The sequence below is a fragment of the Brassica napus genome, chromosome C2 (genome assembly GCF_020379485.1).
Source record: "Brassica napus cultivar Da-Ae chromosome C2, Da-Ae, whole genome shotgun sequence".
In the NCBI taxonomy this organism is placed as follows: Eukaryota; Viridiplantae; Streptophyta; class Magnoliopsida; order Brassicales; family Brassicaceae; genus Brassica; species Brassica napus.
The window spans coordinates 46472820-46543168 of NC_063445.1; the positions used below are offsets into that span (position 1 = coordinate 46472820).

Sequence of the window (70349 nt, forward strand, 5' to 3'; positions counted from 1 at the left end):
CCTAGACCTGTTTTTTCACATGGTCAATTGTATGTGGCTGTGTCAAGGGTAAAGTCAAGGAAGGGATTGAAAATTCTGATTACTGATAAAGACCGGAAACCTCAAGATTCAACCCTCAATGTTGTATTTAAGGAAGTTTTCCAGAATCTGTTTGAAAACTGCAATGCAGAATAGTTTCCGTGGATCTAAACTAATGCTTCCAGATCTGTTGTTTCATCTTTTTATTTGCTATATTCTTAATGTTTTTTTTAATATCACTTTCTCTAAACACGTGACACAGGTTTTGAAGCAGAGAGTCATGAAATCAATACGTACTAGAATGTAAGACTTCCCTCAAAACAGTACAGATGAACCTGAATTCGCTATGTATATATGTATATTAATCGCCCTTAGTTTGCTTGATTTCTATTTTCTGAAAGGAAATTGCGAGAACGAGCATGCAGCAATACTTTTCAGAGAAGACAAAAGAAGTTTTATTGTTTCACATACCCTACCAGCAAACCCAATCAAGACAATATTGTTTCACTATCTACATGGTTCCATCTTCATATTTTCAACTCAGCCAGTCGTACTATAGTAGTTTTATCATATTTTCATGTTGCATCTACAATTGGAATTTTAGAGAACTTACATTTTTGGCTTATTTGACACCCTTGGAATTTTAGACGTTTCACGGTTCTTCATTTCAATTTGTTCCATTATCTTTTCATTCATGTATAAGAAAATATAATGCATAGATAAGTTGGAATTTAATAGATTTTATAACAGTGAAGACAATAAAATACAAGTTTACATTACATATAATATCACAGTTGACTATATTTAAATTCAAATAGTTTTCTCACTTTTATTTACTGAGGAAATTATTGTTACAAATTTTGTGATCCCTATTGAAACTGAATTATCACGGCCAATCCCTTATTAGCATTTTTCAACATTCCCTATATATATAGTCCGGTCTATCGGCATGCATGCAGCATAAAAAGTTATGTTTACTATATATACAGTATGAGAATTTTCAACATACATGTTTTGAATTATTTTATTGACATTGATTGTTTGGTGAGCAAGCCTTCGGCGTTTTTTGTGGAGGACATGTATCCCTTTAGCCCTCTATATATAAAACCAGGGTTTTATTTTAAAATATTGGGAAATCCTGTCAGAAAAAAACACAAGCTGTTAGAGTTGACTATTTGATATTACAGAATATAAATATATGTTTAGTGTATCATGTCTTAATGTAATTAAACCATATGATGAGTTAGATACTTAACATATAAGAGAATTTATAAAGATCTCCGTGTAGTAAAAGCATTTTTTTATCACAAGGCCGGTCATTTTGCATGATTTACAATAGTCAATAGCAAAAATCTATTGTTATTTAAATTCTGATATTAAATTGATGCCAAAAGTAAATGTAAATTCGATCATATCGCTTTGATTGTCAATTTCTACAACAAAAAAAAGGCATTGACATATTATGTTCTGAACCATTTTAAAGACGAATATTTTCAATCAATGTCATTAACGGAATTACTAAAAATAGCTTCACCAAGATGCTGTGTACTTTAAAATATATATATGTGTCACCTATTCAGACTAACTAACTCATTATACTAGAAAAAAATACCTGATCTCCTTTCTAATCTATTGTATCTAGTGGAGATGATGTCTGTTCAAACTTTGCTGGGTGACTTGAATCTTGACATCCGTGAGCCTGCAATTACTGGTACAATGTTAAAGAAATCAGCCATGGTTTTGGTTGATCAGAAAGTAAGAAACGTTGTACTGATTTTTCTCAAATAATAACTATACTATTTAGCTGACTATATTTTTATTAAAAAGATTCTTTGTTTGATTTACTATTTTCTATTATCTTTTAACAGGGAACTACAATAGAAGGAACTCTATATGAAGAGTTGGAAGCTTCAAATCAAATCACCATGGATGAAGGTGATTGGTTTGAAATTCGAAATTTCAAATTGATCCATGCTTCCAGTTTGATACGGTTCAGCACGAACCGATATCATATTGAAATGACAAATTCGTCGGTAATTTCAAAAATTCAACCAAAGATATTTGGGAACTACTATTGTTTTGCCCACTTTCTCAACGTCTTACGTGGTCTTTCCCATCCAATGTACTCTATAGGTATACATGTGTTATTTTATATACTTTAAGATAGTTATTTTTAACATATAATGTTTTGATACTTACTATGGTTAAAAAACTAATGTTACCGTGTTAATGTTTTAGATCTTTATGGAGCTTTGGTCGGGATAGGGGAACTCCAGACATATGAAGATGAAATTTATGGTGGAATAAGCCATAAAATTAATTTCTCTTTGATCAATATCGGGTGAGTACTTTCCCCTATATATATGTAAACATTTAATTTATTAAAGCAATTAAAGCAATATGTTGCTTTGTGTTCAGACTATATATTTTTGTCCGACATACAGTTTTGATGAAATAAAGTGTGTTGCATATGGAGATATGGCTATCGAGTTTTATCATTTATGGAACTCCACTGTTTCGGCTGTAGTTCTATGTGTCTTGAACTTCTGGCAGATTGAACGGGCTGAAGGTAAATAATAAACTAGATTTTCAAGGATTAAGTTTGTTCCTATACAATTACTGTTAGAGTGGCTAATAAAGGGATTTTATATATATGTACGTTCAAGCATATGAGAAACATTGAGGGGTTCTCAAAAATTTTGATTGAACCTGAAATTACAGAGATTCAAGCATTCCGAATGAGGTACTAACATCCACCATTCTTTTACACAGTGGAAAATGTGATTGTGTATATAATGTATAGACTTATTATGCATACCGGACGTTTTATATGTTACATTCAGGATTCCACCGACCCCATATTGAAGTCATAGCAGGTGATTTGAAGAAAGATTTCAGCTTCAGTTATCCAAGCACCTTGAAGTTTTTTTTTGGCAATAATTTGTTTCAGTTTCGTTTACGATGCTTTTTGAAATGTTTTCATTCCATATTATTTAATAGACTTCGTTTGGCTTTTATATTATGAGTTACTGGGAAGATGGACCTAAATACATTTTGGGAAAATCCAGTGTCCAAAAAAATAAACTACTAAGCACGAATTTAGGAACTAACCTGAACATTTGAGTTTAGTCGGTGATAGAGAGATTATCGAGGTCAAATATTATAACACCGATCTGTGACTTAGTATCTTTCGGAGATGCTAATTAGCTATTCATTGTCTCGGGGATGTCGAAGACGGTTACCGGCGAAGAATGATTAACAGCAAGGAGAACGGAGCAGACTTCAAAGATATTAATTTCATATACAGGAACCGTTTGTGTAAGTTTTGCTACTGAAATTCTTTGATCGTCGATTAGAAATCAAACATGGTGAACCCTAACCCCCATTTCGAAATCTCGATGGCAAGAGAAAAGAGTTCTAATATTTTGATTTTTATTATCGGTTTGTTATAATGAAGTAATTAGTTTGTGTTTCAAAAAAAAAAAGTAATTAGATTAGAATAGATCAATAATAATGGTCCATTAGCATATATGATTTAGATAAGCCCATCAATATAAGAATTAAAATGTCTCAAAAAAATCCAAAAGAAGCCCATGGACAATGGAGTTATACTATTCTACCAAATATTTATGATTCGACCAGGCACTTTCTCTCTGCGTTGTAAGGTCCACATCATTTATATATTTTTGCTTTTGTCGTATATCTTATGCATTCTAAGTAAAATTCTTAAAATATTTAAAAAACCTATGGGAAAATAGCAATATGATCCAATATATATGTAATATTAGAAAATTTAAAAATTAAAACTCACCCTGCGCAGGGCGCGGGTCTCATCCTAGTGAGAAAATTATTGCAAAACAAACCTATATCATTTATTATTATATTTTTTAAAATATATCATTTATTATTAAGTAGTGACTTATCCCGCCACGATCTTAGATGAATTGTAAAGTAATTTATCTATGGTTTGACTTTGCAGGATTTAATGTACTTAACTACGACGTTTTATCATCACCAAAATGTTGAGTTTCCTCATATCCACATCTCATTGCCCACGATAGAAAATTTCTTAAAATTTGCAAGATTTGACAAATGACCATGTTTACTTGTTAATAATATTTATCTAACGGTGTTTTTGTTTTGGTCAACATTATTATCCTATCTCACGTTAATGACAATATTAATTCTATTTTCATTAGAATGATATTATGTATAATAATACTCACATCGGCGGTAAGATTGAGATCGGTGTCTCTGTAACCAATCTCTTTTAGAATCACCCTGAGGTTAAGAAATGGAGTCGAGATCTCTCCTATCCACAATGCTGCCACTATCTCAGATCCACACTTAATTCACCATACACCAGAAGAAAAACATCAATTTATCTAGCCAGAAACCCAATAGTAAAAAAGAGTATTTTACCTCTCGGGAGCAAAGTCCAGCTACGAAACCAAGAATGCAGATAGAATGATGAACCGCATTATCAATGCTTAGGAGTTGAACAAAGTTACTACAAATGAGATCGTAGGTCATGTAAGACAATGAAAACGCCATCGTTTCCATCTGCTGGATAGTTGACATGGAACCAGTTGGACAAACTGGACAAGACCAATCTTGAATCGTAAGAGTTGCTAAAATGACAGCGACTGTGGCGTGAAGTGCTGAGACAATACGAGTGCTGAAATCGAATGAGTAGTTTGAGAAAATTCTACGGAGGAGGATGAAAATCAGACCCCATGAGATTACTCCAAACATTGTTATGTTAATAACTCTAATGTAGTCTTCCTCCATTGATCTCGTTTCTTGTGATTTCCTTTCTGGTTTCGGAGACGAGAAGTGTGTTTTTTAAGAACTATTTATGGTTTTCTTCTTTGGACTTTTGGTGTTATTTCTTGTATGCTGGAGCATCGGAGTGGTCCTCTTTCTCAAAATATTACAATAAATATCACGTAGTTAGAATATTCAATTACGTGATTTATTTCATCCTTTTAATTTTTTCAATAACGTTAAACAATTTTAAATATCCTCGAAAAATTAGTAAATAAAATCGTTAAAGCATATGTCTTAGGTAAACAATCAGGTAATTTGTGATAATACGGAAACAAGAAGAAAATTAATCAAGAAGATCAAAAGTAATATTCTATTAATTTTAAGAGTAGTTCTATACTTTATTGGTGTATAAACCTTCGCTCTAACTACATACTCTTTAGTTGAAGTGTTGAATGTTGACTTCCCTCTTTTAGAGTGTTAGATCACTTATATATGTAATTTTGGCAAGGTAAATGTTAGATTTGATCATATTCTGAAATTTGAGAAGATTTTATTTTATCTAGAAGTTTTTTCTTTAGCTTGGAGGTAGGAAAAGCGCATGACTCGAAGGCAGGAAACAAAAAAACTAGAAGCATGAGCTCGACTTCATGTTTTATCCAGGAAGATCTACTTAGGGATTAATTATCCCCAAAATTTTGCTTCTTATTATCCGAGTTCATGTTTGAAATCGGAAAATAATGTGTGCTTATCATGTGATCTGGGTTGTGCTTTGGCAGCAGGTTCTTTGTAGCTTAGGGAGCATGATGTCACCTCTAAGGTTGCTTAAGATATCATTGTTTGAGCCGCCTAATAATCTTGTCGAAGACACTATGATGTAAGGTCGTATGGCCTTATAAGAGACCGGGGTCTCTTTAGATTATCAAGCATAGTGCCTAAGCAATAGACTAATCTAAAGGTCGTGTGATCCAATGATGGTTTTTTAACTGTGTGGGCACATGGCCAAATAGCCTCAAGCCTTGTTGGATATATGATGTTGTGGGTGCAAGGCTTTGTAGTTGATTGGAATCATCCGATCTAAATGGCGCATGGCAAGACCAAATGGTAAACATGTCGATATGGTTTGTGAACATAATGTCATCATGCTTATGAGTAGGAGACTATAATCTGAGAGAATGTATATAACCAAAAGTTGAATGTATATTTCTGATCTGGTAAGGGATACATGGTCTAAATCAAATTCTCATACTTGAGAACGTGTTTTATGTGGGTGGTGTCGTCCTGCTTGTGAGCAAAAGGCCATGACTCAGAGGCCAGAAAAAGAGGCCAAAATACTGTTAACATGAATATGCGTCTGTGTATAGGTGGCAATGTATATAATCCATGAATTTGCCCGAACTCACACCAAAATACATTTGGAAGAATTGAGCTTCATGATGTACTCCTTTAGTGTTTAGAATATCTGCTACAAGTGACAGATGTAGTCCTCTACCTATAATGATTTCATGAGCTTGTCATCTATGTAAACTTCCACGGTCTGGCCGATTTGCTTTTCAAAACTCATGTGTACCAGTCTCTGATAAGTGGAGATGGCATTCTTTAAACTGAAAGGATGTCCTTGCAACAGTAGATGCATCTCAATGTCATAAAGGAAGTTTTCTCCTAGTCATCAGAGTGCATAAATATTTGGAGTATATGGAGAAATGTCCACAAAAATCATATAATGCATGATAACCAAGTTGATCATACATTTATCTCGATATAATTGATCTCAAAACTTTTAGTGAATACTTTTATGATTTTCACCATAACTCCAAAAATATACAACCACCCTAATGAATTTGATAATTACCAATTAAGATGACCAAAAACATAACATTACATGGTTGGTAATGCAGTTGCTACTGAATGAACTAAAACGTTTTTCCTTTTTATGTTAAAGTGTTTCTTCTTCTTCTTCTTTTTATCACAGTTGAAGTGTTTCTTCAAAAAACAAAAAAAAAAATCTGTTTTTTTTTCTCTTCCAAACTTTATGAAACCGAAAATTATTTTCATTTTTCCTTGTACTGAATGAAACATTTCGTGTCCAAGCTGTAAAAATGATTTGCTAAAAGTAATATGTCATTGACACTGATTCATTTATCGTAACAAATAAATGATGTGAAATTGAAAAGTTTACTCTTGTAATTTTCAAACTGCAGTAACTATTCTTGTCTTCCCCCACGACAGCTTCTTGCTGTGTAAGGCTAATTTACCGGAGATTGCAGAGATGTGTTTACAACTATGCGGAGATTCCTCAGGCCAAGTAATCAACTTCCAGAAGACAGCTATTACATTTGGTGCTGGTATAGATCTTATTATGAAGAGACTTATTGCTGAAATGAGTGGCATTGAAAAGGAAGGTGGCGATGGTAAATACTTAGGGCTCCCTGAGTGTTTTAGTGGTTCCAAACGTCAACTGCTCGCCTTGATTAATGAGGGGCTCGATAAGAGATTGAATGGCTGGTTCGCAAAAAAACTATCTCTAGGTGGCAAAGAGGTACTCTTGAAATTGATTGCCATGGCGCTTCCTGTGTATGCAATGTCATGCTTCAAATTGACTAAACATCATTGTCAAAAGATTATGAGTGCCATGTTAAGCTTCTAGTGGAATGCTTGTGATGATGATAAGAAAAAAAATACATTGCATTTCTTGGGAGAAGTTATGTCTTTCTAAAGAGGACGGAGGCCTGGGTTTCAAAGATATAGGCAACTTCAATCAAGCTCTGTTAGCTAAACAAGCATGGAGACTTTACAATCAGCCTGGTAGTCTGCTCGCAAAACTCTACAAGGGACGTTACTATGCTTCGTTGGGCTTCATGAAATGAGGAAAAGGATACCGTCCTTCTTACGCTTGGAGAAGCATCTTGTTTGGGAGGAAACTTCTACAAGAAGGAATGATTTGATCCATTGGAAACAGAGTAGACACATATATCTGGTCAGAAAAATGGATAATGGACTCACATCCTCGTTGTGCTGTTAATAAGGAGTGTAACATTGAAGTAACAAGAAGAGTTGCATCCTTGATTGATGTCTCTGGTCGTTGGGATATGAATGCATTTAACTTACTCTTCCCTTCCAACGAGGTTTATCGTATTCAGAAGCTAACGCCATATATCTGGTCAGACAAATGGATAATGGACTCACATCCTCGTTGTACTGTTAATAAGGAGTGTAACATTGAAGTAACAAGAAGAGTTGCATCCTTGATTGATGTCTCTGTCGTTGGGATATGAGTGCACTTAACTCACTCTTCCCTCCCAACGAGGTTTGCCGTATTCAGAAGCTAACGCCAGGCAGAGGAGCTGATCGTAACATATGGGCTTACACAGAGCATGGTTAATATACAGTTAAGAGTGGCTACTGGTTAACGGCTAACAGAGGAGGCCTAAGAGGTACCACTAGATCACCAGCAGATCAAATGGTTATTGACCTCAAAAAGAGTATCTGGAGAACCCCTACTAAGGTTGTTTATGTGGCGAGCAGTGTTTGGAGCTTTAGCTGTTGCAGACAGACTAAAATCAAGAGGATTGAATGTGGACCTATTGTGGAAACTCTGCAATAATGGTTCGGAGTCTATAAACCATGTCCTCTTTCACTGTCATCCAGCTCAGGATATGTTGCAGACGGTGAATTTCCTCCGGAATTAGCAACTCCTTGTAGTTTGATCGATAACTTTGAAATAACCATGAAGATGATAGCAGCTGCGGATTTAGATGAGAAGTGTAGAATGGCCATTCCATGGATTTTGTGGTCAATATGGAAGAATCACAACTCTATTATGTATGCAGCTTCTCGAATCTCGCCTGATACATTATCTCAACAGGCTTTTGAAGAAGCATAGATTTGGCTTTCCTTAAACAAGAAAGCAATAGCAGCTGAGTCTTCATCAACAGCATTACGAGCTACATATGGTTGGCAACATCCTAGGCCTGTCTGTGTCAAATGCAATGTGAATGCTAATTGGAGGAATGCAGGCTCTATGATAGGAGGAGCGTGGATCTCAAGAGATCACGAAGGGAATGTTTTGCATCATTCCAGAGATGCCGTCACACCAGCACATAACCTATGTTATATGGAAACGGAAGCGGGTGCGTGGAAGTGGAAGCGTATAGAAGCGCAGAAGCGAGATTTAAAAAAAAAATAAGAAAGCGGATACGTGTTGGAAGTGTATCCATCTATATAAATATATATATATATATATATATATACATATATATATATACACATATATATACATATATATATACATATTTATACATATATAAGAATTTTTTTAAAAAAAATCTAGAACTAAAATTATATGATTTAAATTTAAAATTAAGCATTTTTCATTTATAAAAAATTTAAATGATTTCATATTAAATCTGTGAAAATACACATAAATTAAATTTAAAATAAATTATTATATTAATTATTTTTAATAATTTATAATTAATTAACATAATATATTTGAGTATATGTTTTATCTTTAATAAAAACCTCAATGCATAAAGATAATTTATAGTATTAATTTTAATATTTGTAATTTATATTCTCTCTATTCAATACTATTAAAAATTGGATTTATATAAACTAAAAACTATAATTTTTTTACTTTTACTGATGTAAGATATTGTGTTTTTTTAAGAATGGAAGCGTGATTCCAAAACGGAATCGTAATCTTCCAACGTGTTTTTAAAGAGAATATTTCAGAAGAGTTTTGAAAGCGAGATTCTGTAAGCTTCCACGAGGTTCTGATTCCGGTTGCGAAGCGGGAAGCGGACGTCCGATGAAGCTTCTGTGCAACGTAGCACATGACAGGCTCGTTTCTGAATTACGATGTCTCACTTGGGTGATTCAGAGCATGTATGATTTGGGGTATCGTAATATTATTGTGGGCATTGATCTTCAAGCAGCATTTCAGGAAATAAACAACCCTCAAACATGGCCAGGATATTGTCACCTCCTCATTAAGATCAGTAACTTATGCCTTGGTTTTATTTAAGTCTTCTTTGAACAGTAATCAGCTGCAACAAATTTTGTAGTACGATTCGAAGCATAACTCAGGATAAGAGGTTCCACTCTTACCTCGGCCTTGGTGGCCCGGCGTGGCTACACAATATAATTCAAGAAGTAGCCATCTCCAACAATTGTTGAAGTCTTTCCCTAAAGATCATGTTGTTGGTGATTGTGCTTTGTTTTTGTTTTCTATCATTTTTCTGGTTTGATTATTTTGTTGGAATTATGTTTCATTCCTCTTAATTGAGTTCAAACTTTTTTAAAAAATATATATGAGAAATAAAATATAAAATGATTAACTGATATTAATGTAAATTTGTATTTATTTATTTATTTATTTATTTAATATATTTTCATTTCCTACAAAGAACAAGGCTCTTATGGTAAAAAAAAAAGATATCTATACTATTAAAAGAGAAGAAGTCTTAAAAAATCTACTTATACAAGGTTGTTGAACTTATTCATTAGCTAATTAATTTTTGGTCTTACCTTATTTATCTCTAACTATACAAGATTATTACTATTAGCACCCATATTAATGGCAAAATGATTATTTGATTTTTCCCTTTACCTACAAAATCGACTACCTTATATCGATACACTAAAAATCAAAATAAAAATTGGCAAGCTTGGTTTAATTACAATTACAAAATACAAAATCGGGTTGCTTACTCATTTCAGATATTTATTGAATTCAGTAGTAACAGCCTACCAATCTTTATTATATATACGTAGAATAAGTGTATGACTAAATACTAAAACAAATTAAGCTAATCAACATATTAAAATAGGTTTATAATTTGTATTTTAAAAATTTGGGTACTCATTCTGTTTTTGATTTGGATCCGGTTCAGTTTTTTTATTCCAAAATATAAGATATGCTCGATTATTTATGAAATTCGTTTTAAATTTGGTTTTGATATTTCGGTTTGGCACGGTTCGGTTCTTCGATTCCAGATTTACTTATCCAGACTTATACACTATCTTATATAGAAATTCATATAAAAAATATTTATTTCATTTCAAAAATAAACCCGCATTTTTGAAGCGCGGGTCAAAATCTAGTAAATACATTAAAAATAATAATAAATGAAGAAAAAAAAACTTTTCCATCCAAAAGAGCTTTGTCATTTATCCAAGTTGTTTCCGGAACTTTGAAATTAGCATCATTAGTAAGTCTAAATAATTTATAAGAATTGTGAAAATACTTTAGCCTACTAGTTAAAGTTTAAAGGTTTCTACACTCAGGTTTGAGGTTCGAATTCTATACTATGCAATTTCTTTCAAATTATAGAATACAAGCTTTAGGTAGTTCCTAAGTATTGTAAACAGAGCCGTTCATTGTGCTCGTCTACTGCGGAGAGAGTTTGTCCATCGATGATGTCGTGCATACAAAACCATCCGTCGATCTAAGTGTTTCGGAGAGAGATTCATCGTGAAATCATTATCCGTAGAGCTATTTTATATGTTGCATGTAGTTAATCATCATATGTAATAGAGATAAAAGTTATATGACGATGTAATGCGTGCTATGCAATGTTAAAAGAAAAAATTACAAGACCACAGGAGAGCTGAAAGCCACCTCTTCGATTCAACCAAAATGGATTGTCGATATCCTTCCCAATATAATACTCTAACTTTATTTATTAATGGATTTTCTACCCTCTTTTTAATTTTACTTGTGGATTTGACAAAAACAGATGTTTACCTATATTATTTTATCATCTTTTTATTAGGAACACAAACAAAAAAATGATAAAGTAATAGCTGTGAACATCTGCTTTTACACGTTGAAACTTAAATAAGAAATTATGAGTCATCCTTAATCAAAAGATTCCTCACAAATGTGACATAATTTAAGGGAAACGTTTCTGACTCGACTCTCAAAATATATGTTGTTCGTTACACCATCTTTTATTATTTAGATTTTTCATTTACGATAGAACATGAAAGAAACTAAACAATGCTGGAAGAAGGAAGAAACATTCCAGAAACTAAGCTGGAAAATACATATATTCTCCAGAAACAGAGCCCTAAACTTTCTTCCCAAGGTAATTAAAGACTTCGGAGAAGCCACAAGTGCAATTCATCCAACCTGCACCACTGACCAGACCACCAAACAATCTTACAAAAGGAATCAGAGGGGAGATCAGAGATGATGAAACAAACAAGAGCACAACCAAATCATAAATTCACATCAACCAACACATACGAATCCGAAAATGATATCACATTATGTACAAATGAAAGTATATTTATATGATGAGATGTGAATAACCGGTTTATGAATACAGCAAAAAGTTCTTTCTATACAATAATGCAAGGATAGGAAGGGAGCAGACCAAATCTAGTCTTGTTTGACTTTAAACCAAATTGATTTATACCAAAATTTGAATTACCAAAAAAACAAACTAACCAGCACGGGCACTTATCCGTGTTATTCAACTCAACATAATTTGAATGGTAGTTTGAACATATTCACATTTACTCTCAAAAGTTTCTGTTGCAGACAACAATGGCATGCATTGGTATACAAGAAAAGGGTTAGCCCAAGGTCCACATACATAACCTGACAAAACAAAACTCGTTTATCTATAACTTACAGATAAAGCAACTTTAGGTCTGAGACCAACCATCAACGGTTTTGAGTTTTAATGTTCAAACTCTTTGTGAATCACTAAAAATGTTTTTCACAAATTTCATTTAGGCTGTGTTCCTTATCGAGAAACTTCCTTTTTTAAAAAAATCTTACTAAAAGTTATCATATTAGCGGCGGCAGAAGAAGAGCAAATCAGGGTGGCTAACATGACATGAACGCAGCAGCTTGTAAGAGAGAGTTTACTAGCTGATGCTTAGAGCCTCCATTGTGTGTCAATACAAAACCTCTGAACTTGTATGAAGCAAGCCCAAGTACTGGCAATGACATCTTCTCACTCCCAATGGGCTGCACAAGGCTCATTGGTTGTGTGGCACTGCTTGGACCTACAAAGGCCAAACACTTAACTTCAAAAAAAAAACAATTGATTCCCCAGCAACCGTCTAAGAACTTTATCACATTATGTACACTACACTAGCCATGTGTCACTACAGTATTGGAAGGGATTCAGTCAAGTAGACTCTCGTAAAGATTAGCCCTGCTGAGTAGACAAAGCTCTAAGCAAGCTTTCTTGATCATTGCAACCGTGTAAATCTAAGGGTTGTTTGTTCTAAGACTGTCCATGCGATGGGAGTTGTAGACCCTGATCCTGCAGCATGTTGGTATGATGCTTGCTTTCTTTCTTCATTTTGTCATCCTAGACACTTAGTAACTAGCTATTGCCAGAAAATATACACATGTTGTTTACTTCTTGATCTTGTTCCTTATTGGTATGCGCTTATGTCCTAAGAAACTATTGCCTAGAGGTTCTGTATTGATCTCACACCTTATTCTTTACTTCTTTAGCCTGATTACTATTCCACTCAATTTTCAATAAACATGAGCCTGGCCCTGATCAAAGAACCAGATCCTACACCAAAAATCTCAACCGTCTTCCATGGGGGAGCATAGACATGACTTGTTGACTTGATCTAGCTTCAAACATCATCATCTATGATTTTGATCACACTAAGACTTTTCTTTGTAACATGTCTCAAAATCAAACTAATCTATGAGATATTTGAGAACCGGTTTCTGTTTTTTTCTTTAAAGACATATCCTTAAGCAGTAATCCCTTGCACATGCATTCATTAACATCATTATTTTTTCTACAGTAATTATTTGAGCTTCAAAAGACATTTTCTTTTTATGTAGTGTTGACATAAATAATTGGTTTGTCTGCCCACCTTTGAGCCGACGCAAGACAAAACACAAGGCAAGAGGAGCATGATTAAACCTGGATTTGGTAGACAACAAGATTGGTAAACTGAGTATTTGCCACATTCAATGAAAACTAGTTGGTAAAATAAAAAATTGTTGTGTTTTGTATCCGTGATCAATTGAAATTATCCTTTCCCATTGAATTCTATTGTTTCCATTTTTGTTTGCACAAATACTGTTCATGCTTTTCTTCTTTTCGACAAAAGAAAAGTGTAAGAATTGCAGGTGAATGGAATCCAAGTGTTTGAAGAAATCAATGATCTTTCAATCTCTATGCCTCTTTGTTCATAATGTCAAAAAGTTATTTTCTTATGATTGTTTCGACTCAACAGATACTATGGTTGATTTTCTTCTGGTTGTTATTGTAATGTCCCCTATTGGTGTCACGACATCTACAACCAAACCTCTCATGAAGCTTTGGTTGTAGAAACTCGTCAAAAGAATCAGAAGAGCTAAAGTCAAATTGTATGAAAGAAGTACTTCACATGCTATTTGGTTAGAAACTTGTTGCCATTTACAAATAAGTCAATTTATCCATATTTGTTTTAACTAATCCATTTATATTTCTAAGTTTCAAACGAAGACTGTTGTTGGATGCTCCACGAGCTGTAGATGCTTAACATGTAGGAACCCCTTTGGTATGGTATCAGCGGAGATGGATTGTATCAAAAATCATGAGCAAGAAAACTGATGCAGGATCAAAGTCTACAATTCCTACCGCATGGACAATCTTAGACATGGATGATGGAGATAGATAGCTGATATTCTCACATTAGCATAGTTTAAGATAACTAGAATATTTTGCATACATACATACATACATACATACATACATGTTGGTATGATGTTTACTTTCTTTTTGTCATCCTAGACACATGTTGCTTACTTCGTGATCTTGTTCCTTATTAGTATGCTCATATGTCCTAAGAACCACTAAGTGATGTTATTGATCCTTGTTTGCCTCCTGAGGCAGATAAGGAAGACGAGATAGTAGATGATCTTAAGGTTGCAGTCACTGCGTGAATAGAAAACCTACCATGAAGAATGTTTCCGATACTCTTAACCGACTACTCTCGTGACTGGTGATTGAGTGATCCAGAGTTTTGCACATAGCTCACACAACATAGAGATTGTTTTAAAATATGATATGAGACTAATTAGGTTACCGAGTTGTTTTGTTTTCTCTTATTTATCATGTCTTGTTGGTAGTGATTAATATTGTAAAAGCTTACAGCTTCTGTTACATCAGATGTTGTAAATAGGGAAGAAGAGCATCGTTTCTTCTTGTGATTCTCATCTAATTCATACTTACAACAAACTCCTTATCAAGTTTCAGGAAAGTACAAATGTTGTTTTAGTTATAAGGCAACGTTTTGTATAGAGAAAGTGTTTCTGGTAGGAGCTTACTTCCATGGAACATCCCAAACATTCCTCCAGATACCTTCTGTCTCTGTAGACCAAAAAGAACTCAGACTGGAACAATCTCAATCTCGATATTGTCTGCATTTCCCCAAATTAAAATTGATGTGGCAAGAGCTTCTGAAACATACTTGTAGCAAAAAGTTTCGGACTTAGAACACAACTTACCAAACCTACTATCAAGCTGAAGCGAAAGAGTTGAATAGGTTCCTTCATCAAGAACGCAAACCTTGCGGCTTACCACTAAGCCATTCATATTTACCTTCACATAATCCAATTTTCCTCTATCCTCTTCTCCATCTTTGTATCCTTGTGCAAGTCTTTGGTTTTTCACTTTCATCACTCTTCAAATTTAACAAAGTCTGAAATAATTATTTTTGATATTGCTGGAAATAATTATATGATATTGACAATAGGTGGAAATATACACTTTACAATATAAATTAAAAGTAGTATTGGATGAAAAAAAAACAAAAGCCATGATATTTTTACGACAGCACATACATTATAATTTAAAAGATGAATACATTATGAAATAAGATTTTTCAAATCTTTGGCAATCTTTAGAAGAGGTTTGATCAATAAAAATATGTAATCTTGCCGAAAGTCATGAGTGATATATTGGTTAGCTCAAACCGATTCATATATCCACATCAACCAACACATAGGAATCCCAAAATGATATTTCACATTATTTACAAACATCGGAACGTCTTTGGTGAAAACACAGGGTTGTTCATGCTGCTTGCTTTCTTTTTGTCATCCTAGACGCCTGTTGTTTACTTCTTGATCTTGTTCCTTATTGGTATGTTCTATGTCCTACGAGCGATTGCCTAAAGGTTATGTCTTAATCTTGCTCCTTATTCTCTTGGTATACAAAATGTCAACACTTATGACACGCTGGCTATGTTCAATACAAAATCTCTCTGCCTGAAACAAAGCATTGTTGTTCTTACCATGAAAAGCCTCTACTTCTCCAATGATGAACTCTACTTCTCTCTTACATTTGAAGTGAATCTGGTCCGGTCCGCCTCTACTTCATCTCCTTTTATATTATTCTTGTAAGGATTTAGGAAGTGCATGTTGTATTGAAGAGTATATATACAAGGAGATAAGGCTAAGTACCTCTACTTCATCTCCTTTTGTATTATTTTAAGAGAACCCATTCATCCACATTTCCATTCATCCAAGAAATGAAGTTGCTTTCTTGATATATTGGTTAACTCAAACCGATTCATAAATTCACATCAACCAACACATATGAAGCCCAAAATGATATTTCACATTATGTACAAATGAAAGTATATGGAACTTGATATATCTATATGATGAGATGTGAACAAATGGTTTACAACTATAGCAAAAAGGTTCTTTTTATACCATAATGTGAGGATAAGAAGGGTGCTGACCAAATCCAGTCTTGTTTGAGTTTAGTATCCGCCTAACTAGCATGGACATTTATCCTTGGCTTGACCGAGTGATTCACCTCAACAGAATTTGAATGGTGGTTTGAATTTCACATTTACTCTCAAAAGTTTCTATTGCAGACAACAATGGTATGTATTGGTATACAAGAAAAGGGTTAGCCCAGGGTCCACATACATAACCTGACAAAAAACAAAACTCGTTTATCTATAACTTACAGATAAAGCAACTTTAGGTCTGAGACCAACCATCAACAGTTTGAGTTTTAATATTCAAACTCTTTGTGAACCACTAAAAATGTTTTTCACAAATTTCATTTTGGCTGTGTAACTTATCGAGAAACTTCCTTTTTTTAAAATCGTACTAACAGTTATCATATCAGCGGCGGCAGAAGAAGAGCAAATCAGGGTGGCTAACATGACATGAACGCAGCAACTTGTCAGCAGCTTGGAAGAGGGAGTTTACTAGCTGGTGCTCAGAGCCTCCATTTTGTGTCCATACAAAACCTCTGAACTTATATGAAGCGAGCCCAAATACTGGCAATGACATTTTCTCACTCTCTATGGGCTGCACAAGGCTCATTGGTTGTGCACTGCTTGGACCTACAAAGGCCAAATGCTGTCTTTAAGATCTATACTACCGGTTTGACAAAAAAAAAAGATCTATCTACCAAATCCCCAGCAACCATCTCAAACTCTTCTTATGAACACACATCTAGTTATGTTGTCAAAGTGATTAATAGAAAAATGATTCTATGCTACACACATGTTACTAAATATTGGAATATTTTTGATTCAGTCAAGTAGATTAGCCCTGCTGATTAGATAAAGTTCTAAGCAAGCGTTCTTCTTGATCATTGCAACCGTGTAAATCTAAGGGTTGCTTGTTTTAACAGAATGAAAGTTTTGTTTTACCTGCAACCGGTGTGTGAAGGGAATGATACGTCAAGAAGCAAGCATCCAGGTCTTTAACTGTAGGTCCTGTGGGTATTTTGTAAATTGGGTACCTGTAAAGTATATAATGGATTCTCAGAAGCGTGACAGGATATTGGCATCAAGAACCTGCGCTGAAAGTACAAACAACAATACCATGCCACAGAAAACCAGCTTGAAGGAAGTAAGTCACAGCTTCTTAGCGTCTTTAGCTCAGGAAACCGAGCAGCAAGGTCAGAGACCTGTAATGAAACATAGGCAACAGTCAGTCATGAGGAGCCAGAGCAACAGACTCACAAAAGTTCCTGTGTCTTGTGAGCAGTGAGGTTAGAATGACCATAACAGTTCCTGACCGAACTGAACATTTCTGGTTCGTTGATAGCCAATACTTGACCCCCAAACGATTTGCCAACGACCCACAGTCATAACTTTAGCAAAAGAATGATGGTTTGAGAAAAAACTTCAGAGCACTAAGTATATTGCAATATACAACTGATGAAATACAAGCTACCTAATCACAAGTTAACAACAATGACATCAAAGAGCAGATATGATCACCAAAATCTATCAAAATTGTAAATTCTAGAGAATCTTATAGAGTTTACTGTACTGTTTAGTATCTTCATAATTCTTACAAGTAAGGTTAAAGTCAAGAAACGAACACACAAACCTTATCAGCCAGAGGTTCACGGATGTAAGGAAGGTCTCTTTCAAGATACTCAAACATCAAACGACCTTGAGAACCTAAACGTTCACCATCATCACTCGACGAGTCTTCCAGAAGCTGATCTCTCAACGATACATGGTCCATCCCAGCAGTAACCCTTTCAGAATCACTATCGGTGCTGACATCGCTACTAGAATCGTCGCTAAGCCGCCTGCCATAGGGAAAAGTGTTACCAAAACCCCAAACACTATGAAAACTTCTCAACAGATTCAGACAATACAATACCTTGCTTTAAGAGACGAACTCAACGCATGAGGATCCGCGTATATCTGAATCCCCGACAAGGAAGGCACATAGTACTGAATAACACGATCCTTGTTGTTCAAAACAAGATGCACTCCTGCCCCGTAGGCGCTCCACTCCGCAAACGACTCCCAGACATCTCCGAGCACAAAGTAAGGAACTTTATCATCATCATCATCAGCTTTTCTTTCCCGTAACGACGTCTGCATAGATTACCACAATGTCATAAAGGAACAATCTTTTTATTAAAAAAAAAAAAGAAAAGTAAAAAACACATTTGACATGTTCAAACAAACCTTGGGTGAGTAGTGGGCCGGCACAGATGGTGTGACGGCCTCTAAGAAGCGTTCAAGATTAGTCGGCCCAGAAGGAGACTCGTTCTCGCGTTGCTTGGGGTTAGCTGATCGGCCGTTAGAGACGTCGCTTTGAGCTCTCCGTAGCTGATCGGCGCGGTGATTGGGCTTACGAGCCCCTTTGGCTGATTTGTAGAAATGGTCTTCGCCGTGTCGTCCCCTCGTCAACTGAAACCCAGCGCCTAGCATCTCTCCTTCGAAGGATTTTAAAGACACTCTCTTTTCCCAGTACTTGGTGGTTGATTGATTGACCTATCTAATAAATTAGGAGTTCGATGTGATAGGGTGTCTCCGGTGAAGAAGCTCTGGAGGAAGACGGAGATTCCAAGAAAGTTTGAAATCGATTGGAGTTTTGATTGATTAAAAGACCTTCTCCCAAAAAGAGAGATTTCGAAGGTCCGATTAAGGAGGCGAGGGATTAGTGGAAGAGGGAATCCGAAGGAGGGGAGAGAGAGAGTATGAGATTCGGCTAAAAGAAAATCAGGAGTTTTTCAAAAATGGAGTCAATGAGGAGGAAAGTTTAAGAAGAAGAAGATTGGTTCTTATTTGGAGGAGAGAGAGAGAGAGAGAGAGACAAGAGAGTTAAATAACACATAAGCCCCTAGTAAATTTTGATTTGTACAATTCGTCCTTTAGTTTAATGTAATCTGTTTCAAATTGGCTTGAAACTCGGTGTAGACGAATAAGTTGGGGTTAATAATGTAATGTTTTATTAAATGTAAGGAGTAATATTGAAAATAGCGGATAAACCAAAGGCCACTTTAAGCTTTTTAATTCATGGTGGATACTGGGTGCTGACAAGTGACAAGATGCAAAAAATGGCAAATTGGCATATACTTAAATAAAATTCTTTTAAAAACAGCAAAAGAGAGAGAAAAAAAAAGAAAGGCTGTAAGCTTTTGTTCCTTTTTTCTTCATAGATAAGCTTCAAAATGTTGAATATAATTAGTTTTTTTTTTCAAAAGAAATTTTTGGTTGATGCAGTTTTGTTATACATGAGTGAAACTGTAGAAACATGTTCAACTATAATGCATGTGCGTTTTACTACATAGTAGTATATCATTACTTTACAATGTAGGTGGCCTCCCATTAATGTATTTTCATTTCGGGTGAAAGACATTGACAACTTTTATTAAGACAACCAACTCGAGTTGGCCTAGTGGTACTTGAGGGAGCTTCGGCCCCGATACGGTCCCGGGTTCGATTCGCGTTGGCCACGAGGGGATTTACATGGGCTCCTCTCGCCCTCCAGACCACTTCGCGTAACCAGGGGCCCTTAAGTGGACGCTTAAAAATCCTGTAATGGCATGGGCTTAGGCCCGGTGGGCTAGTCGATCACGCAAAGTGGTCGGATACTGGATTATCAAAAAAAAAACTTTTATTAAGACATAACAATAATTAATATAACATGGACATTGATCACTCTTAAGTCACGCATTGATATATGATTATTACAGGAGATTAATAGGGGTTAAGACAAGTGATGTTAATCACTCTTAAAATATCTCATGTACACGTGAATCTGTATTCTGCAGTAACCGGCTAATTTTTCAGTTTACATATATTTTATTACGAAGGGAGGTCATGTGCACATGACCGACGCATTATAGTGTTCTTTTCGCCGTACCTTGATGACTTCGAACAACTGATTAATAAAAAAAAGCTATTGCTTGGTGCATGATGAAAAACAATACGAAGCATAAATGGAGTAGAAGTGGGAATTGTTTAACCCTTTTAATTAATTAGATCTTATGATTCTGATTCAAACGAGTTTCACAGAATTCAAAAGTATTTTAAAACTTGCTTTTAACATCTAAGAAAATCATACCCTCCGGATACGAAGGTAAGATGTTCTATATTTTTATCTTATATACAAATGTATGATGTTTTGAGATATAATTAATGTATTTATTTTTTAAATTTAAACATAAATTACAAAGTAAAATTATAAGTGGTGAAACTTTATTGATATAATCAAAAAATAACAACTAAAATATTGTATTTATTGTTTCTTAATATGTGTGTAAAACCTTAAATATCTTATATTTAAATTCAGAGGGAGTATTATACAAAATCCTTCCTTCCCATAAACCAAGAAGAAGCTTTCAACCTGACACCTCGAGCCATTCAACCCTTCGTAGCGGTTGAATTTTTCGATCCATGTTTTTACAATCTGATATAGCGTCTTTCCAGAGCCTCCTCCCTTCTAACCGCTTCCTCTTATTTTTATATAATCCATCATTTTGCAAGCAAGGTCATGTTCGTCTCTGTATCCGTATCCGTATCCAGACACCCGAATCTGGATGCTATATTCAGATGTTCATTGGAACACTATTACACAAGTATTTTTTTCTCTCAAATCTATTACATAAGTATCTAATGCAACATTTAGATGTACAATTTATAATATTTATAATATTTAGATATTTAAAATGATAAAAAAACCTATGTAATAGATGCTATATTTGCATCTCAAAATCTAAAAAACTTAAATATCCTTAAACATAATTAGATAATTATTATAAGGGAGAATTGCCAAGTGTGACTCAAAACTTGGAGTCAAACCCAAAACAATACCCCAACTTGGGTCAAAGGCAAAAGTAACCTAAAAGGCTATTGAAATTACAACTATCCCCTTGTGACCAAACAAAAAAAAGGAATTTTTTTTACGTTTCTACCCCTCGCAAGTCGTCTGTTTAGACGACTTGAAAATAAGTTGTCCAGACGACTTAACTGAAAGTCGTCTGGACAGTTAGTCTTAAACATAATTTAAAAATTTTGTAAAAAATATTTTGATAAGTGAAAAATGGGAATTATGTAATTAACATATGTCTTAGGAGGTATAAATTAAGATATAACAAATTTCAATTGTTTTCAGCATAGATGAGTGAAAGTAGTGAGTCATGATATTCTTTAGTTTATGTTTCATCAACATATGTTGTAGTATTGTATGTGTTCTTAGGGTTAGATTTTGGAAAGCATTAAAACCGTTTTTGAAAATTTTTAAAATTACTTATGCGTGTTCATTTCTGTGTATAGTAAACACTATTTAAGTATAATTTGATTTTATAACGTGGTTAGTTAGTTAATCTAGTCATTTTAGTTTAGGGGTTCATTTTAGGGTCTAGAACGACTTAATATTTTGTCGTCTGAAAACAGACGACTAAATATTAAGTCGTCTGTTGTACATTATCAGCCAGAATAAGTCGTCTAAACCGGACCAAACCTTAAAGTTTACCAATGTACTTTTAAAGCTAACCGGATTATTTACCCAATATATAAAGTGATTTTTTTTTTGTTTCATTTTTCGCGAAATTCAGAAACCCTAACAGTTCTCTCTCAAAGGCGATTTCGAATTCCCACGATTTCTGAACAAACCATCGTTCTCAACGTCGGCTATCTATCTCACTTCATTCTCACCGTTGCCGCCGCAGCTTCTTCTAACCCTAGCGCCGCCGATTCCTCTAAACCCTAGCGCCGCCGATTCCTCTAAACCCTAGCGCCGCCACTTCCACTATTTCCGAACAAACCGTCGCCCTCGCCACCGTGGTCACCAACGTTCTCACCGCCGCTTCCTCTAAACACTAGCGCCGCCGCTTCTTCTAAATCCTAGCGCCGCCGCTTCTTCTCTGTAAACCTTAGCGCCGTTTCTCTGTAAACCCTAACGCCGGTAAGTCATCAATCTCGAGGAAAAGATGAACATAAAACGTTGTCTCTATCAATTTACTCATTCTCACTGTTTCACGTTTATTTTTTCAGATCTATAACCGCAATGACGAGTACTCCAACTCCTTCTGCGACTAATCAGGTCTGCTTTGTACTGGAAGACTTGTAAGTAATTTAAGTCGTCTGGAAAGTCTTCCAACTGGACGACTTAGTAGATGACTTAAATATAAGTCGTCCATTTGGAAGACTTTCCAGACGACTTAAATTTAAGTCATCTGGAAAGTCGTCCAGTTGGACGACTTTCCAGACGACTTAATTATAAGTCGTCTACTAAGTCGTCTGGACTTATATTGTTGTCTTTGATTATTTTGCAGACAAAAAGGATGGATATTCCAGAACTCCCCCGTAGGTTATACACATCAGGGGAAGAGCCAGAAGCCCACAATAGCATTTCGTATCATACGGATAACAGCAAGTTGCATACTGCTCTTAGGGAAGCTCTTACTGATGACGAATTTGAAGAGTTCAAGGAGTCGAGTTTGGGAGTTTTCATCAAGTTCAAGGAGCAGGGATTTGGTTGGGCTTCAAGGCTGGTTCACTACATGCTCAGTTTCAAGCTGGACATTAAGAAGAAGTATGAGATGTGGTCTCTCGTTGGTCCAGAACCTTTGAGGTTTTCACTGTTAGAGTTTGAAAACCTCACTGGTCTAAACTGCGAGTACATCGAGGACCTTGAGACACCAAAATGTGACGTTACCCAAGAGATGGTTTCTTTCTGGGGGATGCTGGGAGTTCATCTGGAAGCTGGGCCAACTACTGATCAGATAATAGCAGCACTGAAGAGATGCGGGGATTGGTCCAGGGAAGATCGCAAGCGGCTCGCGTACCTCTCCATCTTCACTGGATTCATTGAAGGGAGAAAGTTTTCAACCGCTACACGATCTACTCTGGCAAGGCTAGTGATGGATTTAGAACGGTTTGAGAATTATCCATGGGGGAGAGTCGCGTTTAAGGTGCTGATGGACTCTTTGTGGAACAAAGAAATTACTGGCTGTTACACCGTGGATGGGTTTATACAAGTTCTTCAGGTCTGGGCGTACACAGCTATGCCGGAATTGGGTGCTAGTATTGGTGGTCCCAGAGCAGACAGTCCGTCTCCACCGATACTGGCTTACGAGGGCAGCAGAGGCCGCAGATCAATGAAAGCTGCTATCTTGAGTCAGGTATTTACTTCAATCCAAAAGACTGCGCAGACGACTTATAATAAGTCGTCTGGAAGGTCGTCCAGCTGGACGACTTATCGGACGACTTAATTAAGTCGTCTGGAAAGTCTTCCAGCTGGACGACTTATTAGACGACTTATTATAAGTCGTCTGGAAGGTCTTCCAGCTGGACGACTTAGTAGACGACTTATAATTAAGTCGTCTATTTAGTATTTTTTTTCAAATATCTAACTCTATTCTTCTATTTACTGCAGACCCGCGTGATCAACTTTGTTGAGAAGGACATTAGTGAAATGTAGCCAAAATGGGACTCTGATGTTGAGGACCTGCCCGCGGAGAACATCATTAAATTCATGTATGAGCGGAGACCGTGGAAGTGGACCATGGATTGCTGGGAAGTCACTGGTACTAAGGTCTATACAAAACCTAAGGTTGTGACTCCATTAAAGAAAGCCAAAGCGATGGTTGTGTTGGAGGAGGAGGAGGAGGAGGAGGAGGAGGAAAACAATCCAAGACCTCGGAAGAAAGCTCGTAAAGAGGCTCCTAAAGTGGCTAGTGAAGAGGCTAGAGAAGAGGCTAGAGGGGTGACCAGAGAGGATTTGGAAATTATGTTCAAGGGCGTAGCTGACTGCATGAAAGAAGGGTTTAAGAAGTGCATCAGGGAGTTTAGGAAGTTGTCCGATAGATTGGAAGCTGTGGAGAAGAAGGTTGGTGTCACCAATCAGGCTACCCCTCCACCTCTAACCAATCAGGCTACCCCTCAAGATAAACAGCCTACCCCTCTTGCCAAAGAAACCGGGGGTAGTAACAAACAGGCTACCCCTCATGCCAATGAAACCGTGGTTAGTAACCAGCCTCCTCCTCATCAAACCAAACAGCAGCCTCCTCCTCCTCAAAAGAAACAGCCTCCTCCTCCTCCTCAAAAGAAACAGCCTCCTCCTCAAAAGAAACAGCCTCCTCAAATCAAAGAGGTTAGTATCAAATCCAGGGTTAACTAGTTGTCCAGACGACTGTAAAAGTTGTCTGGACGACTAGTTGACCCTGGACGACTTAAACGTAAGTTGTCTGGGCGACTAGTTGACCATGGAAGACTTAATTTTAAGTCGTCCAGGGTCAACTAGTCGTCCAGACGATTTATATTTAAGTCGTCCAGGGTCAACTAGTCGTCCAGACAACTTTTATTTAAGTCGTCCAGGGTTAACTTGTGTGCAACTTTTATTGCAGAGATGGTTGCCGGAGGATACAGCAACCGAGGCGAACTCGGTATATAAGATCTTGTCGGAGGATAAAGCAGATGGTGTCACCTCCAAAGAGATTGTTGCTGTCACTTCCACCGATCACCAACCGAGCCTCGCTTCCACCGATCAACAACCGAGCCTCGCTTCCACCGATCAACAACCGAGCCTCGCTTCCACCGAGCCAAGCGATCCAGTTTCAGAACCGAGCCTGGTTGTATTGGACAAGCGTGCAAAGAGTAAACGAGCGAAGAAACCTGCTCCCACTGTGAGATCTCCTTATACGGCAGAGAAAAAAAAAGATAAAGTGGCAGCCTATAATCCATTTCCGCCAGTAAACAAAGATAAGTTGAAGGAACTCGCTGATTGGTTGAAAACTGATCCGTAAGTGATTGCTTTACCCATAATAGCTTGATTTAGTCGTCCAAAACTGATTGCTTTTTTTGTTTGCAGTCATTATTCAACTAAGACCGAGGACAAACCACGTACATCACCAACAAGGTGGTACCACTTCCTCCGGACAGCCAGAGAATGGCTGGAAGACTGCGTAAGTCTTCTGCACACGATTTAAGTCGTCTACAAAGTCGTCCAAGTAGACTACTTTCCAGACGACTTAAAGATAAATCGTCTGGAAAGTCGTCTACTTGGACGACCACGTAGACGACTTATATTTAAGTCGTCTGGTAACTTCTAACTTGTTATATTTAATATGCAGCATATAGATGCTTGGATTAATGTGCTAAGGCAGAGGTATCAGGAGAACCCACAAGCTTTCAGGAGCGAGCGAATGTGCTTCCTGGATCACAACTTTTCCCAGTCTTGGAGAGAGCAGTATCAGCTCTTCAAAACATCGGAACCTGATCACAAAGGTTTAGGAAGAGTTCTACCTGGTGGGGCGTCGAATTTTTATGACGGATCAATACCTTCATTTTGCCAATCAAACAAGAAGTGGGGGGAGGACATTGATGATATCTATGCGCCAGTGAACTTGAACGACAAGCATTGGGTTGCTATTTGGATATCGATCCCTAAGAGGCACATAGTCGTCTGGGACAGCATACCTTCATCTAGTGTACCAGACGCATGGGATGCGATAATGGAGCCTTTTCTCCAGATGGTCCCTTATCTGCTTGTTGAGTGCGCAGCCACCGACGAAATACGGGTCAAATACGGGTTGGAGCCATACACATATGAGAGACCGCTGAAAGGTGTACCCACGGCCAACAATGGTGATTGTGGCGTGTACGCTGTAAAGTACATTGAATGTCATGCTCTTGGGGTCTCCTTTGACCCTAAAGACTTTGCTAGGTGCAACGCGAAGAAAATGAGGGATAATATGGCGGTGGATATATGGAAGGAGCTTGTTGATCAGCATTTGAAAGAAAATGTGGATGGTGATAAGTTCGTGGGCATGTATGATTAGATTTGTGTTTGTATTTGAACTTGTCTTTGTATTTGAACATGATTTTTTAACGAGCGAAGTATTTGTATTTCAGCTTGTCTTTGTATAGATTTGTAAATATATAAGTTGTCTGGAAGAAATAAGTCGTCTGGAAGGTTTTCCAACTGGACGACTTACAAATAAGTCGTCTAGAAGGTTTGGACGACTTATTATAAGTCGTCTGGAAGGTTTTCCAACTGGACGACTTACAAATAAGTCGTCTAGAAAGTTTGGACGACTTATTATAAGTCGTCTGGAAGGTTTTCCAACTGGACGACTTACAAATAAGTCGTCTAGAAGGTTTGGACGACTTATTATAAGTCGTCTGGAAGGTTTTCCAACTGGACGACTTACACTGGACTTCTAAAAATAAAATACACTGGACGACTTAGTAGAAGGTCGTCTAAAAATAAAATACACTGGACGACTAAAAATTTAGTCGTCTGGACGGGTAATCAAGACTGGACGACTTAAATTTAGGTCGTCTGGACAACTAGTCAACTGGTTGTGTACATTGTGGTTTCGTATGGCCAGTTTCCTTGCAGTTTGAGCATCTCCGTGCCCTGTGTTTCTTCCTGGGTTTGTGTCCTCTCATCCTAGATAGCTCCAACCAAGATTGCCATCTTGATTTCTTCGGTCTCCCCCGACCACGCTTTAGTTCTGGAGGAAAGCATTCTCGTTCCTCAATATGTTGTGACACGATAGGATATATATTCTCTGAGTATCCTGCATACAGATAATTCTTTGAGTACAGTGGACATACAAGTGTGGAGATATGCAAACCAGCATGTGTTCCAGCAGCTATAGCATGAGAGCAAGGTATTTTCTCCACTCCATAGACACCACAATCACACTTTGCATGTTCCAAATCAACCACACAGTCCATTTTGCCACCTTTGACAAAGAAATGCCATCCATCAATTGGTTCGACCGTCATCGTATCCGCTATCTCTTCTCGAACAGCAAGAAAGTATTCAAAACCCCGGCTATGTTCAGTTGTGAGACTCAAAGCATCTTGTCTCCTTTTCCAATACCATTTTCCTAACTTCTGCCTTATGAACTCCAGCAGGAACGTAATCGGAAATCCTCTTGCTCGCTTCAGTGCGGAATTAATAGATTCAGCAATGTTGCTTGTTTTTATGTTGAACATGTTCCCCTTACAATAAACCCTTGACCATAGCCTGACGTCGGCTTTCTCCAAATACGTTGCAAGTTCTGGGTTTGCACTTCGTATCTCAGCCATGTACCGGTCAAAATCGTAAACCGTGTGAGCATAAGCAGCCCCTTTCACCAAGTACATGAGATGTTTCCCTTTAAACTTTTTGACAATGTTATCTTGAAGGTGATAATAACATATTCCTCGGGTTGCCCAAGGAAACACCTTATCACACGCACTTTTAATGGCCTTGTGCCGGTCGGAGACTATCACCAGAGGCTTGTCATGAGATATACAACTAGCCAATTTTGTGAAAAACCATTCCCAAGAAGGTACATCTTCCTCATCCACGATCCCAAAAGCCAATGGGAATATCTGAAAATTGCCATCTTGTGCGGCTGCAACTAACATAGTTCCTCCATACTTTCCACTTAGGTGAGTTCCATCCACCACAATGACCCTTCTCTGATACTTAAAACCTTTGATAGAAGCTCCAAAAGAGAGAAATAGATACTTAAATCTTTTCATAGAATCAAGTTCTATCGCCGTGATAGAATCAGGATTTGCAATGGAGATTTGCTCGAGATATGATGCCAGACGCGAATACCCTTCTTCTGCTGATCCTCTCACCAATCTTTGTGCATATAACAGTGCTCTGTATGAAGTGGTGTAATCAAGCGCCATGCCAAACATGTTCCTCATTGCATCAGTGATATGCTGCGGAGTTATCCCATCAATGATTCCAACACGATCAATGAAAAGACTACCTACATACTTCGGAGTACAGTGTCTCCGCTGAGCGATTCGGTCTCCCGCTGAGCATAAATGTTTTTCCACATACTTTGTTACCCAAAACGTGTTTGTCCCATGTTTGACACTCGCTCTGACCTTCCATCCACAATAGCTAACCCGACATGTTGCCACAACGAGAGTTTTCGTTGATTTGTATAATCTGAAAGAAAACTTACCCCTCACTGCTGCCAACCGCAGCTCTGAAAGCAGTGCACCCTTGCTAACAAAACTCTGGTTGACATAGATACTGGTACCATTCGATTTTCCTCCTTCAATAGCATTTGTCTTAGCATATGTCTTTTGGATTTCTTCAAAACAAATATTATCATCATCTTCCTCGTCCTCATCTGGAACCTTTCCATAAAGACTGTAATCCCCACCATTCTGATCCGTTTCACCAACAATAGAATTATCAGCATCCTCCTCCCCATTTTCCTCCTCCCCATCTTGATTTTCATCTTCAACAAACTCATTATCACCAACATCTTCAAAACATTCATCAGCTTCATCATCATCACCAACATCTTCTTCCCATTCACCAGCTTCATCATCATCACCAACATCTTCTTCCCATTCACCAGCTTCATCATTATCACCAACATCTTTTTCCCATTCACCAGCTTCATCAATATCCCTTTTCTCTGAAACCGTTTCGACCTTGCTGCGGCTTGATACACAAAGACATACTCTATGGGTTTTGAGTATCTCCAGCAAGTTTCGAACTTGTCTATCACTTGTAACATGAATGGGAAGACTGCCTGGAGCCATCATCATTTCTGCTGGTAATGAGTAGCTAATCTCCACACTCACTGTTCTCATGTCCAGGTTATAATCTTCTTGAGCCATTGCAACAAGTTCAGCATGTGTTGAATCTTCATTCAATAAAAACAATCTTGCTCCTTTGAGATCATCAACCACAAAATCCCAACGGAAATCTCTCAACAACCATTCTCCATACACTGCATGTAACTGAAAAATCATCTGCAAATATTCAAAATAAAACACATTAGTAAACATAGAGAAAATGAAGAAGTTCAATAAACATTGCCGCAGACGACTTAGCATTAAGTCGTCCAGAAGACTTAAAGGTAAGTCGTCTAAAGAGGTCACTTTTGCAATTGAAAATTAAAAGGGACGACTTAATTCTAAGTCGTCCGGCTTTGTTTGTTAAAAAAAAAACTTCAGACGACTTATATATAAGTCGTCTACGAGAAACGGGCTAGTTTTGCATTTGACCGAATCGTGTCAGATCTTTGACTATTTCTGGACGACTTATAATTCAGTCGTCTCTGGGAAAGTTAAAATTTCAATATTTTATGAAAACTTGACGACTTACGTGTAAGTCGTCCTAGGTTAGTTTTGTAATTGAAAAATAAAACTTGAAATTTAACTTTCTCCAGACGACTTAGATGAAAGTCGTCCAGCTAAACGACTTAATTTAAGGTCGTCCGGGATAAGCAAGGTTTGACCAGAAAATTGGGAAAAATTCTGGACGACTTTGCTTTCCCCGGACGACTTTAAATTAAGTCTTCTGGAGGGACGACTTTATATTAAGTCGTCTGGTTAAAGTTAAATTATGAAGTTTTATTTTTCAATTACAAAACTAACCTAGGACGACTTACACGTAAGTCGTCAAGTTTTCATAAAATATTGAAATTTTAACTTTCCCAGAGACGACTGAATTATAAGTCGTCCAGAAATAGTCAAAGATCTGACACGATTCGGTCAAATGCAAAACCAGCCCGTTTCTCGTAGACGACTTATATAAGTCGTCTGGAGTGTTTTTTTTTAACAAACAAAGCTGGACGACTTAATTTAAGTCGTCCGTTTGACCAGAAGACTCATCAGTAAGTCTTCTACATACAGATGACTTACTAGTAAGTCTTCTACGCGAACAGATCTTGAAAAAAAATTCAAATTCGTACCTTAAACTAGGTGAGATGACTTCGTTTGCACACATGGTCTTCTCCAACCACCCAGAACCTCAAACGAAAGCAACCGTAAGTCAAAACGAAAGAAATATGGCTCTGTCAACCATAGCCCATATTTTGAATCAAAAGCTTGAGTTTTTTGGATGAATATAGAGAGAAAGTGAAAGAAATGTTGTTTTTAGTTCATAACAATTGAAACAGAGAGAGTGTAAAGAGATTTACGTGCATTAAAGGGCATTAAAAGCTCCAAACAGTTCGTACAAGGTTGTTGCCACTATTCATTGCAGTGGCAATATTGTAAATACTCGAAGAAGATGAGGTTGAGACAGTAAAGAAGCCATTTTCGAAAGGAAAAAAAAAATGTTAATGGCATTTTCGTAGATAAAATGCAGGTGTGGGGTTAAAATCTCAAAAAAAAAAAGAGTCAAAAGAAAGGTTAGTTTTCTATTTGACTCCAAGTTTTGAGTCACTTTTGCAAAAATCCCTTATTATAATTAGAGAATTTTTTAGGATAACCCTAAAATATTATATCACAAATATAACCCCCAATGATCACATATATAGAAATTAATTAAATTAATTATTATAATTAGAGAAATTCTCGCAAAATTGGAAAGTCGCATTCTCTAGAAAAAATCTAGAAAATTACAATTTTCCGTCAAAACTGTAGAAAATTGTGTTTTCCGTCAAAACCATAAAATTGTGTTTTCCTTACAAATTAGAAATAGTATTTTCCGCAAAAACTGGAAAATCGCATCCTCCTCTCCATAAAAAAACCCCGTAAAATTACGTTTTCCTGTCAAACTCCGCAAAATCTTATTTTCACAAAGATGCAAAATTAATTTTCAATATATTTATCTGACTACTGTAATAAGTTCAATATTCACTCCGTTTCTAACTAAGTGTCACTTTGATATTTTTCACACAGATTAAGAAAGTGACGAAAATATATGTAAGTTGTTATTAATTATACTTCTCTAGCCAATAGTATTTGTGATAAATAAAATTATTTATAAAATCAATGCAATTTTCAATTAATTTCCAGCTGAAAGTAAGTATAATTTGTATTGAAATTGCAAAGTTATATTTTTTTATAATAAGAAAAAAAAATTAAAATGACACTTATTATGAAACAGAGAAAAGAGAGAGTATTAAGAAAAACTAGACTTTGACTCGCCGGGTGTGCGAGTGTTTATTTTGTCGAAATAAATTTTTGTTTTTCATAATTCATGGCATATATTTTAACATTATATAAGTAACTGTATATTATTACATTTTTTAAAAAAAATATCGGGCGAAATGATAATTTAATTTATTATTTCAAATTATCATTTTATATTAAAATTGTATCTGCGCGCCAGCGCGTATGAATTTTCAGTTTTTAATTATTTATTTTATTAAATGATGTATATGTAAAATTCATTCATATTATATTCATTAAGTAATTTTTTTTTTGCATCTTAAACTATCTATTTTTTTACGAATGTGTGATATCATATAAAAAATGACTATACATAGTTAATTAGATAATTGTAAAAACATAAATTTTTCTTTCGTTTGCGATATCATATAAATAAAGATCCGCCCAGTTAACAAAAATCATAATTTTTTTATGTGTAATTTTTTTTTATTTTGACTATTTCCTTAAAACTATATTAAATTTTACATATTTTAATTAGAATATTTTTAATATCTTTACCTTTTTATTTGAAATGCAACTCAATATTTTTTTTTAAAATTATAGCAAAATATTTTAATTATTTATTTTATTAAATGATGTATTTGTAAAACTCATTCATATTATATTCATTAAGCAATTTTTTTTTTTGCATCTTAAACTATCTATTTTTTTACGAATGTGTGATATCATATAAAAAATGAGTATACGTAGTTAATTAGATAATTGTAAAAACATAAATTTTTCTTTCGTTTGCGATATCATATAAATAATGATCCGCCCAGTTAACAAAATTCATGATTTTTTTATGTGTAATTTTTTGTTTGACCATTTCCTTAAAACTATATTAAATTTTACATATTTTAATTAGAATATTTTTAATATTTTTACCTTTTTATTTGAAATGCAACTCAATATTTTTTTAAAAATTATAACAAAATATTTTAAAAATATTTTTAGAATTTGTTTGAAAAATATGAAAATTACATTTTAAATTAAAATTACCGTAAAATATGATAAGTTTTGATGTAAACGAAAACTCAAATTATATCAAAAATAATTATATTCAATGATAATAACAATTTAAATTGATTATTTTTTAAAAAATACATTTAAAAAATATTGTTTGAAAGAAAATTCATTTCTCTTTCAAATATAAAATAAAAATATTATAATTAAATAATAAAAAAATATAAATAAAAACCATAAATTTAGCAAATGACAGTTGAGTTATATTGTGCTAAAATTTTCTTTCTAACAATTTATCAAATGATAAATGAGTTATGAGCAAATAATACCATATAATTTTTAAAAACATAGCCATTTTTAAATATTTTTTGAATAAATAATTATTTTTAAATTTAATCAACTGAAAATAATATCCGTACAATTGTGTGAGTCAAATTCTAGTTTTATTGATGCATGTTATATATATTAGTGCTGCATGTTTTAGGTAACATTTTAATGATGCACGTTTTTAAAAATCTCCATTATTAAAATTATGCACGTAAAGATAACTCATGAGTTTTTTTGGTTGATTAAATGATACTATGTCCAAATTTATTTAAGGATATTTCATTAAGGTAATTGAAAAAGACAAACAATAAAATAGGAAGTTTAAATGTAACTGAAAAGACAAATAATAAATTAGGCAGTTTTATTCGTTTTAGAATATTTCATAAATGCAAGTGAAAAAGATAAGCAAAAAATAGGAAGTTTAATTAATAAAATAAAAATATTTTCAAATGGATGCTTTTCTTTTAATAATATAGATTAGTACTTTTTATTTTCTAATTAAATGTACTACATATATGGTTTGTAAAAAATAAAATTTAATTGAATGATTGATACTTTTAGAAGAAAAAAAATCTCTTTCTAAAAACCTCTCGACTTTGATCAAATATTGTCTTCCAGGTGATCGACTCCGGTGGCTTCTCTAGCACCGGAGTCGGTCTATCTTTTCCGTTTTCCTTCTTGTTTGTTTTGGTGATGTGAAGATCGGAGATTCAAAGGTGGATCGGCGGTTTGGCTCTTGGCCAGTCCTTTTCGCAGCAAGAGAGTACCGGCTCTTTCGATTGTCGGTGTGGTTCATCCATTTATGCATGTTGTCTGCGGGTTGGTTCTTGATCTTCCTTGTTTTGTACGCCGGTTCTGTTGCAATCAGCCTTGTTTGGTGTGGAATCGGCTCGTCCCTTGCTTGCATGGCTTTGTTCTTCCTTGATGATTGCTTGTATTCACTCCAGTTTCGATCTTCTTCTAATCTGATCTCTTTGGATTAGCTTTATCTGGCGTGAATCGGATCGCTTCATGTCTTAACCCAAGAGATCTGGTCGAGATCTTGCACTCTTTCAGTTCCTTTCTCGGCGTCTCAACGGTCGCTATACTGCTTCCTCGCCATCGAAAGTTTGGTTTAAAGCTTTTCAGTTCTGTCTTTCCGAAGCTGAAGCTGTGAACTGCATGTTTATAATTGGATTACGCTCTTTCACTATTGGAGGATTCGATTATCATCATGTTTTGTGATAATCTTCCGTCAGCAATCGCAAGGAGTTTCAGTGACTTTTGCATGTTCTGGGTTTGAGGTATTCGTTCTGTTTTAATGTCTTGATTGCATCCTTTGTTTAATCTTTAGATCTGTGTAAATGTTTCCCTTGTCTTAGGGCTTCCTCTCCGGAAAAACCTTGGTTTTTGCCGCCTTTGTCTCCGATGGTCCTTAGTAGACCGTCGGCTTGTATTCCACAAACGAATCCACCCTTGTATCCTTGTTGTTCAATATATTTTAAGTTTAAAAAAAAAAAAAAAAAGATTGATACTTTTCATTTACGTGGTAGTATTATAAAAGGAATATTCAATATTTTAAAATTCCTCTACCGACTGATCTAAAATTGAGTGTAAATCATATATGGCTAGTAAAGAACAAAAAATTTAATATGACGTCAATTTTTTGTCTAAATAACGGTAGTATTAAAGAAGGAATATCATTTCTTTTAATTTCCTATTATACATTATATTATAATTTAATGTATATCAAATATCGTTTGAAAATATTATATTTTTTTTTAAAAGAGTTTTTAATATTTTCTGTTTATGTGGTAGTATTAATCTATTAGAAAAGGAATATTCGTTTATTTTATTTCTTATTATTGATTATCTTATAATTTAATGTATATCATACATGATATGTAAAAATTAAATAATCTAATTAATTTTTCATAGTCTCTTTTCGTTTATGTTTTTGTATTAAAAGCTGAATATTGGTATTTTTCATTTTTTATATTTGAATAATACATAGTAGAACAAAAAAAGATTTATATCTATTAGTTAAGATAATAGATTTATTTTTGTTACTATAAATTAGCTTAAACAATTAGGATGTTGTTAAAATATAAATATTCGTATGTGGTTATCAATAAATGTCATTTTAAAAATTGAAAGGAATATGGAGTTTGTGTTCGTAAGATTGATATCATTTGGTTAATTTCATATGTAAAAATGGGAATTATATTTCAAATGTCCTTGATTGTAGGTATTTATAATTGGTTGAGTATAACATTTCAAATACTGTACTTTAGTTATATTTTGTTAACATTATTAATATGACAATCATTGTTATACAAACCATAGTTTCAGTATATTGTTTGACATGAAACTTTTTCAAAGAAAACTTGATTCTTATTCAAGATTTGAAATCAATACAAACCGACATGACATTTTATTTAGTGATATACATAGAAAAAATCTTAACATTTTTTTTTTCTTGTAAAAGAGTTTCTTGTTAGTTTTTTTATATATTAATATCTAATATGGAGAATAAGCGTATAATTGACTATGAGACATGGTCAATTCGTGTTGAATTTGTTGGCTAAATTTATGATAATTTTGTGGTTTAGGTTATGCCTTGAATCTGGATGTTACATTTAGGCGATAGATGTTACATCACGTACATCATATCGACTCGGTTGCATCAAGAGTGTTGCATCAAGTTATTATGGATGTTACATCTGATCGTGGGCGTAGGCCTATGAGTTCATAAAGTCTAGGGTTTTAGATACAGGATGATACTATATATATCTTGTATTCGAAGTAACCCTAAACTTGCACTTTGGAAGCTCAATATCACCTCTAATAATAAGATTTCTCTTTGCCCGTAGACGTAGCCCTAGGGGTGAACCACGTTAAATATATGTATCGTAGTTACTTCGCTTTTATTCATCTGTTTCCGCATCTGTTCCTTCTCACGTCCGTTACAACAAACTGGTATCAGAGCTCGGAGTTTGTGATCTGATGAGAAGATGTCTGGAATAATCGCGAAGATCGACAAGTTTGATGGGAGAAATAACTTCAGTTTTTGGCAGATCAAGATGCAGGCGTTGCTGAAGCAACAAGACATCTGGGGACCATTTTCAGAGAAGAAATCTGAAGCAGCTGATTTGGAGGCTCTGGAAAAGAAGGCGTTCTCAACAATTTTGTTGTGTCTAGCAGACGAGATTATCATCGAAGTATCGGATGAGAAAATGGTTGCTAGTTTGTGGCAGAAGTTGGAGAGTTTGTACATGACAAAATCTCTGACGAACAAGCTACTTCTGAAGCAACGCCTCTTTGCCTTGCGTATGCAAGAAGGTATCGAACTTCGCGACCATCTTGACAAGCTAAATTTGATATTACTAGAGCTACGTAACATCGATGTTAAGGTGGAGGATGAAGACGCTGCACTAATCCTGTTGGTATCTCTGTCGAACTCTTTCGAGAACTTCGTGCAATCGTTCATTGTTGGCAAAGATACAGTGAAACTGGAAGAAGTTAGGTCGGCGCTTCATAGTCGGGAAGTGCGCCATAAGGCATCCAGCTCAGGGACATACATTCAAGCATCGGGGTTGTTTGTCAGTGGTGTGAAGGGACATGGGAACAGAAGGACTTCGAAAGATAGGAAGTCGTTTCCAAGGGGTCCTAAAGCATCTGATATTTGCAACTATTGCAAAGAGAATGAACATTGGAAGTCATACTGTCCCAAGATGAAGGAGCAACGGTTTGGGTCTGTTGCAGTAGCCGAGGATGAAACCAAGTCTGACGACGACATTGCTCTTGTTGTGCATGGACACACACACTCTTCTGATGTGTGGGTTCTTGATACGGGAGCATCCTACCATATGACACCGAGAGAGTGGTTTTCAGAGTACACAGAGGTACTTGACAACAAAATTAAGATGGCAAAAGACTGCCTGCAAGATTGTTGGGATCGGCTCAATCAAGCTCAGGACACATGATGGTAGATTCTGCACATTGAACAAGGTTAGGCATGTTCCATCAATGACGAAGAATTTGATATCCGTGAGTCTTCTGGACAGCAGAGGGTTCAAATATTCGAGTGGCGATGAAGTTCTGTATGTCTACAGGGGTTCTGATGTGATTCTGAAGGGTTTCATGAACGGTACTTTGTATTTGCTGAAGGGTACAACAGTTACCGGTTCAGCAAATGTTGCATCGCCAGAGATCCCAGAGAAAGATATGACTAAGCTATGGCATATGAGGCTTGGACATATGGGTGAGTGTGGGATGCAACATCTGTCGAAGCAAGATATGCTACATTCTGATATTGGTTTGGAACTTTGTTCGGAAGAGTTCAAACAGTTTTGTAAGGATGCAACATCTGCCAAGCATCTTACAGACAGGGGAACACCACAGCGGGATGGTGTTACAAAATAGATAAACCAGATAATGCTACAGAGAGCGATGTGCATGCTCTCGAGTGTTGGTTTGGAGAAGAGGTTTTGGGCTGAAGCTGTCAACACGGCTTGCTACTTGATAAATTTTGGTCTCCACACAGACATTGAGTGCAGGATATCTTCTGAGGTATGGTCAGGTAGATCTGTTAAATATTCACTTTTAAGAGTGTTCATGGGCTATGGTGATGGAGTCAAGAGATACATGGTCTGGTCTCCATCAGAAAACCGAATGGTTCTGAGCAGGAATGGTGTCTTCGATGAAGCATCTATGGTTAGAAGCTCAGGGTCCAGTTCAGAAGCAGAAAATGGTAGCACTGATAAACAGGTGGAGCTGCGAGATGATCATGAAGTGATCGATGTGCAGGCACACACAGAAAATCAAGAGGAGCGTGTAGAAGATGTTCAGTTGGAGTCTACGAAGATTCAACCGCTTGATGTTACAGAGTGTAGCATCGTGAAAGATCGACCAAGAAGGGTTGACGTCAGGCCACCAGAGAGATATCACTTTGATGATATGGTGGGTTATGCACTTCAGGTTGCAGAGTAAGTGGATGCGTCATCCACCTACATGGAAGCTGTTTCTAGTCCCGAGTCTGAGAAATGGCATGTTGCAACGAGAGACATGGAGTCTCATCAGAAGAATTATACATGGGATCTGGTCACATAACCATCGGGGAGGAGGGATGTTACATACAAGTGGGTCTTCAAGATAAAGGTTGAAGCATCATCGGCAGAAAGAGTTAAGTATAAAGCTCGGGTTGTTGCAAGAGGGTTCAGTCAGAGAGAGGGAGTAGACTACAATGAGATGTTCTCACTTGTGGTCAAAGATACTTTCATCAGAGTGTTGCTAGCGCTGGTAGCACGTCAGGACTTGGAGCTTAAGAAATTTGATGTGAAGACAGTGTTTTTTCATGGAGAGCTAGAGGAGATATACATGACTCAGCCAAATGGTTGTCGAGTTGTCGAGTTCCTGGAAAGGATGACTATGTGTGTACTCTTCAGAAGTCACTTTGTGGATTTAAGCAGTCTCTCAGACGATGGTACAAGAGATTCGACAGCTATATAATCAAGTTGTGCTATATCATAAGTCTTTTTGATTGGTGTGTCTACGTGAATAAGTTTAAGGATGCGACGTTCATCTGTTTGGTACTCGACGTGGATGACATGATGATAGCTGAGGAGAAGTGTGACATCGAGAAGCTGGAGCTTCTGGGTTCTGAAGTTGAGATGAAGGACTTGGGTGCAGCAAAGAAGATTCTAGGGATGGAGATCTTCAGAGATAGGGAGAAGAAGTTGTTCTTGTCACAGAAGGCCTATATTAATGAGGTGTTGACAAGGTTCGTGATGTCTTCAGATGAACCTATCAGTACTTTGTGCACTGCAAATGATCATCTCACCATGTATATGGTTTAGCCCGTTAGGGCGTCTGGCCCGTTGGAGCATCTCGCCCGTTGGGGCATCTGGTCTGCAAAGACATCTGGTCTGTTGGGGTATCTGGTCCGCAAGGACATCTGGTCTGTTGGGGCATCTGGTCCGCAAGGAAATCTGGTCCGCAAGGATATCTGGTCTGTTGGGACGCCTGGTCCGTTGGGACATCCGGCCCGTTGGGGCATCTAGTCCGTTGGGACGTTTGGTCCATTGGGACATCTGGCCCGTTGGAGCGTCTGGTCCGTTGGGACATCTGGTCTGTTAGGACATCTAGTCCGTCGGGACATCCGGCTGATGACGAACGTCTGGCTTTAGTTGAGCATCTGACCGTTAAGGGCGCCTGGTTTGTCATAGCAACACATCTGGTCCGAAGGGACATCTGAGGCAAAGAGAGCGATGGTACATTTGGCGTTGAAGAACGCATCTGGTACATTTGGCGTTAATGGCGCATCTGGCACTTGAAAGTGCATCTTGTACATCTGGCGTTGATGGCGCATCTGGTACATCTGGCGCAGAGAAACGCATCTGATACATCTGGCACTTGAAGGTGCATCTGGTACATCTGGTACATCTGTTATTGGGAGGATTCAAGTCAAGGTGGAGATTTGTTGATATGCTTTGAATCTGGATGTTACATCTAGGCGATGGATGTTACATCACGTACATCATACCGACTCGGTTGCATCAAGAGCGTTGCATCAAGTGCGTTGCATCAAGTTATTATGGATGTTACATCTGATCGTGGGCTTAGGCCCATGAGTTCATAAAGTCTAGGGTTTTAGATACGAAATGCTACTATAACCCTAAACTTGCACTTTGTAAGCTCAATATCGCCTCCAATAATAATATCTCTCTTTGCCCGTGGACGTAGCCATAGGGGTGAACCACGTTAAATATATGTGTCGTAGTTACATCGTTTTTATTCATCTGTTTCTTTTCAGGTCCGTTACAACACATAGGTTAATGGAGCAATATAAAACATGAGGATAGATTGGATTTTGGCGTGTTTCCAAATTTTAAAAGAGTTATGTTTGGCTAAGAGAAAAGATTATGAATGGTTAAATAAGTCAATTAAACAGCGGTGGTTTAATGTTATTACTCATGGTTTAATATCAAAGGTGAAATGAGATTTAATTTCAATTTGTACTTTAGTTTTAATAGATGAGATGACTATACCTTTTTTATTATTTTTTAACTAATGGTATCCAAATATTATTATAAAATTAGAAACATGTATCTAAATACAAATACTAATTATAAAAACAGACAACATATCTATATATATACTATACTAAAAGGGAGATATAAGCTCCTCTAAGAGTGTTCACGTAGGCACAAAAAATCGTCCAATCAGAACATTTTATTTTCACACGTCACTATTGTCTGAAAAAAGGTGGGCTTCGTTTTTTCTTTCTGAGTCCAAATGTTGATGTCAATGGACAATGGCCCAGTATATTCACTAATAGCTATCTTCTCCGATAACGCTTCTTTCTCCTCCAACAAGTTTTTTTTGTTATTAAAAGATTTCACCAAAAGTTATAATAATTTACAAAACGTAATCAATAAACCACCCATTCCGTTTACGTCTTTTTTTTCTCTGTTCTTCGACTCTTCTTCAACCTCACCGTCTCTCTACTTAGTCTGAAGTTTTTTCTTTCAAACTCTTTACCTTCCTTAACGTTCAACGAGGTTCAACGTATCCTACTAAATTCCCTTAATTAATGTGATTCTCATTCAACCAAATAACATTCTCAACCTCTCCGTTTCCTTCCTTTTATATATGATTGGAGAGGATTGCGAGTGGGATGAATCTTCACAATCACTCTCAATTAATTGATCCTTTGAAAATGTCTTCCTTCGATGTTGTTGCGCAATCCGCCTTCGGTGTTCACCGACTGGGTAGATCTTCACAGTTCATTGTTGCTCGCCTGCTACGTTTTCGGACTCCAAAAACATCAAGAAGTATAGTGAATTCATGGGAATCACTTTCTCTCTCTCTGCAAATAACATGATTCTGATTGTTTATATGTTTTTTTTATAGTTGTAGCATCAAGCTTTACTCTGGCTTGAAGCCTCAATCTGCAAGTATGTTCATTTTTCTTCTGAATCTTTTCGAAAGTTTTTGTCTTTAAATCGAAGCCTCAATCTGCAAGTATGTTCATTTTTCTTCTGAATCTTTTCGAAAGTTTCTGTCTTTAAATCGAAGCCTCAATCTGCAAGTATGTTCATTTTTCTTCTGAATCCTTTCGAAAGTTTCTGTCTTTAAATCGAATATGGTTAGTCCCTTACAAGTGAAGTGATTTATTTAATGTTACTACAACTGTTTGTCGGAATTGTATTCAGGCTTTTTGACAAATGGGCATCAGAATTTGAATAGGAGTTCTGTGGCAGGATCCACAAGAGTTTGCAATCCAGGTATTTCTCAATGTTCCTCTTTTGGAATAGGCTTGCCTTTGAATGTGTTGGGTTCATTAGCTTTGTGGTTTGTGTTATTGCAGTACAGGGAAAGCGAGTTGGTCACGAGTGAAGATGATGCCTATAGGTACACTTACATAATGGGCTTGCCTAAAACCTTGTAGGTTTTCTTCTTGCTGCCGCTTAAAAGGTACTCTTTATTTCACTTTCTTTTGAAGCATGTGGAAACCAAATTGATCTTATATGGTAGCTAGTCTCTGAGGAACTTGACGTTGAATTATTGTTTTCTGTGAAAGGATCAACGGTTTGCGATGCCATTGTTAAGGATCGCTCTCCAGTCACCTGCTGGTGCAGCTCGTGGTCAGCTGGTGCAGCTATAAGCCGCTTATCTCTATGGACTATAAAAAATATTTTTCCTCTCTTATAGTAACATGGTAAAGCTATATATATACACTTGCAAAATTCCTTTAGGCTGATGATATTCAAAATGAAGCAAAAGAGCTTTCAAGGATAAGAGATTACCTCTTCAACTAACTAGCCAAAAATACAGGATAGCCTGCGAAAAAGGGTTAGTTTTGTTGTCATAATATTAATCGACACCTATGAGTGCATATGCTGATGATGATGATGAAAATAATTATACAATGATGATGATACAGATCTTCAAAGATTTGAGCAGATTGAAAAGGTTCAACTCAGAAGAAGCTATAGAGTACAGACTTATCATTGTTAGACCACTGCACATCAAAGACGACGCTCCTCTCCAAGATGAATCCTGAGGTCTCGGTTAATCTGCTTTATTAACATTCTGTAATGTCAAAGTCTTACAAGCTTGGAGTTGTTGTTCTTTGTGCGATTGTTACCAAATAAAATCATTTATGTATATAGAGTTATTTAATTATCATTGGATCTAGAAACCAGTTAAGAATTCAAAAGTTTTTAATTTATCGCGATGGTTCAAAAATATATTAAAATTAAGTATTAAATATCAAACAAGTAATAAAAAAGGATATAAGCCCTAGATAGAGTGTCAACGTAGGCGAAAATAATCGACCAATGGGAAACTATATTTTTGTCATGTCACCTCCTCTATTTGCTTTTACAAAATGATCCTTTAACTTTTTAATTAAACAATTATAATCGAAAATATTTTTTAGTGAAAATATATTATTTATATAAATATAATTATATTTTTTATTTACATAATAGTTTGTAAAGAAATATTTAGTGTAAATAATATCATAATTTTATAAAATACTAAAATAAATTGGGTTTTTTTTCAATTTTCACAAATAAAAAATATTATTTGTAAACTTAGAAAAGAATATATCAAGAATAATTTTTTTCAGGAGAGAAAATAGAAAAATCCATCGGAGATAAATCCATCTCTATTATGAAATTCATCTATTTTAGAGAAAAAAAATAGAGGAATACATTGGAGATGGTCTAAGGCATGACTGAAGTAAATGATCGACGTTGAGATTTCACCTTTTCTGATTCTTACTATTCTAATGTTTCAATATAATTTGAATATTCTTTTTGTTTTATAATATAATGGTTTAAAAGTATTTTTTGTTTCACTATATAAATTGTATTTATATTTCAATGTAATTATATATTTATTGGATATTGAAACAGATAGAATAATCTATAAACTAACTCTATATAGATATGAAGCTAAATCAGTTTTCTTTAGCACAAATACTCAATTCATTCTTGGAGTTTAAGCTTTTCAATATGATGATATTAGTAGTTTGATTCCAAAAAAAAAAGAAACGGTCGAAATGTACATTGTAATTGGAGAAAAAAAACAAACAAAAATCAACCGAAGACTTTTGAGGTATATGAAACAAAAATTGAAAATAACAATTCTCTGCAATTAAAGAATAAGAGAATAAAATTGTAAAAATACAAAATAAAACAAAAAATATACACAGAAAGAAAGTTTTAGAAAATAAAATCATAATATAATTTTCATAATTGATAGTGCTCAGTTACACTAAAAAGTCTAAATTTACAACATGCACAGTTTTATTTGTATCTTTAAACCTATTATCTAATTAAAATGATTCTAAAAAAAAGTGTCAGCATGAAGAGTTAGAAAATATACGATAAAATATAATACATAACGTTAAAAATACATTATCACTGATCACTAAAAAAATAGGTTAGTAGTAATAAAAATGAAATAGCAACACATTTATTAAATCCATAAAACGACACGCAACAAGGTGTTATGTAATATACAAACTACAAATTAAATATGCTCAATGCAAACACACATAAAAATGAGACATCATATTTGAATATATTTAAATAAATAATTTTAAATACATTATATTCTTGATAATTTTAAAATTACTTAAAAGAAGCTAAATTATTAAAAATTAATATAAAAATAAAACTAAAGCAATATTTTGTAACGTCAAAATAATAAATGAATAAAAATATATTATATTAATAAAATATATTTTAGATTTTAAAGATTTCTAATTCATGTAATATTACAAAATTCAAAATTTGTTTATTACAATTATTATTTTACCATTAGATATATTAAAATAATATTCTAGATCGATGTTCAATTGTTAGTTTTCAACTATTACACGTAAAAGATTATTTTTCAGTACGCTTTTTTTTTTTTAGAAAAGAGGGTTTTATATTTTAAGCAGGTTATTGGAATACTTTTTCTTTTCGGGAATTTATTCGAGATGAGATTCCGATCTTTTAAACTAAGGTCTTGATAGAGCATTAGCATTAGCAGTATGCTATAGAAGCAGTATGCTGCAGGAGTTGTATGCTTTTGCTAAACTGTTTAATATGATGATTGGTATAGCAGTATGAGTATGATATTTAAAATTATTATAAAAATTAATATATAACATATAATATATTTATTTTTAATGAATATATTTCTAATATATATAAATATATTAACCTATAAAATTAAAAAGATATATAATTAATTTATTTTATATAACAATTTAAAAGTTATGTTTATAAAATATCTATTTCTAAAAATAATTTTTCAAATTTGAAATATATTAAATTATATTTTAAATGTGAAATACTATTTTAAAAAAAAATATTTTTTATTGGAAATTAATTTTAGAAATAAAAATTTCTGGATATAAAAATAATTTTATGATATTATTAGATAAAATAAATGAATTAATTATATATTTTCCTTAATTTTATAAATTATAAATGCAAATGCTCTTCTAAAAGTTTCATATGAGAGCATTGGCTAGAGAACATTGGCTAGAGAGCATTTGGAAAGCATTAGCATTTAGTAAATGCTTCTCTAATTGCTTTTCTGACAATTGTTTATTGGATAATGTAGAGCATAATGCTCTACCAATCAAGGCTAAGATAATTTATGTTTTACATAACTCTAAAATCTCGGACTTGATTTTTCATATTTTATTAGTTAATTATGTTACATATAATAGAAATACTTACTTTAAACTAAAAAAAAAAATCAAATTTAAAAATTAGTTATATATAATTTAATATACAAAAATTCAAATACAAATAAAAATGATAAATATAATAAATTTAAATATATTATCCGCGCGTAGCGTGGAGAAAGGATCTAGGAGAAGTAATATCTAAATGTTTATTCAGATGCTACATCTGCATCAAGTACAAAAATGAACATGGCCTTAATTATCAAGCTCTCGTAATCACATCAAGCTCCGTTGGTCCTCCCAAAGCGATAGGTTCCGTTTTGTAGTACCATAACCATACCTTTGCCCATTTTGCTGGGCACTATCCATCCATCTTACTGTATTCTTAGCTTCTATACTACCATACGGCCCAAACGCTTAATATCGTACTACAAACAAAGCCCATTACAAAATAGGGTGGAGACTAGTCACCAAGTTTAATGATTGGTTAAGCATACGTCGTCGTCCTGAGCTTCTATTACACAAATCTTCATTTTTTCATTACTCGAGGAGGGAAGCGTTTTCTACAGATCTTCTCTTGTCTTTGGTCTTTGCTTCCTCTCTCTAAATCCTAACGCACAAACTTTGAAATCTCTGAGCGTTCGGATTCAACGGTTAGATTCGATTTGATGTCTTTAGCACATCTGGTTCTGTTCGCCGGTTTACTCAGCCTTGTAATAGTCGCGTCTTCTTCTTCTTCTTCTCCGGGCTCACGCTCAATTCTCCGAGATATATCCGGTGAAAACGCCGATCAGAAAGACAGAGCTGTCGAATTGAACAGTTCCAACTTCGATTCAGTTCTTCGCGACACCCCAGCCAAGTATGCCGTCGTCGAGTTCTTCGCTCACTGGTAAGTCCTCCCATCCTCTAAACCCTAGAAAACTTGAATTCGATTGCTTAGAATGAAAGTTCCAGTTTTGGTTGGTGGGTTCTTCACCTTTCTCCACCTAAAGTTTGGTAATGGATCTAGCGTGGAAAAGAATCTAACTTTATCATATCCTATTCGTTGCAAAGGGTTTTAACTTTATATCATTGATTTGTGTATTGTCTTACGTGATTTCTAGGTGTCCTGCCTGCAGAAACTACAAGGTAACGTAACTATTCCACGCCTGTGATCATGCGTTGTTCCTCTGAAGGTTTTTCTTTGACTGAAACTGTTACTCTTGTACAGCCTCATTATGAGAAGGTGGCAAGGCTTTTCAATGGACCAGACGCGATACATCCTGGAATCGTTTTGATGACGAGAGTTGATTGTGCAATGAAGGTACTTACTTCATGTTCCTAATTTACCTATGGATTGTTTTGATTCACTGTTTCCGATTATGACTTCCCCGGGCAGCGCAGACGAATACCAAGCTCTGTGACAGGTTCTCTGTTTCGCATTACCCAATGCTCTTCTGGGGTCCTCCATCGAAGTTTGTCTCTGGCAGTGGGGAACCTAAAAAGGAGAAAAGCGAGATTGTTGTTATCGATGATGCCCGCACAGCTGAGCGTTTGCTTAAATGGATTAACAAGCAGACACATAGGTTTGCGCCTTTGCACTTTTTTTTTATCTTCAGCATCTTTGAAGCCTATTTCTATATCTTTATTTAGTTTGCCACCATCGTCAATCCTCTATCTACATCCTACTTATCTCTGTTTTGTTTATCGATATTTTGTAGCTCTTATGGCCTGGATGATAAGAAGTTCGAAAATGAACATGTCCGGACAAATATAACAGACTACAAACAGGTTCTGAGACTAACTTTGCTGATACTAGTAGTGTTTCTTCTAACATCAAACTGCTTAAAGAGAACAGGATGTTGATTTGCCACAGATTTCTCAGGCTGTGTATGACATTGAGGAAGCAACCGCAGAAGCTTTTGATATAATTTTATCAAACAAGGTAGACGAATCAGTATGATTTTTGTGTGTGTTTGTATAACCCTTCTTTCCATATCAACAAGTAGTTCCGTGATATCCACAGGTCATTAAATCATCTGAAACAAGTGCGTCATTTATTAGATTTATCCAGCTTCTAGCAGCACATCATGCCTCCAGGAGGTAAAATTAAACTCTCATCATTCTAATATCTACCTTTCTGTTTCGATGGTCACCCTTTTTCCCACACTATCTGTATCTTGTAATCTAGGTGTCGGAAGGGAGCTGCAGAGATTCTAGTGAACTACGATGACTTATGCCCTTCTGGAAAATGCTCTTACGAATCATCTGGAGGGAAAGATACCCTTGGAAGCTTCCCTATTTGTGGAAAGGATCTTCCTCGTGGATATTACGTTAGTGCAGTTCTCTTACTGTCTTTTTCCTGTTTAATCCACTTTGGATATCTGATTGTCCTAATGTCTTATTTGGCAGATGTTTTGCCGTGGCAGCAGGAACGATACTCGTGGATTCAGGTACTGTATTCGATTTGTATACTATCATCCTTCTGTTTGGATCACTAGTATCTGAAGTATTCCTCAAATGATTGATTGTAGCTGCGGATTATGGGTTCTGTTTCATTCACTTTCCGTGAGGATCGAGGATGGAGAAAGCCATTTTGCATTCTCCACAATATGTGATTTCGTCAACAACTTCTTCATGTGTGATGAATGCCGACTTCATTTCAACGACATGTGCCTAAGGTAAACATTGTACTGGTCTTGGTCAATGACTCGCGTTCTTTTCTCATCTAACCATGTGTTTCTTGGACAGTGTAAAGACTCCATTCAAAAAGGTGCGTGACTTCGTCTTGTGGGTGTGGAGCACGCACAACAAGGTCAACGAGAGACTCATGAAGGACGAAGCTTCTCTCGGTAGTGGTGACCCCGAGTTCCCCAAGATCATATGGCCACCGAGGGCCCTTTGCCCATCCTGCTATCTCTCGAGTGACGAGAAAAGCATAGAGTGGGACCACGACAATGTCTACAAGTTCTTGAAGAGTTACTATGGGCCCAAGCTCGTCTCCCTTTACAAGGAAAAGAGTGTCGTGGGGAGCAAGGAAGAGACCGTCTCAGCCACCGCCGAAGACTTGACAGTAGCCACCAACGCTCTGGTTGTGCCGGTTGGAGCTGCGTTGGCAATAGCAGTCGCCAGCTGTGCATTTGGGGCGCTTGCTTGTTACTGGAGAACACAGCAGAAGAACCGAAAGTATTGTCTATCTACTTACATCTAATGATACCTACCAACTGTCTTCCGTATGTTCTCTTACCTCTTTGTGTCCATTTTTTACCTTCTCAGGCCGAGGAGAAGCTGGAACTGAAGTACTAGAAGCTGAGCTCTTGATGTTTCCATAACTTACAGACAACAAAAACAAAAAGGCTCTTTGTTTGGAGTTGAGAGATCCCAAAGTTGTATGCGGCAGGTTCTTTCCTTTTAGATTGTGTCTCTGATTTTGAAAGTGTGTACAGATTCTTCTCTTTAATATTTGTAATGCGCATAGACTCTTGCGAGTATTGGGATCTTTTATAGAAATCTTTACAATATAATTTCTATCTGACCAAATGAATCTTATGTCTCTAGTCTTGGGTGATGCGATGTGAAGAGAGCTTTGCCAATTAGATACTTTTTTTTTTTCTTTTGTTCAATCTGTTAAATCCAGTTCAACACTTTACATGTATAAGTGAGTATATTTACAGAGACATTGTTTATGTGAAAGGAAAGAAACAATGCTCTCATGGCACTCCTACAATGTAAGATTGCGTTTGAGGGAAGCGCCATAACTCTACTTCTTCATCAGATGAATCTTCAGAGTCAGAGGTTTCTAAGGTCTGAGAATGGCGGCGACAGGTGGCGACTGCTTTGGTGACGATATAGATTGGTAGCACGATCCCGAGTATTCTCAGAAACAACAACTAAACAACCAAAATAAAAACAATTAGGTTGTCATCATCAAATCCATGAGAAGAATAAATAATCTCACCGTGAACAAAGGGAAGACATGGAGGTTTGAACCGGTGAGGACTAAGGGGAGCGTGTGTCGGAGAATCAGAAGAGCCATGAACTGCATATTGTAAACAGAACACATGAGTCAAGAAGGTAAGGTTTGGCGTGAAAAAAAAAAGAGAGTCGTGGTTTGCGCACGATGAGAACAAGGGAACGGCAACAGATGAAGCTTGTAGAGGAAGAAAGAGGATATTGATGATGGTCGTCGAGGAAAGTGGGATCTGCAGGTACAACTGTGATGAAACGATGCTCACGTTGAGACACTCCCCAGTTTCCCCTGAAATGAAGAGGAACATGACCTAACTCTAACAATGGAGATGGTGCTGTATAGCCCGGCTTAAACTCCTGAACACAACACATCGGATATATAACCACATACATTCGATTTTCAAGAAGAGGATCTAGAGAAAAGAACCTGATGGCAAATCTCGCAAGTGGTGTCTCCTTTCTCGTTACACCATCTCTGCACGCACTTCCTATGTGCATACTGTCAACAACAACAACAAAATGGATCATCTAATGTCAAACCAGTGACTCTGATATTCTGAATCTCAAATGTTTGTATTTATGTGACTATGTCTTTACCTTCAAGCTACCGCTGCAAGAACAAGGAGACTCCATATTTGAATCCAAATCCTCGTCGTGACAAATCCTACACTGCACCATCTTCAAATCTCCATTACGCAGCTTCTCAAGTGTTTTCTCGTCCAGGATTCTACATTCCTCCTCAACGGGTGCGTTGCCTTGCAACATACGGTTCCTGCTCTGAATAGCTTCCTCAATCGTCGCTTCTGTTATCAACCGATCCACCAGGAGCACGAAATGATCTCCCATGATGGATATATAGAAACTTGCACCTTAAGAAACTCCTCTTTTTATTAGTATTATATTCTTCTCCCCTTTTCTTTATGCTGCGAACTGATGATGATAAATGGGGTTAGGGTCAGAATCATTTCACAGAAGCATTCGCATTCAATGCTTACTTGAACATGTGAATTAGAATCTTCTCCTTAATGAAAGAGATGCAAAAAAATCTCTTTCTAGAAAAAAACGGTTCAGATCAAGCAAACATAAATATACCCAAGAATCTGAATTTATCCAGATGATGATGAAAACACAAGTTGTGAACGAAATCGAAACGAGTCATATAATTAAAAAAAAAACAAAATATGAAAAAGAAAAAGAAAACGAAAAGACAGGAAAAAGATAAGAGGCAGACCTGAAGGTTAGGACAGGAGAAAGAGGGTTCTACTTGTACGGTTGTCTTCTCTTTTTGTCGGAAAGGAGAAGAAATGGAAAAGCGAAGGAAGAGGAGACTTTTAATTAGAAGTAAGAGAATCTGTCTTTTCCTGAAGCTAAAGCTTAATGAAAGCTTCCTTTCTTTCTATCTTGAACTCCGAATTATTCAGGAGATGATAAAGAGAGAAAGGGTTATGTGTGTTTACAGATGAAGCAATGAGATTGAGTATAGATTCTTGAATCTTATGATTATTACTATACTTTATCTCCATAAATATATCAACATCACTGGAGACGTATGCGTATATAGTACGTGGATATATAGCTCATGTAGTAGATACATTACATAACGTGGCCTTTTTAATTTGTAAATAATTGAAACTTGGAGTTTTCCTGCGCCATGCGCAGAAATAGTAATTTTTAACATAACATTTTTTATTTCAAAAGAAAATTTTGATTTATATTTCAACATTATTAATTTATATTTTAACTTCAATTGTTATAAAAAATCATAAATTTATTTTTGTAATCTTATTTCTTTTGATTTGCTATAACTATTTAAATTTGATTTGATTTTAAATATATATATATATATATATATATATATATATCTTCCCATCTAATTTTAAATATATACATATATATATAAATATAAATTCTAATAAATTTGAGACTTTGTTTGTTTTAGTTAAACTGAAAAATATTTTTGTTAATTTAAACGATGAAGATGAACATATAAATTTAAATAATGTTTAAATATTTAACTATCAATTTTTTTTGGATTAGTGTTACTTTATTTAGTTTATTTTTATTAATGTGAGATACATATATACATATATATTATTATTTTAATTGTAATATATGAATTATTAATATATTTAATAGTTTACCATAAAGAAATATTTATATGAAAAATTGACATTAATGATGATATATGAGTTATTTTTATTACCATATTTAAAATCCCTGCAAAAAAAATTTAAATTTTTTATAAGGAAATTTTACATCTCACAATTAATATGATGTCATGTCACTATTTTCTAAAACCATGTCATCTATTTTAAGTGCCATGTCATCTTTTTTCAGCGAGAATGATTGTAGTGACGACATGTGTATAAATCACACACATATATATATATATTTACATATAAATATAAATTCTAATAAATTTGAGACTTTGTTTGTTTTAGTTAAACTAAAAAATCTTTTTTTTTAAATTTAAACGATGAAGATGAACATATAAATTTAAATAATGTTTAAATATTTAACTATCAATTTTTTTTTTGATTAGTGTTACTTTATTTAGTTTATTTTTATTAATGTGAGATACATATATACATATATATTATTATTTTAATTGTAATATATGAATTATTAATATATTTAATAGTTTACCATAAATAAATATTAAATGGAAAATTGACATTAATGATGATATATGAGTTATTTTTATTACCATATTTAAAATCTCTGCAAAAAAAATTTAAATTTTTATAAGGAAATTTTACATCTCACAATAAATATGATGCCATATCACTATTTTCTAAAACCATGTCATCTATTTTAAGTGTCATGTCATCTTTTTTTTAGCGAGAATGATTGTAGTGACGACATGTGTATAAACTATAAATCACTTCGCAAATATAATCTAGGGGATTTCCATTAAAAACTGAGCTTAATCAAAAATAATATTAAATTTCAAACACAACTTAGAAAATCTCTATAATTCAAAATAAAATCTGAAATTTTGAAATTTTATTTTAAGTTATAAAAATAAGGTAACTAAGTTTTGGATAATATTTTAAAATTTCTAAAATTTTAATTCTGAGTAAAATAAAATAAATTATTTTAAACTTTAGAAAACAAACTAAATTTGATATTAAAAATAAAAATTAATATTATTTAAATTAAGATTATCAAAAATTTAGTTACTTTTATTATTAAAATTTGAAATTTTTACAAATTGTTTTTTTTTAATTTTAGAGATTTTCTAAATTTAGTTTGATATTTATTATTAAAATGAACATAATTTGGGTATTAAAATGAACACATTTTAAAAGTAAATGTATTAAATGAGCAAATTAATTAGTTTGGATATTAAACTGGATAGCAAAAAAATTTGAATGTTAAAAATTATAACAAAATTTAGTTGGAGTACTTGTATGAAAAAAAATTATACTCTTTTCGTTTCAAAAAAATCTATATTTTAGAAAAAAAATTATTTCAAAAAGATATATATTTTACATTTTCAATGTATAAATTAATTGTAAATTGTGAACTTAAAAAAAATATAATGATGTTTATAAGGATTTTATTGGTTAAAAATTGTGGAGAATAGTTGATAACGGAAAATAATGCATTGATAACTAAAATCCGATATGTTTTTTAATAAATGTGAAAAATGTAAAACATACATTTTTCTAAAACGGAGAAAAGTAATTAATAATGCGATTTTGCGGTCAAAGTAGCTAAAGAAAACACAACTCATGATAATATTCAAAAGGAGATTCACAAAAGACCATTAAAGTGTCCATCGTACGTGTGAGTGTGTGGGAAGCGTGTCAATAAAACTGGTGGATGAGGTGTCCCAGCATCATTGATCGTTTGACTGGTCGATTAACCAACCAACCACGTACTACTATAGTTTTTGTTAATGGCTTGATTTTGTTTAATTAGTGCTTTTAAAATTGGTCTTTTAGGCCAACCGTTCTACGAAAACCAATTGAAATTAGAAGCAGCACACCCCATCTCAATCTTATGCGTCAATGATTACCTCAATTATTCTCTTAATAATTTATTTAATTTATCAACAAAAGCCCTTACTTAATAGTGGTTAAGTGCGTAACTCGTAAGCCTACGGTATTCAACAGAAGCAAAGCCCAACACATGTAATAATGTATAAGCCCATTACATAGAAAGACATTCAAATGGCGAATGAAGCAAAAATGCCGTTCGATGATCAAGAATCCAAAACTCCGTGAAAAGAAGTCATCATATAACAATCATTCCAAAGCCTATCTATCTCCTAGATCAGTTTCAACAACAAGAGCTGTGTTTGTTCTTGATCTTGACACCAAGCTCACCAGCAACGATAACAGTAGAAGCCATATCAAGAAACATCCCATGCTCCACGACACCAGGCAGCCTCAGAATCGCATCGCTCACCGCCCCCAAATCTCCCATATCCTTCTCCAAATACATATCCACAATGTAATTCCCATTGTCCGTCACAAAAGCCTTCCCTTTCTCCCCTCCCAGCCGCAGCTTCGCTTCGCAGCCGTACCCGTCCATCAGCTCCCGGAGCTTTTCCGCCGTGAATTTACAGCAGAACGGCACAATCTCCACCGGAAGAGCCAGCTTGCTTCCGCCTATATGCTTCACCATCTTCGACTCGTCGACGATCACCACGAACTTCTTGGAAGCTCCTTCGATCATCTTCTCACGGAGGAGAGACCCTCCCCGACCTTTCACGAGGTTGAGATGAGGGTCCACCTCGTCGGCGCCGTCTATGGAGAGGTCGATGACGGGATGCGCGTCGAGGTCGGAGAGAGGGATCCCGAGGGAGAGAGCCTGCTCCTGAGTCTTCTTCGACGTCGGTATCCCGACGATGTTCTCGAGTTTGCCTTGCCGGAGAAGCTCGCCGATGCGGGCGACGGCGTGTTTGGCGGTGGAGCCGGTTCCGAGGCCGAGGACCATGCCGGATTCGACGAAGTCGACGGCTTTGTGGGCGGCGATGCGTTTGAGCTCGTCTTGGGTTAGCATCATCGGCGGCGGCGTAGAGGGTACGTCCATGGCAGATTTGTCGGATGTGATGAAGAGAGGATCGTACGCGAGCGCCATTGGAAACCGCCGAAATTTCAGAAAATTCGAAACTCAATGGAAGGGAATGAGAGACGTCGCGGAGAGCCCAGGAGCAGAATTGGATGGAATGGGAAGAAAGGGGATGTCTTTCGAGAAATGGATGGTAATGATTAGATAAGGGTTGAATGAAATGTTTGTTTTGTATATATAGAGAGGTGAAGAATAGCTATTATGAAATTACGAAGAAGAAAAGGAAGAAGAAGAAGAAAAAAGAATATGTTTGTGTGGTGGCGGAGAAAAGAAAGTGGAGACTCGAGATAGGGTTTGTGGGAGAACAAACGAATAAAGACACACACTTCACTTTCGAGAATCACACAAACCCGAATCTTTGGATTTTATTTCTGTCCCATATTTTTTAATAGTTACCAAAATTCAAAATTGGTAAATCTGTCTTTTTTTTTTTTTTTTTTTTTGATCAAACACATTCATTTTTATGAAGTAGAAGTTACACTCCATCAACGGATGAGTAGTTTAGAAAAGTTAGAGCTGATTTTGCCACAGTATCAGCCTCCACATTACTCAAACGAGAAACAAAACGAAAGGAAACAGACTCAAAAATAGAACTAAAGTGGTAGATGTCAAATAAAATTTCAAACAAGGCTGGGATTGAACTCTTTCCCTTCAGTAGCTTGACCAGGGAGAGAGAGTCCGACAGGATCATTAGGACTTTAACATTTGACGAGGCAGCATACATAACCGCCGAACGGATGGCGAGGGCTTCAGCCATTAACGCCGATGAGATACATCTACGGGAGTCACTGATATGACTCGACAGCAGACAGGTATTAGCACCTGAAAAGACACCTCCAGTGCCGCAGTTACCGGTTCGCTCGTCCCAAGCTGCATCCACATTACAGCATACAATATTAGGGGGGAGATCACATACCAAGTTAGCCCTAGGTCGAGCCTCCTGTGGTACTGAGTTTTGTTGCAGAGCAGGTTCCTGTAGTTGAGCAGACTGCCATTCTTTGGCATCACTGATGGCCTTCAAGATAATTTCCAAGCTAGAGAACTTCCTGTTTTCAAATGAGAGTTTGTTCCTAGCTTTCCACAAGTTCCACAAGATCCAAGGCCACAAAGGGACTGTAAGACCAACTGGTGGTAGAACCGTGTAAGAAGGAGCCGTAGAGATCAGTGAAGCCGTTGAGGATATAGTGGATGCTGGTCGCGTAGCGAGAGGAGCCATATCCCAAACTTGTCTTGCAGTATCACAGTTTAAGAACACATGGAGATCATCTTCCATAGCATTGCAAGACTTACAGCAGAAAGGTGGGACTCCCCTGTTGGCTAGGTTCGCACTGACCGGAATCGCTTTACGGACCACCTTCCATAGAAAGTCCTTGAGTTTAGGGGCAGTTTTTATGTTCCAGATGCTCCTGGACCAATTGAAGGAGACCACTGGGAAAGGGTCTCTCTCAATGAAGTTCAGGCCGACACTATAACCAGTTTTAGTGGTATATTCACCAGATTTATCCGGGAGCCAAGCTAAATTGTCTAAGGCCGGTGCATGACTCGTTACAATTCGCAAGATATGCTCTTCGTACTGAGGTAGAACTCTTCTGATCTTATCTATATCCCACGAGTTAGAGATAGGACAGAGGAGGTCGCTAACCATGAGATCAGCATCGAGGCGATTTGGCGGACCAATTGGTGTCATCGGAACCTCACAAGACAACCAGGGGTCTCTCCATACACTGATCTTAGCACCACTGCCTACTATCCAGCTAAGACCTTTCCTCAATAGATCTCTCCCCACCAATAAGATTCTCCAGCCATGAGAAATACTTGTGGGAGCTTTACAGTCCAGGAAGGTAGAATAACGAGCATACTTCCCAAGCAACACCTGAGTGACCAGAGACTGTGGGTATTTTAGCAATCTCCAGACCACTTTGGCCAAGAGAGAATCATTAAACGTTTCAATGTCGCGAAAGCCTAATCCCCCAGCATATTTTGGTAAGGTGAGAGTAGTCCATGCAACCCAGCACATTTTACGCTTCTCGGGATTAGCATCCCACCAAAATCTTGTAAATAGGGATTGGATTTGCTTACAGAGGGACTTTGGGAGTTTAAAACAACTCATAGTGTAGCAGGGGATTGCCGTGAGAACTGACTTCAATAAGATTTGCTTCCCGGCACCAGATAGAAAGCGTGTTGTCCAACTGTGGGATTTCTGTCTAATTCGATCCACTATCGCTGCGAATATATCTCGTTTCTTCCTCCCGAAGTGTTCCGGTAGGCCAAGATATTTCCCTAAACCCCCTTCTGTGTCAATGGCTAGTGTAGACTTTACCCGAAGCTTAACCTCTGCCGGAGTTCTCGCAGAGAAGGTAATGGACGACTTAGAGAAATTGATGCATTGTCCCGAAAGCTCTTCATAGACCCGCAGAATCTTCAGTAGGGAAGTGACGCTCGACTGATTGGATTTGCAGAAAAACATTGTGTCGTCCGCAAACAACAGGTGATTAATCTGTGGCGATCCTCTAGATACTCGGATACCCGGGAGCGAGCCGTTTAGTTGTGCCTTGTCGCACATAGCAGAGAGCACCTCTGTGCATAGTATAAAGAGATAAGGGGAAAGCGGATCCCCCTGCCGTATTCCACGGGAAGGCTTGACTGAACCCATTGGAGAACCATTAATTAGGAAAGAGTATGAGACTGATTCCACACAGCACATAATCCAGGAAATCCATCGCGGATCAAAACTGAACTGTTGCAGTACCGCTCTAAGGAAACCCCATTCAATCCTATCGTACGCCTTACTCATGTCCGTCTTAATGGCCATCGAGCAATACTTCTTCGCCTCCGAGGTACGTAGGAAGTGGAGAGTCTCGTGGGTGATAAGTACATTATCTACTATTGCTCGGCCAGCAACAAAAGCGGATTGGGATTTGGAGATAAGGGCGGGCAGTAGTGGTTTCATCCTTCTAGTCAGTATCTTCGCGATGATCTTGTAGTGCGTAGTACAGAGGGCAATGGGACGATATTCTGATACCTTCCTTGCGCTTGTGGTCTTCGGGATCAATCGCACATGAGTCTCGTTTTGCTGTGGGTGAAGCTCCCCAGACAGAAAGAACTCTCGTATGTCCCTGCAGACATCTATCCCAATGATGTGCCAATAAGCCTGGTAAAACTTGGCGGAAAACCCGTCCGGACCGGGTGCTTTGCCACTATTAATAGAGAACGCTGCTTCTTTAATCTCCGAATCGCTCGGAATGAGAGTAAGGTACTGGTTTGTTTCCTCAGGAACTTTACACTGGAGAATCTCCGATAATCTACCAAAATCTGTGTTGTTATTAGACGTGAAGATCTTCTTAAAGTATTCTGAGATAACATTACAGATTTGGTCTTCTTCATAAACCTTCTTCCCCTCGTCATCCTCTATAACTGACATAGAGTTTATCAATCGGCGTTGTCGAGTAGCGGCATGAAAGAAACCAGTGTTCTTATCTCCACTCTTCAACCATTGTATCCTGCTACGCTGTAACCAAAAGTTCTCCTCCTCCTTGTAAGCTGCCAACAAGGATTTTGTGAGCCGCTCTATAGCTTCTTGGTCTGGTATGCTTGCCGACAGGACTTCTTCCAGAGCTTCTTGATTTTGTTGGATGAGCTGATTGTTTTTTATATCTTGGTCCTTAGCCCACTAGATGATTCCTCTCCGGCAGGCATTCAATTTGGTGATGACCGAAGCCAGGGGAGAGCAATTCCAAGTATCCTCAACAAGCTCTTCAACCTCTTTCTTCTCAGTAAGAGATCGATTGAATCTAAACATTCCTTTTCTTCGCGGGCCTGAGTTGTTGAAGTAAGTGACAAGAGGTCGGTGATCCGAACCTTCAAACCGTAGATATCGACATCTTCCCAGTGGAAATAGCTCGTTCCAGGAGCAGTTCACCATTGATCTATCTAACCGTGATCTCACATGATGAGTATATCTGGTGCCTCGCCACGAGAGTTAATTACCAGAATGCTTCAGGTCCCACAAACCGTTCTGTGAAACGAAAGACCGGAGAGCAGTGAAGGATCCTTCCCACCGTGCTGGCCCTCCTGTTTTTTCCGAGTTGTTGAGTATATCATTAAAGTCACCAGATATTAGCCATGGAGAGTCTCTGTTACGTCCCAACTCTGTTAGCTTGGCCCAGAAGGCAGCTCTGTTCTCCATCGCCGGTGCACCATAAATAAAGGAGATAAAGGTGGAGACTCCCTTAAATTCCACCTTCGTATCAATGAGATTTGGAGATGATTCTAAGATTGAGATATCAACCCCATCTTTCCACAATAGGCAGAGGCCTCCGCTGAGTCCTACTGGAGGCACCGAGAAATAATGCGGGTACTGCATGGAATCAGTCTTTTCCTTTATAAACGCATCTTCATTCTTCGTCTCCATGAGAAACATAATTTCCGGGGTAATACGACGATGTATCTCCCGCAAACGACGAATTGTCAGGGTGTTTCCCAAGCCCCGACAATTCCAGCTCATAAGAGCTAAGGAAGAGGAGGAGGAAGAGGGTGAAAATCCTGTCCCTCTGTCCTGTTTCGTCGTTGCGACCTAGTGACTGTACTTCTCGGTATGATACTCGAACCAGCCTTATTACAAGGTAAAGTGGAATCTCTATCAGAGCAGAGTCTTTTCCTCGGAAGGTTTTGAGGTTTAATTATTCCAGCTTTCCTCAGCTTCAAGCCTTTGAGAGGGCTTCTCGGGACCCTCTTTCTAGACGAGGAAGGAACTTTGCGCTTGCCTGTTGATTTTTGCAAGGTAGGAGGGATAGTGATATTAACATTATCCATTATCTGAGGTTCCTGAATGCGTAAAGTAGCTGAGACTCGAGGTGCAGAGGTACTTCCTCGTTTGCTGGGTCCACTTGGCAGAACATTGTTCTGTTGCGAGAATCCATCCTCATGGTCCATCCTTCCTTGGGTATTATCAGTCTCGAGATTGTGGGGAGAGCTTCGAGAAAGGTTGTTTCTGAGATCAGGTTCCGCGATCCTAGCTAGTGCTGATCGTCGCTCTCTTGATGTAGATAGCGTTCTTTCAGAGCTGACCTCATTGGGGTAATCGAGCCGTTCCCTAATAGGGCGTGGTGGCGGAGTATGAGATGACTGAGAACCAGGGTTTTTGGAGGTATTAACACCTGATGACCCTCTCACAGGGGGAAGGGTCGCTTGATCATGTCTGTCCCCTAAAATCTTCCCACTAGAGAGTTCCTTGACGCCACTTCCCTTGTCCGACTGGTTATGATCCCCTGTGTGATATCTGTGATACCCGTGTTGAGTTTCATCTCTCCGGAGGGGGGAGCATCGAGAGTCTCCCCGCATAGGGTGGTAGGATCTACGGTCACTATGCTCATCGTGATGTTGATATGGTCTAGAGCCAAGGTGATGTCGGGAGTACCCTCTCCTATCATCATGTTTCTTCTTATCCGCTTCAATACGTTGTAACGCAATTTTCTGCGTAATGCCCAGCTTCCGTTCTTTAGGGGGAAGCGAGTTGTGTGGTTTAAATGGGCAGTCGATCTCCTCATGAAACATGGAGAAGCAAGTGAAACAATGTTTCTCTATTTTGAGATACTCAAATTCCACTGTAGTAATCTCATCAGATGGGAGACGTATTTCCAGTGTCATAGTGAGTGGGAGGAGTCCATTCATATTGACCCTGACTCGAGCATCATCAGCAAAGCGATTGGTCACATCTCCCAGCTCCTTTCCAATGGCATTTAGAGTTATATCATCCCAGTAATGTAGTGGTAGGTCATGAACTTTGAGCCAGAAGGAGATGTTTGAAGGGAAGGATTCTGAAATCACTGGTTCCCACCTCTGTAGTAGGAGCATCCACTTCTTATAGTGGTAAGGGCCTTTATTGAGAACAGCTTCGAGGTCTGCTTCTGATTCAAAACGCATCTGGAACTTCTCCGGTCCCAGTTCTCTACCGGTGACTTTTCCTTCTAGGTTCCAAATCTGTGGTAAGAAATCAATAACTGCACGAGGTCGTTGGAGGAGAGGGTTTGTAACCCTACCAATGACTGTAAGCTTGTTTGCAGCTATCAAGTTATCATTGTTACTCGGCGGTATGCGCACCGGAGATCGTTTAGTTTCCTTGGTGCTTGTAGGGACCCATTTCTCCTTTTCATTGCGTAAAAATCTACGAGACATCCTTTCTGATAATGTCAATCTTTGCGAGGTAGTAATCTGTGGTGAGGCCTGGTTGGCACAAGCTGTAGAGACACAGTAGCAGGGTAGAAAGATTAAGAAGCGTTGGAGGTTATTGCAACCCAAGTACAGAGAGCCAAGCTGGATTTAGTTCATCTGAGAGAGACCAAGTGGTGCAGGGACCGACTTGGCTGACCCACCGACGGTGTCGGGGGCTGATCACGGCGACTTAAGAGCAAGTCCGGCGAGGTGGTGGGGAGAATACCTTATGGACCGGCGGTTAAAGGATCAAAACGGCAACAATTTGAAAAGGAACAGGGGTTTGCAGAGGGAGAAACAGAGGAACTGATACGAAAAGGGTAACTAACTGTAGGGTAAAAGGGTTAGGCAATACGAAGGTCAGCGGTTAAAAACCAATCTCGTAATACGTGCCTGGGAGAGAAAAGGAGAGTTATAAGAACCGGTATTTTTCTTTTTTTGTAAATCTGTCTTCTTATTTCCCCTAAATAATATGTTGCCTCATGTGTTACTTTTTAGCGCCTAGCAAATTTCTCCTCATTTTCCCTACAATTTGATTTTTTTCATTTTTAGTTTCACTTTATTAACGAAACATTAAAATTGTCATGCTACAAAATTAGATATTAGTCTGAAAAAATAAATAAAACAAAATAAAAGCTAACAAGTCCAAAAATTTATTGATGATTCTACATCAGAAAATCTGAATTTCTAAATTCTAAAAACAGTGTGTATTAAAATTATATAACTAATGGATCTAGTTTAGATAAAAAAAAATGATATGTTGTAACTAGTATCGTACATTTTCATAAAACATTTTATAATTGCACAAACAAAAATGTGTGATACTAAAAAAAATATCCTATACACTAAAAAAAATGTGTGATACTAAAAAAAATGATATGTTGTAACTAGTATCGAACATTTTCTAAATGTGTGATACTAAAAAAAAAATTAGACAACGCAAGACTTTTTATCAAAACAAATAGAGCCTCTGGGTCATATACTCATATTTACACAGTTGCATAACTTTTTGTGTAAACATAAAATATCATAAAAGGAGTGAAAATGTTGGGCCCAAAAGAGAGAAACCAAACCAAAGACGCCGTTCCATTGTCCATTGTCGCTTCTTAAAGGGAAAACAAAATCATCAACAAAATGATAACATGGACCAAGAGACATGAGAACCAAAGAAAATCTCCATTATCATAATAAGAAATGTTTTGTAATTAGAATGTATTGTTTCCACTTTTAGAATGCATTCGAACTCTATGAAAGAATAAATAAATAACGAGATTTTGAACATATATTAGCATGTCCGTCCCTATTTTTGATTCTATGATAGCATTTTGAGGCAAAATCACTCCAACTCATCTCTATTTTTGCCTTTAAAATAGAAATTGCTATTTTTTTTTTTCTATTAACGTATAGGAAGAAATAATATTTCTCTATATTTTGCTATATATTTGGAGATTTCTATTTTAGAGAAATACATTGGAGCAAAAGACATTTCTATTATAGAAATCTTCTATTTTAGAGGTAAAAATAAAGAAATATATCGGAGATGATCTTCCAAACTAAAAGTAAAAAAATCAGACAAAATAATAAAAGAATATGTGTATATAAACATAACCAATATACCGAAAAATATTTTGTGGGCAAGTAAAAAGAAAAAGAAAGAAACGGGGCGAGCAGATCAGCCCACGTGGCCCAATGTTGCGGCGGCGAGAACCCAATGAAGAAGGTCAAGAAGGCGAAACGCGAGAATAGAGGAGGAAACGGGAACGCTGATCAGGAGGAGAAGCAGCGTCACAATCGCGACGGTGGGGCGAGAATTCATGAGGAAACTCTGGAGAAGACCAACGGAATCACAGATTACAGAGTCGTAGCTGCTGTAGAAACGCTTCTCCCAATCCATCCAATGAGAAGGAGGCTCGTAGTTTCGCTCAACCATCTTCATCTCGTGGATGCGTTTCCTTAAGACGATCATGTTCTCGTCCACTAATCTCCCTCCTCCGTAGTAATGGTCCTTCCCGGAAGACGCAGCAGCAGAAACGCTCATCGTCTTCTTCTTAAACGTCATCGGAGAAAACACCAATGGATGGAACCGGAGTGGTGAAATTGAAGCTGGCGAATAAATCAGTGTAGCTTCCATTGTTTTGAGATATGATTTGTAAGTTTTAGGTCGTTGTTCGTTGGAGAAGATGATGGACAAGTGGAAAACTATTTATAAGCGAATTATTATTTGGATAAAATAAAGACGAATAGAAGTTGGGGCTGTATGATTATGGATTAACGCGTTGCCACTTGCCAATCACGATTTGGTAATAAATGAGACCCAATTTCCTTCTCTTCCACGTCATTGTCTTTACCACATCTGTTAAGATTCGGTGATTATGGTTTAAACCTTCTTACACGTTTTTTTTACTGTTTATCAATCACCGTCAATCAACCAATGTTACACAAACACCTTTGGATTTACATTTCTTCTAAATATTTAGTCTAATTACGTTACAAGGATCGATATACACATTTGATTTGACCTATGTTTTGTTTGTGAGACAGGGCTACCGAAATAGAGACACTTGAAATTTTAGGCTCAAAATGAAATCACCGATGATATAGTCGTATCAACTTAGTAAGATATGTTAATGATAAACAGAAAGTTGATGAATGTATTATTGACGAGATGTACAATTGGTGCATTGCGAAACTTCTTCTTACGGTACGCTAACTTGTTGGCTTGCTGATTTGGGAAACGCGGTATTTAGAAGATGAAGTGAAATTCAGATGCCTCCATTAATACTGCACATGATGTGACAATGCATATAGTAGTTGCTCTATTCTATATGAATATGATATTCATTTTTTTATAACAGAATTGACCTCCTATTTGTTTATGTCATTACACCTGAAAAAGCGTACAAGTCGGTGACCTTTTTTTAATAATGAGCTTACTATTATATTTTTGTAATAGTTTACTGATAGATTGAACAAATTTATGTGAGATACGAGTGTACTGTGTACATATCAGTATGCTTATGTCTTAAACGTCCAAAACTCACCATCACATACTCGCAGATCACATTACTAAATTCATAAACAAAATTATTTACAATGCAACACTTTTTTTTGGCTCAACTTCAACTTTTATTAACCAAATTGTGAATACAAAGTTTTTAACCTCTCGGAGATTTAAACCCCACATGCTAGATCTCGGTGTTGTACAATGCAGCACTTAACAACCAAGTTCTTGTGTGTGTTTGGCTTTTTTAATATAGAACATATTTGATGTAAGCAAAAACAAAAGGTCCAGGCTAATAAGATACGAGGATGTTTGGACCAGACGCCACGTCCCCTCCCGATGGCTATTTGACTTTCTTCAATGGGCGGCTCTTATTTATTTGTATTATCTCCTTATTTACTTGTTTAATTAGAAAACTGATTCGATTATAAGTATAATCTAATAGTCTAATATGAAGTTTGGTTGAATCTGAATCTTCAGACGTCGATCCTGACGTCAATTTTGCAGTTTTCAGGGAATGTTCAATGTTCCCAACATATATACACACAATTTCTTTGAAATTCACAGCAAGAGACTTTTCTTCAGCTAGATCTTTAATAAATTATGATATTAAGTCAAAACTTGTTATTTGTTTTTATTTCTGAATAACAACAAGAGACGACACAAGTGGCTACGTCAAAGAGTTGACAAGTCTCAGGAAACTAAGATGAGTTCTTACATTGGGTTTAAGGCATAGAGATGAAAGGAGCACTCTTTTTTTATTTAAATCTGAAAGCCTTTAAGAGCAACTCAACTCCATTTCATCTCTCACTTGCTACCTGCTGGAGAATGGAGATGAATTCATAATCATGACAAAGCTGAATTTATTAACTACCAAAAATTATCATAAATGTGTGTATGTATGTATTGATTTTTCTTTCACCTTTTAGTTAAACATGTTGTTTTTAGTTCTTTATTGTTTAGGCCATGAAAATGGCCCAACAAAAAGGCTTATTATTAGTACAATTTTACAAACCTTCAAGGACAAAGGGACGGATTTCCCCAAACTCATCCGATGATGTTGAACTTTGATCGTCAAGTGGCTGCTTCAGTTCATCTTCAGTCTCCTCCGTTTGATCAACAACCTCTGCTTCATCCAGAGCTGGCTCCAGCTGCACTCCTGGATTCTCGGTATCTCCGTTGTCAAGAAGAAGCTCAAGCTTTTGATACTTTGGCTTGTTCTTCTCCAGGAGAAGGTACGTAGTGCAATACCAGAACATCAGAATCCGCATTTGAGCTGCTATGGTCTCCCTTATCCTGCTTCCTTTAAACGATAGTCGTTCTAACGCCTGCAAAACACGCCACCAAACCTTTAACCTCCGATGACTTTAAAGACATGGACAATGGGGTTTGTTAGACTTTTTATTACCTGCTCTCCTGTTTGGACGTCAAATGTATTCTGATGATCAAACTCGAGGCCGGTAAATTCGTTTATGCAGAGTCCCTGGAAGGCCCTGAACAAATACGATTGGATGTTAAGAGAGTAAAGATATATATCTAGACAAAAGATATTCATAGGGTGATGGAATTCACCATCTGATCAATGAAGCACGAGGAATCCAACGAAAGATGATTGGGGTGTTGTCTGCATTGACATAGTAACCTCCAAATACAATGAAAACCGTCATGAGAGATGGTCCTACAGCCATTGCAGCTTCTGTGTTTGGGACCATAGCCCCAACAGTTAGACCCATCGCAGAGGCAGCAAAAGACTCTACAGTCATTATCCCACAGAACTTTCCAAATCTGGCAAGAAATCTCTTTGTTAGGGACATTGCTGTAAAGTATATTTCTCACTTGGAATCATTGGTTGGTAAAATTCACAGAGGATGGCGTATAAGTGAGATGCAGGGTAAGGCTTATGCATAAAATTTAAAGCTTGGCCACGTGAATAGCAAAAGATAGGTAGCTTAGGAATTACCTTGACAAAGTGGGATGTAGGCGTGCCATGGGGTATAGTACAGCACCAAACATTAAAGGAAATGCAGCTCCAATGGGGATTTCAGCTATTGTTTTGGAGAGCAGGTAAGGGCCCAAAGAGTAGGACCCTTTGGACCGTTCTCTATCCACAATAGCACGCTCTTTAGGAAAGACACCAACTGTCTTTGTGAGAGCTGCCATTGCTGTGTTTATTGCAGCAACCTAAAGCAAACAGACATCATCGTTTAGTATATAAAAAGGTACTTCTACTAAGTAGTAATTAAACGCAAATAAAGAGAGAACTATATAGCAAAAGCATAGTGGTTTAGACCTGAAGCAAGCCCATTCTGTCCTGAATTGACGTCTGCGACTTCCCCATTCTCCAGAAAACGGATCCAAATATCAGAGCAGATGCCACAGACATTCTTGCACGGACTTTGTTAGTTGGCCCATCTCGAGAAGCCTATGCAGTCAAGTGAAGAAGTCAATCAGACAAACTGCTCTAGTTAACTCAAAGAGTCTCCCACATGTCAATTTCTTAAGTATCTGCTTTCAATCTTAAACCGTTTTCAGGAGAAGGCATTAAAGCCCATCATATAATAGACAGAGTTCTTTAGATCATGCATTAATGGGGAGGATACCTGCATCCATGCACGCTTAAGCAACAAAAAGAACTGCCTCCACCATCCATCTTTTCTCTCAACAATGGCGTTTCTGCGAGGTCTCATGCTGTTCTTGGTTTCTTGTTTCACGCCGAGGGGAGTGGCATAAAGAATCGATGATGAACGCTGGGAAAACGCATCAACAAGAGCATGTACTCTCTTCTGCGAAGAGTAGACACTGTCCGAAGAGCTATAGTCAACTGATATAAGATCTGCTAAAAACTCAGCAGGGTTTACATGCTCTGGGCAAAGAAACCTGTTCAAGGATCAGATGAGAACTTGTAAGTGCCAAAACTAAAGTACGTATTTATTGAAGCACTTGTAATGTTTAGAAAAACCAACCCGAAGTTTCCGAAATATGTCAGAGGTTCATTTCCTGCAGGGCCGGCATAGACTAAAGTTCCTTCTGTAAGTAACACAACGTCATCAAACTTAGCATAAACCGAACCTCGAGGCTGGTGAATGGAGCAGATCACAGTGTGTCCATCCTGCGCAAGCTTTCGCAATGTCTCCATCACTTGTTCAGCCTGGAAGGCGTCAAGCCCTGAAGAGACCAAATGAATATTCTACCAGCGTTAAAACCAATCCAAACAATATTTAGAAGAAAAACAGAGTAGGCATCTACCAGTCGTGGGTTCATCAGCAAATATAACAGACGGACTAGCGATCAATTCACAGGCAAGTGAAAGCCGCTTCTTCTCTCCACCACTGATCCCACGAACTTTCGCATCGCCAACACATGAATCCGCACAGCTAACCTTTTGTATAGCCACAAAAGATTATCAAGAAACAGATTCCAGCATTACCCTAAATTACATAGACGAACGAAAACCTTACCAGACCAAGCCTGAACAAGAGGTTGTTCACATACTCATCCCTCTCCTCATCAGAAGACATCTCCCGAAGCTGAAGCTCAGCCGCGAAAGAAAGCGTTTCCCTCACAGTCAACTGCGAGAAGAACAGATCCTCCTGTCTCACAAACGCAAGCCTGCCATTCACAAGAAAAAACTCCATCAAACAAATGATCACAAACTAATAAAGACTAGTACAACTCATGGCACATACTTAAAAGCTCTGCTTGAGCTCGATCTCCCATTGACCTCCAAGAGCCCTGACAAATGCAAACGCGGCGATGAACTAAGCTGTCCAGCGAGAACGTTCAGCAACGTCGTCTTCCCAGATCCAGAAGGTCCCATTATCGCTAACAACCTCCCAGGCTTCGCTTCTCCGGACACATTCTTCAACAGAAACCGCACCTGAGAGTCACGTGATCAATCGATTATGAGCAAACAATTCACGAAACGGAGAATTCGAAACATGCAAAGGGAAGGAGATTCGATTCCCTCACCGATTTGGATGACTTATCGGAGAGCGAGCACGTGATGTTCCTCCACCGGATTGTCACCGGACGAACTTTCCCCGGAGACGACGACGAATCATCTCCCGCTCCTTCCGTATCCGAGAAATCATCTTCAGCGTCGTTTTCAGGCAAGAGAGCGATGCCGGGACCTGAGAAGATGCGGACCAACATAGCGGCGGCCACCGCGGCGAGAAGGCGGCCAACTCCGTTCCCTCCGATGCCGGAAACGGCGTCTGCGAAAGATTTCCCGCCAAAAGGCGCCATGAGTTGTTTCCCCTGTGTGTGTCGTCTTCTCCTTGGAAGCTCCGGTGAGGTAAAGGATGAGTAACAACTAGCAAGCAGTAAGAAGTGAGAACCACTCGAAGCTCCAAAACATTATCTCTTCTCACTAATTATTTAATCATTGTTTAAAATTTCCATTATTTACTTAATTAACCTTCTGACTTAAGCAGAGGCTAGAGATTTAATCACTAATCAGCACGACGAAGTACCGTATGTGATTTGAGTTGACCGTTATAGATACGCTAGAACTTGGCCACGTGTGTAATCGTGAGCTTAATATATGTCCATTTAAAAACCAAGGAAAATTCCGCTTGGATTGATTCAGATATTTTTCTATACGTTTTGGTTTGGGTAATAAAACATGACGATTCTCTCGAATAGATTTTTTAAAATTTTTGTCACAAAAATATACCTCAAAAATTAAAATGACAAAAACAACATTTTTTATTTTGAAAATTTTAAAATTTTTTATTTTTTAAAATTTGAAATACTATCCCCTAAACCCCACTCCTCAACTTTAAACCCTAAAACCTAAACTCTAAATTTTAAACTTTAAACTCTACCCATTAACTTTAAACCCTAATGTCTAGATTAATTAACCCTAAAGGTATAAGTGTATATTTACTTATTTTGATAAAAAATTTAAGTCTATTTTGGTCATTTTTATTTTTAATGTATATATTTGTGACAAAAACTTGTTTATGTCTATCCTAGGAAATATATTATTCAACTAAAAATCAACTAATAAATAAAAAGAAAAGAATCAGTATAATTTTGGTAATCCGGATCAATATTGTGTAATTATAATAATTGGGGGAACAAAATCTCCAAATTATTCAGATTAATTATGCTATTTTTCAAATAATGTCAAATATTTTAACTAATTTATATGTTATATATCTATAAATACTTGGTTATTTATATAATATATCTATAAATATTTGGTTTTGGTTAAGATATTTTGGATATAAAAATACCATTTGGATATTTCAATATAGGAAATAGAAAGCGCTCAAATATATGTAAATTCTGATTTGGTTTAGTTTTGATTTTTCAGTTCGGTTTGGTTCTTGAAATCTTGGATAAATAGGAGACTAAGCTGTTATTGGTTTATGAGTATAGAAGAGTTTTGATGATTATTATTATAAAAACAATTTACCAAATTTTAACAGAATTTAGATTTACTTAGAATTCTACCAAGAGTTTTATAGATTAGTGTAGATTTTTAGGGAAGAGATAATTATAAACTTTTGTAGAGTTTATCTTGAAGTATTGCATAATAAAGATAGTATCGTGTTACAATATTGTGTTGCAAAGTATTCGTAATTATCCATTATTTGTTGCATTGGCTATTCGCTTTCGATAAATTATATCCATGTGAAGACAGAACAATTCAGAAGCTTCTCCAAAATTTGCAGCTCTGAGGTACATTTATGTCATGTATAATTCTATGATTATATGCATTAGTTCTTCATTCATATTTTATTTATGGTTCTTTTCTAGTTTCGTATGTTGATCTTGTGATATTATTATTATATAACTAGCTAATGGGGGATTCACAAAAGAATAAAGAAAAAGGTGGGTATAGTCAATGGAGACCAGAGGAAACAAAACTTCTGATCGATTTACTTGTTGATGCAATTCATCGAAATTGGCGTGATGCTAATGGTTTAATAAACAAGTTCACGGTGGAACAAATTTTTTTGTCTGTTCTCAATGAAAAACTTGGATGCCAAAAAGAACACAAGCATTACCTAACTAGGATTAAATATTTGAGAGAAAAATACCAAAACCATTTGGATCTTCAACGCTGCAATTCTGGATTTGGATGGGATCCTGACATGAAAAAGTATACTGCTCTAGACGAAGTGTGGGACGAGTATTTAAAGGTATGTATTTGTCTATATAAATTTAAACATCATAACTTTAGTTTTCAAAAATATCTTATAACTTAACTGTGTTTATTAATCTGCAGAAACATCCTACGCACAAGCATCTACGGTATGATTCAGTTGAAAAATATGAAGATCTGCAAATCATATTTGGAAATGGCGTAGCAACCGGTGGTTTTGCGATTGGAATGGGTGATAGTACTGATGCTCACACCTTTAGAGTTGAAGATATTAGTCAAACGAGAGAAAACATAAACCTTCATCAAAGCAGCGATGAAGTCTTTGAATTATCATCTCAACAACCATCAACGGAATGTGGTATGTCAGCTTTTTCATGTACAGGTTCAAAGGATCGTGCAGAAAAGCTTCATCCAAGGAAGAGGTCAAGAAGGGAAGCTGATACCAATGCAGATAAGCTGAAAAATGATCAAGATGATTCTATGATCATAGTTAGCAACAAAATTTTTAGTGTCATACAACAAAGAGAAGAAAGACAACAAAGAGAAGCTGAGAAAAGAGAAGAAAAGCTAAAACGAGAAGCTGAAGAGAAGGAAGCTGATAGAAAAAAAGACTGCATATGGGAAGCCATGAAAGAGATTCCTAATTTTAGATAATCATACTCGCTTCAAAGCAATCACCTTGATTCATTCACTTGGGATGAAAAGTGTCTTCAAGGATATGATAGTAGAAGAACGTTTTGGTTGGATTGAGAGCAACCGTAGCTCTTTATGATTATTTAGCTGGCTTGGAATGTTTCAGATTTTAAAGAATTTTTTAGTTTGTGTTTGATAGGACTATCTTTTCATAAACGGTTTATTAATAAGTTATCCCTTTCTTATAAGAGATTTGTTCTTTAATGAAATGGGGTTTTTTTTCTACTTTTGATACAAAGTTTTTCATTCTTTTTCTTTTCTTTCATACTTTAGTTGTTGCATATTACTTGTCATCATTTTGTCAATATGTGATGATTTTCTTATTATTTAATATACTGTATTATTTTTATAGGTTCAGTTACTTTGTAGCATGGAGCACTTTATTGAGGAAGATGATGAGCTTCTTCATGATGATGATGAATTAGAAATTGACATTATGTTATTCCTATTGGAAAATACAACCAAAGCTGGAAAATACAACCAAAGCCTACGTTATGAAGAAGAAACATATTGAACGTCCCATTCGCCAACATGTCACAAAAATCGGTTACAACTACATACAAAAAGCTCTCAAAGAAGATCCAAAACACTTTCGGCTAGTGTACCGTATGTATCCATCCGTCTTTTTAAAGCTATGTCAACTTATCAAAGAGCAAACACCTCTTAGAGATACTCGGCAAATGTGTCTTGAAGAAATGGTGGCTACATTTTTGCTCACTATTGGTCAAAATTCAAGATATTCTTACACAATGGACACGTTCAAGAGATCCAAATTTGCTGCAAGTACAAACTTTCACAAGGTTTTAAAGGCGTTGAACTCTATCGCACCAAGTTTGATGGCTAAACCTGGACTCACAGTACCTACAAAAATAAGAGAAAGCACACGATTCTATCCCTATTTCCAGGTACATCTTTCTTTAAATTAT

The 70349-nt window shown here is 36.6% G+C and overlaps 9 protein-coding genes across 13 annotated transcripts in view; 3 read left to right on the forward strand and 6 right to left on the reverse strand.

Annotated features, from left to right (window-relative positions):
- The window catches only part of LOC106380304, a 16840-nt gene extending 8570 nt beyond the window's left edge, over positions 1-8270 (reverse strand). The window contains exons 1-3 of the mRNA XM_048749161.1: positions 4441-8270; positions 4245-4364; positions 3859-3881 (exon numbers count right to left, since the gene is read on the reverse strand). Coding sequence (XP_048605118.1) covers positions 3859-3881; positions 4245-4364; positions 4441-4809 — 512 coding nt within the window. The 5' untranslated portion in view covers positions 4810-8270. The remainder of the gene's footprint in view (positions 1-3858; positions 3882-4244; positions 4365-4440) is intronic.
- Positions 8271-16602: 8332 nt separating this feature from the next.
- BNAC02G33830D lies at positions 16603-19588 on the reverse strand. Its single transcript, XM_013821856.3, has 6 exons — positions 18724-19588; positions 18410-18630; positions 18128-18335; positions 17614-17699; positions 17440-17531; positions 16603-17127 (listed from the first exon to the last, which is right to left on the reverse strand). Exons 1-6 carry the CDS (start codon positions 18967-18969, stop codon positions 16904-16906), a joined length of 1077 nt encoding a protein of 358 aa, XP_013677310.1. The 5' UTR covers positions 18970-19588; the 3' UTR covers positions 16603-16903.
- Positions 19589-44893: 25305 nt separating this feature from the next.
- LOC106381917 (sulfhydryl oxidase 2) lies at positions 44894-47893 on the forward strand. 3 transcript variants are annotated; one of them, XM_022696979.2, is made up of 12 exons: positions 44894-45263; positions 45478-45502; positions 45585-45677; positions 45758-45939; positions 46075-46144; positions 46212-46298; positions 46380-46456; positions 46545-46686; positions 46766-46806; positions 46888-47034; positions 47105-47539; positions 47630-47893. In XM_022696979.2, the coding sequence occupies exons 1-12, from the start codon at positions 45043-45045 to the stop codon at positions 47649-47651; spliced, it is 1542 nt and encodes a 513-aa protein (XP_022552700.2). In that variant the 5' UTR covers positions 44894-45042; the 3' UTR covers positions 47652-47893. The 3 variants fall into 3 exon arrangements, with proteins under 3 accessions (XP_022552700.2, XP_048604233.1, XP_013677308.2); XM_048748276.1 differs by having other exon boundaries at positions 46239-46298; XM_013821854.3 differs by having other exon boundaries at positions 44896-45263; positions 46230-46298.
- Positions 47894-47933: 40 nt separating this feature from the next.
- Positions 47934-49732, reverse strand: LOC106381919. Of its 2 annotated transcripts, none has more exons than XM_013821855.3 (6): positions 49554-49732; positions 48920-49252; positions 48750-48821; positions 48473-48679; positions 48312-48392; positions 47934-48243 (listed from the first exon to the last, which is right to left on the reverse strand). In XM_013821855.3, the coding sequence occupies exons 2-6, from the start codon at positions 49166-49168 to the stop codon at positions 48064-48066; spliced, it is 789 nt and encodes a 262-aa protein (XP_013677309.2). In that variant the 5' UTR covers positions 49169-49252; positions 49554-49732; the 3' UTR covers positions 47934-48063. The 2 variants fall into 2 exon arrangements, with proteins under 2 accessions (XP_013677309.2, XP_022552701.2); XM_022696980.2 differs by lacking the exon at positions 49554-49732 and adding an exon at positions 49318-49478.
- A 2703-nt stretch (positions 49733-52435) lies between these two features.
- LOC106381915 (probable ribose-5-phosphate isomerase 2) lies at positions 52436-53734 on the reverse strand. Its single transcript, XM_013821852.3, has one exon. The coding sequence runs from the start codon at positions 53411-53413 to the stop codon at positions 52610-52612; it is 804 nt and encodes a 267-aa protein (XP_013677306.2). The 5' UTR covers positions 53414-53734; the 3' UTR covers positions 52436-52609.
- A 7426-nt stretch (positions 53735-61160) lies between these two features.
- Positions 61161-62037, reverse strand: BNAC02G33890D. Its single transcript, XM_013821853.3, has one exon. The coding sequence runs from the start codon at positions 61743-61745 to the stop codon at positions 61287-61289; it is 459 nt and encodes a 152-aa protein (XP_013677307.1). The 5' UTR covers positions 61746-62037; the 3' UTR covers positions 61161-61286.
- Positions 62038-63201: 1164 nt separating this feature from the next.
- LOC106437948 (ABC transporter G family member 7) lies at positions 63202-67003 on the reverse strand. 2 transcript variants are annotated; one of them, XM_013878973.3, is made up of 12 exons: positions 66585-67003; positions 66302-66492; positions 66074-66224; positions 65862-65994; positions 65579-65780; positions 65216-65492; positions 64906-65037; positions 64576-64796; positions 64188-64400; positions 64024-64108; positions 63631-63943; positions 63202-63436 (listed from the first exon to the last, which is right to left on the reverse strand). In XM_013878973.3, exons 1-12 carry the CDS (start codon positions 66858-66860, stop codon positions 63423-63425), a joined length of 2208 nt encoding a protein of 735 aa, XP_013734427.2. In that variant the 5' UTR covers positions 66861-67003; the 3' UTR covers positions 63202-63422. The 2 variants fall into 2 exon arrangements, with proteins under 2 accessions (XP_013734427.2, XP_048604234.1); XM_048748277.1 differs by having other exon boundaries at positions 63202-63433; positions 66585-67002.
- Positions 67004-68064: 1061 nt separating this feature from the next.
- LOC106403478 (uncharacterized protein At2g29880-like) lies at positions 68065-69502 on the forward strand. Its single transcript, XM_048749162.1, has 3 exons — positions 68065-68771; positions 68891-69238; positions 69381-69502. Exons 1-3 carry the CDS (start codon positions 68426-68428, stop codon positions 69500-69502), a joined length of 816 nt encoding a protein of 271 aa, XP_048605119.1. The 5' UTR covers positions 68065-68425.
- A 347-nt stretch (positions 69503-69849) lies between these two features.
- The window catches only part of LOC125581965 (protein ALP1-like), a 6532-nt gene continuing 6032 nt past the window's right edge, over positions 69850-70349 (forward strand). Inside the window, exon 1 of the mRNA XM_048748278.1 lies at positions 69850-70328. Within this exon, the coding sequence (XP_048604235.1) occupies positions 69918-70328 (411 nt within the window). The 5' untranslated portion in view covers positions 69850-69917. The remainder of the gene's footprint in view (positions 70329-70349) is intronic.

Coding starts and splice junctions, on each gene's coding strand:
- BNAC02G33830D (XM_013821856.3), bottom strand. CDS start 18,969: ATGCTAGGCGCTGGGTTTCAGTTGACGAGGGGACGACACGGCGAAGAC. Junction 17,700..18,127: donor GTGAACCTCTGGCTGATAAG/GTTTGTGTGTTC, acceptor GTTTCATTACAG/GTCTCTGACCTTGCTGCTCG. Junction 17,532..17,613: donor AGCTGGTTTTCTGTGGCATG/GTATTGTTGTTT, acceptor TATACTTTACAG/GTACCCAATTTACAAAATAC.
- LOC106381917 (XM_022696979.2), top strand. CDS start 45,043: ATGTCTTTAGCACATCTGGTTCTGTTCGCCGGTTTACTCAGCCTTGTA. Junction 45,264..45,477: donor GTCGAGTTCTTCGCTCACTG/GTAAGTCCTCCC, acceptor CGTGATTTCTAG/GTGTCCTGCCTGCAGAAACT. Junction 46,457..46,544: donor GCACATCATGCCTCCAGGAG/GTAAAATTAAAC, acceptor CTTGTAATCTAG/GTGTCGGAAGGGAGCTGCAG.
- LOC106381919 (XM_013821855.3), bottom strand. CDS start 49,168: ATGGGAGATCATTTCGTGCTCCTGGTGGATCGGTTGATAACAGAAGCG. Junction 48,822..48,919: donor CTTGCAGCGGTAGCTTGAAG/GTAAAGACATAG, acceptor TGTTGTTGACAG/TATGCACATAGGAAGTGCGT. Junction 48,680..48,749: donor CTTGCGAGATTTGCCATCAG/GTTCTTTTCTCT, acceptor TGTTGTGTTCAG/GAGTTTAAGCCGGGCTATAC.
- LOC106381915 (XM_013821852.3), bottom strand. CDS start 53,413: ATGGCGCTCGCGTACGATCCTCTCTTCATCACATCCGACAAATCTGCC.
- BNAC02G33890D (XM_013821853.3), bottom strand. CDS start 61,745: ATGGAAGCTACACTGATTTATTCGCCAGCTTCAATTTCACCACTCCGG.
- LOC106437948 (XM_013878973.3), bottom strand. CDS start 66,860: ATGGCGCCTTTTGGCGGGAAATCTTTCGCAGACGCCGTTTCCGGCATC. Junction 65,995..66,073: donor TCTTGTTCAGGCTTGGTCTG/GTAAGGTTTTCG, acceptor GCTATACAAAAG/GTTAGCTGTGCGGATTCATG. Junction 64,401..64,575: donor CTACATCCCACTTTGTCAAG/GTAATTCCTAAG, acceptor ATTTCTTGCCAG/ATTTGGAAAGTTCTGTGGGA.
- LOC106403478 (XM_048749162.1), top strand. CDS start 68,426: ATGGGGGATTCACAAAAGAATAAAGAAAAAGGTGGGTATAGTCAATGG. Junction 68,772..68,890: donor GGACGAGTATTTAAAGGTAT/GTATTTGTCTAT, acceptor GGTATGATTCAG/TTGAAAAATATGAAGATCTG. Junction 69,239..69,380: donor AGTTAGCAACAAAATTTTTA/GTGTCATACAAC, acceptor TCCTAATTTTAG/ATAATCATACTCGCTTCAAA.